Consider the following 72,089-nt stretch of genomic DNA (forward strand, 5'->3'; position numbering starts at 1 on the left):
AGGGTAATCATCTCACAAGTTTCCTGTTACTGACACATCACCATCTAGTCTTTCCCTGAAATTCACAATTAAGTTGAGTCGCAGTTCTCCTTACTGCTTCCTCAACCATGTGAGAGATGAAACTATTAGTAAAGCAAGTCAAGAATTTATCAGATACATGCTTTTAGCAGAATGAAACTTTCAGCGGCTGTCTAGATAAAGCCCCAGCTCTACCCCCATCACTTCTGGATGCTGTTTTTGTATCAGTATTATGGCTGCATTCAGAAAACACCATGCATCTCCTATCTTCAGCAATTTAGTGTAGTTTATTTCCACAACAATATCAATTCTGTTTCTCTCTCCTTTTGTCATCAATGGCCAAATGGTCTCCACCGCACTTCTACACTTTGCCTCATGAATTTTCATATAGGTACATGCCTTCCTGTTTAGATCCATTTCTTTTGAAAATGTATCTCTTTCCACTGCCACCTTCCAGTTGGCAATTGTCTCCTTCTTTCCATCAAGTCACAATGATTTCTGTTTTCCTTGGCTGCCACTGCAAATTTACAGAAAGGAAAAAATTTGCCATTCCTGGGGACTATCTATGCTGAGTTGGGTGTAACCACAGAGTTAGAAAGGACTGCTACATGTACCACTGAAAGGAAACTTGGCAACGAAAATCCATTTCCCATCCCCTTACCACAGCTGTGAATGCCATTGTCAAGCAATTTATACTGAACTTTAAAAAAGTGTTTAAAGACAGAAAACTGTAGTGGGAATTGGTACAGTCAGTGCTGATTTTACACTTCTTATTTGTTCTTTGGTGTCTGATATATAAGTTCACTCAAAAAAATGTTAAGAACCAGTTTTACTCCAAATGCCAAAAAGAACAGCACTCTTAGTTATTTTCGGACTATAAAGGACAAGAATATTACAGAAAAGAAATTCATCGATACTATTCTTTCTCTTCCCTAAATGTTTCCATTTTTAAGTCTGGGATAAAATGTTTTAGAGGAAAAAAATAAGAAAAGTGAAGGGTGAACATGCAAAGTACTTAGTTCTGGAGTCCCAGACCTTTAGTATATATACTTTTTACAAAATATTAATAGTATTTTACAGTATTCTTGAAGTTATATTTCCAAAGAACCAGTCCATAACATAATATCTTTGACTTTGACTTTTTTTTTTTTATTTGTAGAGACTGGGATAGAACCACTATAATTTTTAAAAGTTAGGATCCTCAAGCAATAAGATATCTTATGGCCGAGAATGCCTACATGGCTGGGAAGTTTGAGCATAGAAGGTAAGTAAAGACGTTGCAATGCTTACTGGATAAAATTTTGTGATAGCCTATAAGAAAGATATTAGGAAGTAGAAGCCCAGTAACGATCACAGAATGAATACCAAATAAGCTATTTACTCTGATATGGTGAAATTTTTAACGTAAATATTTAGGCATCTAAGACATATTCTTATCTAACCTGTGCGTTCAAATGATTAGAGCTGTCAGGCTATAGAACTAGATGGTTATGAAGTGATGTGAGATCACAGGGCTCCTAACTGCCTGTCTCTTGCTCAACCTACTGCTTTGAAGGAATTGCTGTATTTGACACTGTTGTTCGTTCTCCTCCTGTCCTTTAGCTTCTGCACATCATTCCTTCATTGGTTTCCTCTTATCTTCTAACCATTCTAAGTTTCAGCCATTATTTCTTAAACCAGATAATCCTGTTCCTTAAATATTCAAATTCCTCAAATTTCTACCTCTGGGTTTCCTCTTTTCTAAATTGATATGCTCCTCGTATGCACACTTGTCTGCTGCCATTGCTTCGATTACCAAGAGAGACAGGGAAAGTGAGCAGCCGTGTCAAATACAGCAGAGAGACTCATTAAGGATGGGAAATATCCAAAGAGTTTGGCCACAGGAGTTATTTATGAACAAAGTCAGTTTAAAAACTGTCATTTCATAGATTTGTCCATAGTTGCTCATAATGGGAGAGTACATCAGGTCCCAGTACTAGCAAATGAAATCTTAATACATGACATTTTTGAAGATGCTATTTTGACATAAGTCTTTGAACATGATAAAAATTAAATCATCAAAATTATAGATTGTTGTTGTTACTTAAAATTACCAACAGGAAGAAACAGACATCTTCTCCCCATCCTCCTATTACACATACCCCTTATTGCTGAAGAGAAAGATGCTGATGGCTTGGAAAATGGGACAAGAATCAGAGATAGTGTGATCGACAGAATAGAATTTAAGCAAAATCTGGCTGATGAGCCAAATTTAACAAAAAGTTATTTATATGCCATTTTTGCTCATTTAAGAAAGTGTCATCAACCTCTCTAAACTTTATTATGTTAAAATATAATTATCATATCATAAAATTTACCTTTTTTAGTATATTCTCAGTTGTGCAACTATCGTCACTGTCTAATTATAAAACATTTTATCACTCCAAAAAGAAACCCTAAACCCATTGTCATTCCCCATTTCCCCTCCCATTCCAGCTCCTAGAAATTACCAATCTACTTTCTATTTCTATAAATTTGCCTATTCTGAGATTTTTAGATAAATGGAATTATATAATATGTGACCTTATGTGTGTAAATTATTTCATTTAGCACAATGTTTCAAGGTTCATCCATGTTTTAGCACGTATAGTACTTTATTTCATGGCTGAAAAGTATTCTATTATATAGTTATATCAATTTTTTTTATTCATTAATCAACATTTGGATTGTTTTCACTTTTTTATTTTGAATAATGTTGCCATAGACATTCATATACAAGTTTCTTTTTAAACATATGTTTTCATATCTCTTGAGTTGAATTGCCGAGTTACACAGTAACTCTATGTTTAATTTTTTGAGAAACTGCCAAACTGTTTTGCAAAGTGGCTACACCATTTCATATTCCCAGGAGCAATGTTTGAGAATTTGAGTTTCTTTAAGTCCTTTCCTATACTTGTTAGTGTCTTACCTATCTTAGTGTGCGTGAAGTGGTATCTCATTGAAGTTTTCATTTACATTTCACTAATGGCTAATGATGAACATCTTGTCATTGGCCATTTGTGTATTTTCTTTGGAGAAATGTCCACTTAAATCCATTGCCTTTTTTTAATTTGGTGACTTATCTTTTTATTGTTGAGTTGTAAGCATACTCTATGCATTCTGTATACTGGTTGCTTATCAGATATAGAATTTGTAAATATTTTCACCCATTCTGTGTATTGTCCTTTCATTTTCTTGGTAGTGTCCTTTGAAGCACAGAAGTTTTAAATTTAGATAAAGTCCAGCTTATTTTTTCTTTGTTGCTTGTGTTTTTGTGTGTCATGTTTAAGAAACCATTGCCTAATCCAAAGTAATGAAGATTCATGCCTATGTTTTCTTCTAAGAATTTTATATTTTTAGCTCTTACATTTTAATCTTTGATCAATTTGAGGTTTTTTTTATGGTGTGAGGTATTCTCAAAGCAATTTGAATGCTCTACACTGCTATTAATATTTTGAATGGTCTACCTCTTAAATACTCTGATTTATCTCATAAAGTTACAAAGATGATATTGCTTTACTTTTAGTTAACACATAGATCTGTCTGTGTAATATTCTACTCTCTCTTTTTAAATATAAAGAACAGACAACTTTGTATTTTTTAAGCTTTTTCTTTTTGGCATTTTTCTTTTTTGGGTATATACTAAATAGTAATTATACTAAATAGTAAATATAACAATATGTTTCTTAGTCTCAGTTATAGGAAATCCTCAATTAAATTCTAAATAGCTCTCTTAGTCTTCCATTAGAAGACAGATGTGATAACATTTTTTTAGGACTTAGCTCTAGAAGACTGTTACACGTATTTTTTCTGAATGTAAAGTTTATTTATATACTTATAAGAGTCAAATAATTGAAGTGTAAATCCCAACCTTCCTTGAATCAAAATGGTTGTTAAGGAAGAACAGGGTCAATAGTGTCTGTTTTAAGCATCACTTTGAGATTTAAAAAAATAAATTATTTTAAAATTGCTGTTTTACCATAGCTACATCAAAATGGCTTTGTGGAAATATCCTTCATTAGCAATAAGACTTTCTCCAAATGTTTTCTATGAAGCTCATTTTAAATGACTTTAGTATATTTCATCAAGTGAACACTTCATCCTATAGTTAATTATTTTCTTTTTGTTTTAAAATTTTATGCTTTAAATGGGTTCCAAAATGATTTGTTTTATCCTGTATGAATATGCCTAATATTTGGGTTAGCTTTAGCTCAGTTTATTGGCTAGAGCTGTCATAATGTTTTCTCTCTCTCTCATGGTCAGTTTGTAATGCTCTTTATAAAAAGTAATTTTTTTTATTACTTACTTTTATTTATTACTTTAGTTAAAAACCTAAAGAGTATTTGGTTGTATTTAAAGAGCCATTTATAAAACTTATATTTTTCTAAATGTGAATTTCTATATGGTTTCATTTAATCGTTTGTATTCTTACTTTCCAAAGTGAGTGAACTAAATGAAAACATTCTATAAAAAGTGAGCCTTTTGGCCTAAAAGAACAAAAAATTATTTGTGTATTTGACAAAGGACATAGAGATATTGTTTATTTGGATGAGGCAGCAACCAGTGAATATAAAATAATAATTTTTTGAAAATTTCACCAACATGTCACTCATTGTTCTCCCTCACTTTGGGGCAGGCTCTCCTGTGACATGGACTTTCACACTGGTCTTCTGTCCACAATTCAAATCATAGGTGCTGGGACGGGTTGTCCTGTGAAACTATTCCAGTAGAAAGAAAGCAATGTAAATGACTAATATATGGAAGGGAAAGAGTGAAGAAATACTTAAGCTCTCAACTTAAAATGTGCAAGACATTTGCTTATTTGCTTTGTCAATATTAGAAAATTTTGTGTTACAGGATATTCTCTGAGGTCAAGAGGCCTTAAAAGGCCCAAGTAAAGTATTAAAATCAGTTAATATTTAAGAATCATTGAGTCCTTTTCCTTATTTTTTAAGTCATAAGCTAATCGTCAGTTGGAATCAAGTATTTCCTCTCAGGGAGTACTATTCCACAGTTAAGTAAAAGATAGGATTTCTTTTGAAGTATATGATCACTGCTTATTACAGGGGAACTGACGAGGAAGGGTGTTTTTTTTTTCTTTTTTTTTTTACTGTATAGAAACTTGATTTAATGGTTCATAAGGATGACATTTATTCTAAGCTATTGTACTGAATATAATATTTCCCTAGGACTATACTTTTGTTCATTCTTGGTATATTATCTATTATTGCATTTAATCATTCAACTCTTTTATTGAACTCAAATTCTCTCATTCACTCAACAAATTTGCTCAGTAAGCACTTATTGAGTAATAACCAGCACCAAGTACTAGGGTATCTATCGCTCTCTGAGAGAGACACCTTTGGGTTATTTTTGGGCTTAACAAGCAATTTAGTGGGGGCATAATCAGCCATGTATTCAAAACAGAATTGTGCAAACAACTTGAGGCAGGGACTGTACTGTATCTTTGTATCTCTAGGTATACTGTAGGTACTCAATTGTATTTTTGTCAAATTGAGTTGAATAGAATTCTAGAGTGTAAGACTTGGAAATGTAAACATCTAAGAGGCTCATAGAGATGCTAAAACATAGGGCAATAAGGCAGAGATCTCCGAGAGTTCCTAACTTATATTTCAACTGGAGTAGCCTCCCTTTTATCTATTGGATTTCTGTATAAGGTTTCACTTTTTTTTAATGTGTCTATTGCCAAAAAATATTGGAAAGCCATTGAAAATTCAATTGCCTCATTTACAAATGAGATAAATCTATTTTTCAGCATTCTACATCAGTTACAAATTATTTAATCTTTCTAAATAACAGATATAGTTCAGATCATGTCCCCTGCCCTTCCTTTCTTTTTTCTTTTTTTCTTTTAAAAAGAAGGGGAGTTATGGCAGCCTAAAAATAATTTTCTCAAGAAATGATGAAGCAATAAAGTACAAAAGCCTTTGAAGATCTCTAGCAAGCTATGTCAGTGTCTGTAATGTGAAACTGCTTGAGGTCTCTTCAATGCTGTGTGCCCTCACACTGTGAATGAATTCATTAAAAACAATGCAGAATTCATCTGGGGCAGGAAAATAAGGAAACTAATTTTTAAATGACTAAGGACTGAGGATAAAATTCTCTCTTAATTTCCCTGGCCTATTGGAGAACACACACATATGCTATCAGCTCATCTCTATCATTAAGAATAAGTTAAAATCGAAGATATGCACAATCACATCAAGGCTTGTCAATTAAAAATCAACCCAAGAAAGATGTTTTAGAGATTACTGAGACTGTCTGCTCCCATCAAAAGTGAGAGGAGATCTGGAGAGAAAAGCATTGGTTAATGTTGAAATCTTTGTCATAAAGCAAAGCAGAATTGCCTCCTTCAGGTAACTTGGCATTATATTCTGCCTTAGAGAATACTTCCAGATGATCAATCTGATTATGTGTCATATACTTAAACTTGGGTACTTGGATAGGTCAACAAGACTGATTCAGAAATATGAGGGCTAAATGTCATGAGATGTGTCTCTCCCTTTTGAAGCAGGAAATTACAGAAAACACTCAAATAAGCATTTTTACTACAACTGAGATTATGGATTTTTTTTTTTTAATTTCAGAAAATGGAATGCAACTCTCTGATGGACTTTGTCTTCATTTTTCAAAACTGTTTCATAAGCTGAAAATTTCAAAGGCATACTTGAGAAATGTTATTTTTAAACTCCAGAAGCCTATGAACTTCCTTTGCTTTACAAAATGATCATATTGATCCCAACTGAATATTTTGAGCTTGTGTGTCAATCAAAAATGTAGGTGAAATGAATTTCTAAGGAGTCAGCTGAGGCCATGTGATTGTTTAAAAACACAATACAAAAGTAGTAAAATGAAGGCAGTCCTCCTGAAACCTTGTGAAATAATAGGCCACCTATGCCCTTTTAGTATTAAACAGTCAAGATGATGAAGGAAAAAAGTTGGACAGCCTATCAAAACAAAGGAGGTAGCAGCCAAAAGCAAATTATCATTAGTCCTCCATAGAAGTAAAGAGAATGGCTGCAAAGTGGCAAGAAAGTGCAGGAAAGAGCCCCACATGGCAGAAGCAGAGCTAGAGAGTTGTTGAGGCAGGGTGGGGAGACATGATGGGTGAAGAATGCATGCATGGCCAGGGACAGCAAAGTTGCATTGTGAAATAAGAGATCTGCATTTATAAGACACAAAGCATTTATTTAGATGGAATTGAATAACACAATTAATAGGCAGGTAATAAGGGAAGGAAATAGGTTGGTGTAGACCCTCTCCCTTTATTGCATTCTATCACAGTAGAGGGTAAAACATGAGTGAATTGTGTTTTACAATGAAAAAAGAAATGTCCGTTTATGCATCAAATGGCTTATTGTCTAAAATGTATGTTGCACATGTCTTGGTAAGAAAGAACATCTTGTCCTGGTCTCTTAAATACATTATAATTCTAATTGTATTTATTGCATAAATATTTCCTAAAGGACAATGTACCTTTGGTTGCAGAGCCATAATCTTTGAATTTCTTGTTGAGATTTGTCTGAGTTTTGCTTTGTATCCTCCTCTACAAAGTTCATTTTGTAAAAATAAATTTTTAGATTTTAAAAGGTTGCATAGGCTTATATCAAAGCTTAAAACAAAGCAAAACAATGTCTATTATACTCCTTCAAACTCTGCTTTCTCCTAGGGCAATCACTTCCAACACAAAGTTTATCTCTATTTCCAAATACTGTGCTTACATGCTGCTGCGCTTCTGTTACCCACACAGGTTTGCCTGTAATGTGAATAGACAGTTTTTCTTATGCCCTTAGAGTTCTCTCTAGGTGGTATTCCGCTGAAAAACTAGGAAGAACACTTTCCTCATTTCTTCGAGTCCTCATGATCTGTGACACTAGCCCAAATAGATTCAAAGTCAGTTTGAACAGAATATAATGGTCATAAATCTGGGCTCTAGACATAGTCTCCTGCTTTTCTGGGAGAAATTTTAGATACTACTTGCTAATTTGGATGGTGTTATTGTTATTCAGAGTTCATCCTTCTAATTTGAGTCACATCTGTGACTGCTTAGCTGAACTGGGAGCCTCAGCATTAAGCTCTATCTTCATTTGCTCAGGGGACACATGGTGTGTGTAGGAGCCATCATGCTTTGTTTTTACAAATCAAACTCTTAATTAATTACTGAACATACTGCAATTCACTAATCAAGCTGTATTTTTTGAGACATTTCTGACTGATAAATATCTAGTCATCTGGCTTTGCAATATATCCTCTTGTCCTTGCTTTAGACAAAAATGGTGGGAGTCATCGGAAATGTTCTTTTTATTTGTGATTCGTTCAGTGTTACACATGAGCTTGGATGAAAACAGTTTCCCATAGAACTGTGTATTCTTCTGACCCACATTGAAAGGCAGTGTTTTTCAGTCAGGGGGAGTACTGAATGCAAAAATCATCAATCTCTTGGGTTCAAATTCTGCTTCTGCCATTTCCATCTGATTAAACTTTAAATTTTAGTTTCTTATTTATAAAATTTGTTTTGAAAATTAAATGAGAAAAACCATATGAAGCACCTACTACCGTGCTTGGTATTAATGAGCAATGAAGTTTCCAATCTTTCATTCATTCACTCACTCCTACAAATGTCTATAGAAAACATAATTTCCTAGACTCTTCAGTATGGAGAAAGCAATGGTGGGCATGATAGACACAGCTCCACTTCACATGAAGCTTACACTCTGGGGAAGGAGGATTCATAATAAACCAGAAACAAATAAGTGAAATAATTATACATATAATAGCTCTCTGATTTGTTTTTATAGTTAATGTGTACATATCTCATTTTGATTAGATGGAAAGTTTTGTGAGAACAGTATCTTATACTCTCTTCTGTATCAAGATCACTATTGCACATAAGAAAACATAGCTGTTGAGTAAATAAATGAGCAAATATAAGAAAATCTCTAACCTATCTATATATTTTAAATAGCTTATTGTTTTATAGTAATATTTTAGTAACCATATCAGTTGCGAAATTTAAAGCATTCCTAAGATTCTTAAAGAGATAATATAGTGCAAAGGTCAAGAACAAGGAATGTCCTGTACCAGATTTCCTGAGTTCAAATCGCAGTGCCAGTTAGCAGCTGTGTGACTTAACTTTTCTGTTCTTCAGTTCCCTGACATGGAAAATGTGGGTAACAAATACCTATATACTATAGTTGTCATGGAGATTCAAAGAGTTACTTCATACAGAGCATTTAAGAACAATGGCACATGGACTTCCAGGAGAGTGGTGTGGCTGTGTGGAGGAGGAGGCAGAACCACCTGAGCCCAGAAGTGAGGGGGAGAGGAGGGCTCCCAATGCTACTGTTCCCTCTGTGAACAAGAGGCCTAACAAAGAGGCCAAGAAGAGGCAGAGTAAGAAGAGGCCTGTAGAGTCAGGTGGGTGGGGTGAGGGCCTTGGGAGCAGCCTTTCTGGGCCTTAGCGTCTTGTTCTCTCCAACCCAGGCTCAAGGTCTGAGGTGGCTGGGACAACCTCTGACCACAGAGATGTGGACAAACATGACAGTCTCTGGCCCCAGCTGGGCAAACTACTATTTCTCCTTCCTTCTGCTTCTGTGAAAGTTTAGAGATAAGAAGATTGAAACACCCTGTGAGCAGAGACTATCTTAGGAGGTTTGTTCAGAAGTTGGGTCAGCTCACAGAGTTACATTTTCTTACTTAATCATTGTGTCCAACCTTTAGTCACTTGCCTTGTGGATTTACACTACCTTTTAGAGTCATTATCTAGCACTGCCCTCTCCCATTATTTGTGTACCACCAATCTCCTGATAATTAGTTACCTTTGTCTCTGCTTGTGCAGATGGCACCAGGCCAAGCCTCCCCTGTTTGTTTAGGTCAAAATGCCATGGCCATTGCAATGTTAGTGGGTCCAGTAGTGCACCAGCCAGATCTGAAAGATGTCTGGCATGAGATCCAGCAGAAGACCCAGGCTAGAGTAATAGCTGATTCTCCTCTGGCAGAGAAAGGGATTTGGTTGAATGAGTCCATGTTTCTTGGGCCCATGCTTTCTGAGCCTCTAAAATGAGGGGCATGTTAATCTTAGACCAATCTCTTTTCGACCCATCATAGCACATTCAAAGTGTGCCTTTCAGCTTCCATTTTTATAATATCCCTCCATGCCCTTCACCAATTCTTTCATCTCCTGACCAGTGAGGAAAGATTTTTAGGGAAATAAGTGTCAATAAACAGCTCAGCATGTATATTGCATGTATGTTATAATAGCTCTTTATTTTGTTTTTATAGCTAATGTGTGCATATCTCACTTTCCATTAGATGCTGTGGGAGAAAAGAACAATGGCACATGGCAAAAACTCAATAATGTTATCAATTTTCTTTAAGTAGAGATCTATTTTTCAAACCAGACTCTATAAACACATGAGAGTGCTTGAGAATATAGTCTTCTATTTTGTACAAGATTTAGATTTTGTATTTTCATTTTGTGAAAATTTTAAAAATAATAAAGTTAGCTTATTTTCAATTATCTACCAGGCAATTTCAGTGTCCATATTTGCACTTACACTTAAAGTTGCTTTGAGTGATCGCATGACATGACAGTGTTTAACTTTTAGTTTCTCACACTGGGATTGCATGTATTCTTGGGAGTTTAAATTTCTCAAGATAGAAAAATACTATTTTAGAGCATCAAGCATACATATGCCATTGAGCATCAAGCATACATCGTGCATGTCCACAATGCAAAAAATGTTGCACTTCTCAAATTTTAGCCATTCATTGGCTGCAACCCTGAGCTGCCCTGCCTACTTATGTTGGACGTGTTAGCATGCATGACGAATAACTTATTTGTTGAATTAAGCTGTTGAGACTTTCACGTTGTTTTTCACCATTGCATCTTGACTAATATGTACTCTTATTGTATCTATTGTGTCTAGGACATGATGATAGTTGCTGTAGAAATCAAAAGCAAGCCAGTCTCCCAGTGTAGCTTTTTCCTCTCAGTTTATACCCTGCTTAATGATATTCTTAGGGCTGAGGTAATGTAAGTCTTCTATTATCTTAAATTTTCACTCAACCTGTAAATTCATCAGGTTCATATTATTCTTCACCAATGAGGAGAATAATAAAACAACTACAGTCTCTAACCTTCTCATCAGATGCTAAATAAATAGTAAGGATTTACACTTTATTCCCTCAAGAAAAATAGAAAACTGACACCAAAAAATAATATTTGGCCGAGTAATATGTAAAATGAATATTACCAATGAGATGGTCTCTCTCAGCCTGATGTGCTACTCTCAAGCTGGATCTCTACAGCTGACCCCAGCATATCTCCTTCTGATTCTTTCCCTTTAAGACAGTTCCTCACCTCTCTTCTTAGCTCCTCATCATAAACCAAACAATATTGAGGCCAAGAAAACTTATGAGCATTCTGTAGTTTACCATAGCTTATTTGCAAGTGAAATCCTAATAATGGACCTAAATTCCAATAGTATGATTCTATAAAAATAATCAAATAGAGGATCATATTTAATTGTTCATAATACAGTAAAACTAAACGAATATTTATAGCTTAGAAATATTTATGGTTCTAGCATGCAAAATGTGGTAGGTTTTTTTTCGTCTTTTCTATATTTGCAGTTGCCAATCCATATCTTAGGTCAATCTGTTATTGATAACCTCTTTTTTGTAACAAAATAAAACTGGTCTTCTCCATAATTCTGTCCCTTCTGTTATTTGAGCTGCTATCAGAGAAACTTTTGTCCATTTGTCTAGTGCCTTTCTTCCCTAACTTCAGCAATTAGCTTTAGCTCATGACCTTCTCTTCATGTTCCATGACTAGAATCCTGGGGTCTTGCCTCTGATTATACAGTTTGTGTTCTTGAGAACATGGAGCAACCATCTGCCTTTCTCAGCTTCTTCTCCTCAATTATTATCATGGTGAAGATTTTCCCATGTCACATTCCCAAGGCCCATCCATGTCCTCCCTACATATTGCCACTCCCAAGTGAATAATATAAAACTGAACATTTACTTTATAAGTGAGTGACAGTCAAAATGTCCACAAAAGATAACTACTGAACATCATGGAGAAACTAATCTACCTCTTTAAGAAATGATAAGCTCTTCTCATTGACTAGTAATCCAAAACAATATTTTATGAGGTTGACTGTGTATATGTCAAACTCTAAAACTCTTATAACTTGTATTTTGACTGCATTTTTCAGGGGTATCCAGTATATATTTCAATTTGATTATTAAGGCAGTACAGCTCCATTGCTGCTCATTGCACAGGAAATCATATGTAAGTCTGTTATGATTTTATGAGTATGCAAGGCATGTATTTTTGAAGCCAGGCAGAGGGCATGTGTAGACACACCAAGAAACATCATCAGCTTCTCTTTCCAGCTAAGTTCGTTAGAAAAAAAACTGAAGATACAGGTACAAAATGGCTGAGTGATTTTTTTTTCTGACCAACAGAGCTGCTCGTTAGCAACTTGAAAGGACGCCTAGATCCAAAATAGTATTAAACAAGTGTTTCTTCAATATGAGATCATTATGTTTCTCTTCTAGATCCAAATACTAATTGCAACCTTGCTGTGAGCATACAATATTAAGGCCATCATAGCCATGGCAACAGAATGCAACATGAAGTGGAATTCTATCATCTGCACAGTGTTGCTAGTGATTTGGGTGGCAGAAAAGCACTTTCTTACAATATCTCTAATGTTCAACTCTAAAGAGGGGATTGCATTGCATACCTTTAGGCAATTTTGCGGTACAGATTCTGTTATCTTTGACTGTTTTGTATATCTCTGTAATTAATTTCAATACAGGATGGCTTGTTAATCCATAGACAAAAATCCGAGCATGAATTAAAATTTCAACAGGCACTTTACAATGGCTATTTACATTTCAAAATTAAACCCATAATAAAAACTTTTGTGTACTTATAATTGGGCTGATTTTTAACACCCAATGATAAACATCTATGTAAATAGCCTCCCAAAGATTTTTACACTTAAGGAAAAAAGCACTTTAAATGAGCTGCTTAAAGTCACCTTCTCTGCTTTGCATGATAATTGTAATGCAAAATAATAAACAGCACAGAGCAGGAGCACAACACTTCCAGGATGATAGGGTGCCATTTATACGAAGATAATTAGGCATTTAAAACCTACCAATACCAATTTTAAAACCTACCAATTAAAAAAAAAAAAGTGTGCTTACAGTAAACTCATTGAAATAAATTTCCATTCGCCTTTGCTGTGCTTTCATTACAAAAATGTCCACAGCTTACGTAGCCCCAAGGACTCTGTTTTTGTGTGTAGGAAGCGAGGTGCTGATTAAGAGTTCATAACCCAGCCTATCTTTCTATAAAAACAAAAAAAAAGTATCTTGAAGAGGTTTGCTGTAAACATATGAACCATATGCCATTGTTAAAAAGAAAGGAAGCAGTTGTGTTGGCAGAAAGACTTGTTACTATTCGGAAGATTGAGGCGTGAACAGAACTCCATACTCGTTTTCTCCAAATGATGCTGAGAAGAGCAAAGGAGACAATGGGATCTGCCCTCAACATTCAGAAGCAAATGCTTTGGGCTTTGCTTTCATAGTTAATGAAACAAAAGTCACCTTCTCAATAATTCACCTGAAAATGAACCATGAAATTCATGCGAAAGAAATTAAGAGGTCATATAGGTTTCCCAAATATGTAAAACATAACAGTCGCTTAGACAGCAAGAAAATTTTAATACTTGAGCAATAAAAAAATGTCTAGTAGGTACGTGAATAGATAATTTTTACTATTATTAGTGATACACTCATTTATTCATTCACTCCTCTCTTTACCAAATATTTATTAGTCACCTACTTTGTATTAAGCATTATACTAGATGCTGGCAATTCAAATAAGAATTCAACTCTGAGAGAGATGAAACATATATGAAAACAAGTAATTTTGATATAATAGGGGAAATTATGAATGAGTTCTATACAAAGTGCCGTGGAGAAAGGGGAAAATGACTTAATCTGCTTCTATAAAGGAAGATTTCATAATAATGAGCAATGTTTAAACCAAGTGTTCATGGGAAGCAGATGTTTCTTGGAAGATGAAAAGAAAAATAGGTGGAAAAGCCTTGGAGGGGCTTTAGAAACTGGAGGCATTGGATTTTGGTTCTTGCAAGTAGTTAGGTCTAGAACATAGCGTGTTCATCTGGAGGATATTTGATGTTTCCCTATTTACCTTTTCATTATATCTTATTTCTTCAAGCTGGTCTGCAAAGCCTTTCATACTAGTTTAGGGGGTAAAATTGTTGATGAATAATTATAAAACTCAGGAGAATTCTTTCAGGCATGGCTGAATTTAAGTGCTCAGAAGAATCTGTCTGTATCGAATTTGCTTTCCTCAATGTTGGTTCCATTCTCAAGGTTACACTCTATCTATTAGCCTAGCAAATGCAGAGAAATTTAAATTTGCATAAGGAATGATTTTTCCCAAAGAAAAAAAATAGGGTGTCCCTGAATAGTTCACCAGTTTTCCAGAACCATTTATTGAATAGTCAAAGTCGTTTTATATATACCAAAAAAAAAAAAAATAGCTAGTGTTCTTGACTATGTTTTTGATTGAATTCATAAATTAATTGATTCAATAAATATCTGTTGAATGCTTACTATATGCTAGGCAATGTTCAGTGATTTATGCATATATATTTGATGCACTTTTATTTTTTAAATATTTGCAATTTGTTTTATTGTCTTTTGAATCAATATTTCCCAACATGTGAAACATATACTTCTGAAGATACTGAAGTTATTTTAGACTCAGAAATAAAAGATGTTGAGTCAAGCAGTGTGAATGTTTTTCCTTTTCAGTTCTCTTTAAATCCTTCTAATTATGTCAGCAGAAAGTCTGTCTTGTACCTAGGTGTCTACCACATCCTTCTTAGCAAAGAGAGCTACTGGTAGCCTCAATAACTAGCCAAAATTTAGGGATAGTGTTTAATTTATTTTTTAAAACTTTTAACTATACAACTTTTATGTAATTTTTAACATCATTAGTTTATAAAAAGTTTTATATAAAAATAATTTTAATTTTATTTGTATAATTTTATTCTATTATGGGCAAAAAATTGTTTACTTTATAGTTATATTACTGATATGAAGTTTCTTTTTAAGTAATTTAAGTAATACATGCAAACTATTGAAAAGAAAGATTTGAAATAACTTTATCAGTAACATGTGAATAAGATAAAAATTATGATGGTAATATGTAAACAACTGAAATTTGGAATATTCCATAACAGGGAACAATCCTCCTGCTAGTCTAAAATGTCTCATATATTTGTATGGGTATGTGTTTATTTGTTCATATGATTTTCATAACAACTTTGGCAAGTTCTAAGAAAACTCATTGAATTCTATCGTAATTTAATTATATCTATAAATTAATATATAAATGAAAATTTCCTTTGTCATATTCAGTCTTCTTTTCCAGGAACATAGCACAATTCTTTACTAATCAAATCGCTTGTGTATCTTGTTAAGAGTCTATCATTTTCTTCCTTAAGTCCTATATACTTCCTTTTAAAAGTATATTTAGGTATTTATAATTTTGTTGCTATTGTTAAAGGGTTATATTAAAATTCATTTTCTATCTAATTATTGCTTATATATGATATAGCTATTGTTTTTGCTTACATTTTTGTCCAACTATCCTTTTGAATTACTTGTTAGTTGGGATAATGTTTTATTTCATTTTATCTTTTTTTTCTAGGCAGGGCATCTTAAAATTTACAAATAATAATTGTTTAATCTTTTTCTTTCCAATGGTTACTACCCTTATTTCTTTTCCATGTCATACTATCTAGGACTTTGAAAATAAGTTTATTTGACAATGGCTATAGTAGGTTTTTGTCTGCTCTTAATTTTAATGGGTATGCATCTTCTTTTTCACCACTATGTATTGTGTTGGATATCAGTTTAAGAGTTTTTAGGTTATTTTGTCATTTAATGAAATATTCTTCCATTTCTAGTTAACTTAGAGTTACAGAGGCACAATTTTCTATTTTTATAATACAAGTATAATTCCAGCTTTTAATGTGTAAAGTGTTGTGTTTGAACATAATACTGGCCAGAACCTAGACTCTGAATTTACATTGGTGGTAGACATTATTTTCAAAATAGTCAATTTTATAGCATTCAACTGTCTTCTTCATCCCAAATTAGACTTGATATGTGGCAAAGCCAAACTTAATTAACAAATATATTGTTTTCTCTCAATATTTTATTATGAAAATGTTTACACGTTGACAAAACATTTTTTGTTAAAATACAATAATTACCAATATATCTACCGTCTAGCTTTACCTATAGTTAACATTGTACAATTTGTATGTGTGTATTAATATATATTTTTTCTTTTTAATTGACAAATATTTATGAAATAAAATTTTTGCGAGACGACCACTCAGGAAGATTATATATCAAAGAACGTAAAAGTTATTCACTTCTGAAAAATCAGAATTTTTAAAACTAGATTAGAATTAGATTATTTAATTAAAACACATATTTTACAGATAACCAACAGAGTTCTGTAGAGATTAAACAACTTTGAGCAATATGTAGACTCTAATTTATTTATAAGATCTATTTGCTTAAGTCATCAATTATTTATTTAGTATTAGTCATTAATTAGAAGGGCAAAATTCTTATTCTTTATTGTTTTTAAATTAACATATATGAAGTTCAATCAGACTTTATCTTTCCTAATTTTTATTTTCCTGTGCAATTATTAATAGTTGGTGAAATAAAGCAAGGGGTTTTGTCTTTGTTATATTGGCTTTGAGTATTTGTAAGCTATTGGGTTAGAGATAACATGAGTTTGTCAGAACTTCATTCACTTGAGTAAGGAGAGAATTTGGTGTTTGAAAGAATCTGTATAGGAAACAGAAGAAATTTTTTAAGAAAGTTGATATGTTCTCTCAAAATGGAGGGATCATGGAAACCAGCTTCAAGCTACCTATCAACATCAAATTAATGATTAAATTTAATTAGAACAAATTTATAATTTAAAAAAATAGGAAAAATAGAAAATCATTATAAAGAGAAAAATGGTCATTTATTTTCCTCAGTTTTTTAAAAATATACAAACATGTAGACTAATTTACATTGCAAAAAAAAAATCACTGTCAGGCATTAAGGTAAGAGAAATTTTCTTTCTCTATGCATCTCAATGTCACACGATTTCCTTAGCCTTTTAAATTTTGACATATCAAAAAAACTGAACTATTTCTGCTTACCAAATTATTTAGATATTAACAATGTTTTAAATATTAAATTAGCAAGCAATAATAGACTGATTCTACCCTGATTTACTTAAATTATTTTTACATCTCTTCATAATTACATTCTATAAGAGGAAAATATAGAACAAATTAAAAGTGGAATTTTTATTAAATATTAATAATAGTTGATATTTAATTGAGATCACATCTTTAATCTTATTTTTCTCCCACCAATGCCTCATTTTTGTTATTATCTTGTTTTCAGTACAGAATTATCACCCACTGGTTTTCAATTATAGAGATGCCCATATTGATTCTACTCTTGATTTTAACTCATAACTGAAAAATTACTCATGTAGCCCTAGAAAGCTGTATTCTGTAACTAGTTTAAGGTATTTTAAAAAATTATGTGGACTTAAAATACAGAAAGATAAAACTCATAAACAGAACTGTTCAGTTATATGAAGCTACTGGGAAACAGACTTTAAATTATTTTAACTCAATCACTATTAAAATGTAAGAAGACAAATAGTAATCAAAAATGTCATCACCATATGGAGGAAAACTTGATGTCAGTCACAGCATTTATAAAGAACAGGTGGCGCTTAAGCAATCAAAAGCCCCTTATGGAATTATACAAATGTAACCTAAATTCCATAGATCTGTAGTAAAGTGATGTACATAAATTAGACAAAAGATCTTTCATTAACACATAAATTCTAAATTGTTTGACTGTAAGTTACAAAGTTTCAGAGGAATGGAAATATTCTTCTGCACATCACATTGTTTGCTTCTATATTTTCTAAGGAAATAATTGCATCCTTTGTTTCCTGTCAAAGACTATGAATATTATTTATTTTAAGAGGAATCTGTCTCTGAAACCACCATAGGTGTTTTAATTCTCTCTGTCTCAAGGATCTGGCAACAAGAATCAGGGAAGGGCGTGGATACTGTGGTCATTCTGATCATGAAGACCATCAGACTCTAAGTGACTCTGACTGATCCAAAACTATTGTCATATTATCTGCTGTCCAGAGAAGCTGTCTGGATCCCCTCAGTCTGAGAACAGTGCTGAGTGTGCAAATCTCAAATCAGAACCAATTTTCCTGAACTTAGATTTTACATGATCATCGAAAGTCATTTGGGGGATAAAGAGAGCTATTTGGAGCAAGTGAAAATGTTAAAACAAAACCAAAACTTTAAAATGTTTTGAGGAAGAGCAGATTAATATTTTGACCTGTGCTTTTGTCATACTCTCACAATAAAATCTCTTTATACTTTGGCATTTTAAAATGACATTGGTGATTATGTCTATTGATAATTAAAATAAAACTTGCATTTTGAAAAACATCTTGGGGTCATATTTCATTTGAGGTCACCTATCTGATTTGAGGAGAGCAATTAGTGACTGCAGATTTTTGACTGTTAATAGGTGAGCCTTGTAATTACCTCCAAAAAAATTCCTCTTTATGATTTCTTCTATATTAATCTAATTTCTGGAATTGACTGAGGAGTGCAAAATCCCAGATGGCGGACTAGAGTGCTACTGACTCAGTTTGTTTCACATTTTTATTCAGAATTTACATAAATGTCAACTTTCCTCTAATTTTTTCTTTAATGTGAAAGCTCAAGGTTAAATTTTTTGAAAAAAATAAATTGAGTTTCTTTCACTGCCCAGATATACTAAGAACTGGGGTATAAAGATCAGAACTAAGCAGCTTCCATTTTTTATTCATTTTATTGATTTTATGTCTAATTCTTTTAGAATATGTTAAAAATATGCTAGTTGCATTTGAACTACCTGATTTCTTGATACCTTCTCTGTGCTTAAATTATGTTGTACCTAACCACAGATTTACAATGTAGTTGGTATCACTGAAAGTTGCAGATTCAAAGTTATTTCCCACATATAAAGTCGCTTTAATTGTAAGGCATAATTAATATTAACATTTACACATACTGTGATCCTTATAGCACTTATTCTGTACCTCTCTGGGTTTTTGCCACTTTCTGTTTGGCTCAGTGTACTTTTTCATACTCCAGCCGCACTTCTGTTAGGCCCTTGAGGAGAGGATCAGGACTTTACTTATGTCTCTATTTCTATACTGTGTCTCAGCACCTGGCATAAAATAAACTCAATAAATATCTATTAAATAAGTAAAAGAAAGAATGAAGAAAAGTATGTTACATTAGCCTCCTGTTATTTTCTCCAGGGTTCTATTTTAAAATTTTATCAAATAGGATACAACTACTTTTTTAGTCGTGAATGAATTTGTTATTCGGCTTTTGATTTGGGGATAACATTGAATATCACTATTTAGGATATAAATTCTTACATTAGAAATAGCTTTATTCATATTCTAAATTTATTTAGGTAGATTCAGCTTTAACATAATTTTTTATTCTACAAGTTGAGTGTACTACTTCCTACGTAATATATTCATAGTAAGTGAGGAAAGAAGGTCTTTTTTCTAAATTATATAAAGCATCTTTAAATACTATTTATGGTGAAGGAAGGAATCGCTTTCTCATTTTTTTTTCCAAAATATTCAATGTCATACTGAGTTGCTAAAATATAAGTAAATAAACACAAAAATGTAAGTATAAATTGTATAAAACAAAAGAAGGAAAAATTGAAGATAGAAGTATACATTCTCCTATTGAAATATATAATAACAAGAACTATAATAATTGTTGATATTTAGAGTTGACAATTGTTCAGAACACACTGTACTAAGTGCTTTAAATGCAATTTCCAACTTAATCCCAACAATCATTGTAGGCTATGGATACTATTATTACCCTTTTTTTTCCATATAAGAACACTAAGGTTACAGAGATTAAATAACATGTCCAAAGATTATAGATAATAAGCAGCAGGATAAGGACTCAAACCCAGGTAAATCTCACCCAAAGCCTTCATTCTTTACTTTGCTATGTGGTCCCTATACTGGTATGTGAGGTTGCTGAAAACACATTAGCCTGACCAGTGGGGGGTGTCATGTCTAATTAAAGATACCTGTGTGTATTTCCTATGTTAAATCTTCCTCCTTTATTCACCCACAAATATAGGGCAGTCGATGCCATTTGATTGCCAGTGATATTTTAAATAAAATCCCTTTCTAGAAGTGTGCAGTAAAGTAAGAGATTTGAGTGTCACTCCCTCATCCAGAGAGTATAGAGCTGGTACCCTTCTATAAGAAGCAGGAGGAATTTGAATCTATCTGCAAAGTAACCTTTTTCTGGTAATCAGGGGATCTTCCCCTACTGAGTTCAAAGGGCTTCCCTCTGCTTTGTTGTGCAATTTCTAAAGCATTGTGCAATACATAAAGAAAAGACCAAGAACATATCATTGCCTTGGAAACTGCTATGGAATTTGACAGACTGTAGGTTGTTCAGAGCAAATGTTCCGTTGCTGCACAGAGTCCATGCAGTAGCAATGACTGGCAAAGTGGCTGAATGCTCATCTGCTGATCTTGATGTCAACTTAACTTGTCATCCCTGCCCTAAGGATAGGGCGGGAAGTTTGTCTTGTTTTGCTTTCTTTAAATAAGGACATTTGAATTATTTCATTCCCAACTGTCAGTGATGAAATACAAAGATAAGGGCTAAAGACAAAACGGCAGCTTTCTGGGAGTAGTTATCCATTTGGAGATGAGAATTCGCAACCTATATTTTTAATAAATGAATTCTAACTGTGTAATCTTGGGAAACAATACTGCTTCTTTTAAACATAATTATGACTCTTATGCTGCATTCATAATAGCAAAGGGTTAGGGAAAAAACCTCCTGGATTCAAAGAATGCCACTCACTGTGGTCCTTTCTAATGAATGTCTGGGAAAACAAATAAAACTCTGTATAAAATAGTAGGGGAAAATTAAGTAAGAAATGAAGGTAGGGAGTCAGTCCTTAGGAGCTGTTTCCCAATAAGTAAACGTGACTCTGGCTAGTTATAGCATTTTATTTATTTGTTTGTTGGTGGAAACACTGAGAATAAAAATAAAAGTGATCCTTTTGTGATCCTGTTTGGCCGTGACAGATTCCTTCAGCATTGCCATAGTAACTGAAAGAAGTGCATTTATGAATAGACTTAGATTTCTAAGGCTTGAGTTTCCTGCCAAGAAGAGAACATAGGGTGGAGAAAACAGAGGGAAGTCAAGGCAAAGGGAAAGAAAACAGATTGAGGTGTTGATTTCCAAGCTCTCTCGCTTGGAGAGTGCAGGCACACACCAGGTCAAGACAATCTCACCTTCTTGGGCCTCCTGAGATTTTCCGATGTTGAAATTAGTTCTCTTTCAGCAGAAAAAGTTTAGGCAATTTCTTCAGCTCCTTTTGATGCCGGGAAGAGGAAAACAATACTCTGGATTAATAAAATGTATACATAAGAGGAAGGAGAATTCCCTCAGATATAGTTAGATAAGGACATGGAACAGAGACGGCAATTGCAAATGCTTACTGGACTAGGCAAGTAACACTCACACTTAAGTGAAATGACCCTAATTAAAGAAAAATCATCCAGCCACCTTGTCCTATTTTTCACTTGCTAAGTGTTTTGAGAAATTTTTCTAATGGCAATAAAATGAATAATCAAAGAGAGGTGATAACTGGTAATCGACACAATTTTGTCAGAGAGAACAGAGTTATGAGGACAAAACAGTACAACACAGTAGAGAGCACAGGCCTCGCATGGGCAGCTACTGTGCAGCTCCAGCTCGTGTCTGGCAAGAAGGAATGCGAGCTCAGCGTTGCCAGATCTTCCTATTTTTCAAGGGAAGCTGGAAGTCAGGATTTTTACGTGAAGTTATGCTCAAAGATTTTAAAATATCAATAGGCCAAACAAAATATTCCTGGAAATTACATTTACTCAGAGATCAACAGTTTGTGATTCCCAGAGTCTGAATCTAAACTCAGTCATGTCTCTCTAGAGTATGAGCCAGTGGAACAAGGAAGTAGCTGGATGAGAGATTCAGAAGATGGAGGTAGGCAGAGGGGATGATGTCATATGAAGCCCAAAACTATGACTACATTGAGAGACAGATACTACCAATCTCCAGGGCTTGAGGAAGGAAGCAGATGCTCTGGGCTTTACATTTTAATATTCAATATTTTTTGAATGCCTGCTCCATGTCAGAAAATGTGCTGAACATAAAACTATCCAGGCTATTTGGTTTGCCAGTTTGATTTTTTTATTCATAATATAATTTTTATTAAGAAATAGTGAACACGTTTAGAATTAAACATATTCACACATGTAGGATTATATGGAGAATATACACACACAATTTAAGAAATAGTAATAAAATGAACAACTATCCGCCTCACAGTATAAGAAACAGATCATTATGAGGATTTTTGAGACTCTTCATATGCTCTTCCCCAATTGCATCACTCTCCTGCCTAGATATAATGTAATAGTTATCCTTAATTTTGTGAAACAGCTCCCTTCCTTTTTTTCTTTTAGTTTTTATAGTCTTGGGTGGTTGTTTATATTTGTTTCTATAGGGTTATTCCTATCATAATTGTTTATAGCATAACATACTTCAGTATATACATATATATTATATAGACTATGTTATTATTATCAGTGTAGTATTATATGCATATGATATATTTGTTTATAGTAGCTTTTTATAAGCATTATTTTTCCCATATTTGAATTCTGTATAAATTGAATCATACTTTGTATATTTTTCTAGATTTTTTAATTAAAATATAGTTGACATACAATAGTATATTACTTTCAGGTGTGCAACATAGTGATTCAACGTTTATATACCTTACAATGTGATCACCACACTGAGTCTAACCATCTGTCATCGTGTCAAATTATTACAATATTATCGACTACCTTTCCTATGCTATATACTACATCTCTGTGGCTTATTTATTTTAGAACTAGAAAATCATACTTCTTATTTCCCTTCACCTTTTTCACTCATGCCCTCACCCACCTTCTCCTCTGAAAGCATCAATTTGTTCTGTTTCCATGAATCTGTTTTAGTTTAGTTTAGTTTGTTCATTTGTTTTGTTTTTTAGATTTCACATATAAGTGAACACATATGATAGTTGTCTTTCTCTTTCTTATTTCACTTAGCATAATAGTCTCTAGTTTCATCCATGTTGTCAAAAATAGTAAGATTTCATATTTTTTTATGAGTAATAATCTATTGTACATATGTACTCCTCTTCTTTATCCAATCATCTATTGATGGGCACTTAGGTTGCTTATATAACTTGCCTATTGTAAATAACACTGCAGTGAACATAGGGGTGCATATATCTTTTTAAATTAGTGTTTTGGATTTCTTTGGATAAATACCCAGAAGTGGAATTGCTGGGTCATATGGTAGTTCTCTTTCTAATTTTTTAAGGAGCCTCTAAATTGTTTTCCATAGTGGCTGCACCAATTTGCACTCCCATTAACAATACATAAAGGTTCCCTTTTCTCCACAGCCTTGCCAGAACTTGTTTTTGATTTACTGACGATAGCCATTCTGACAGGTGTGAAATATCTCACTGTGGTTTTGTTTTGCATTTCCCTGATGATTAGTGATGTTTATAATTTTTAAAAATGTCTGTTGACTGTCTGTATGTCTTCTTTGGAGAAATGTCTATTTATGTTCTTTGCCCATTTTTTAATCAAATTGTTTGTTTTTTCGATGTTGAACTGTATGCATTATCTACATATTTTGCATCTTTACCCCTCAGTGGGTGTATCATTTATAAACAACTTCTCCTATTTAGTAGATTGTCTTTTTATTTTGCTGATGGTCTCATTTATAGTCCAGAAGCTTTTTAGTTTGATGTAGTCCCACTTGTAAATTTTTGCTTTTGTTTTCCTTGCCTGAGGAGACATACCCAAAAAGATATTTCTAAGACCAATGTCATAGAGCTTACTACCTGTGTTTTCTTCTAGGACATTTATGATTTCAGGGCTTATGCTGAAGTCTTTAATTTGTTTTATGTGTTGTTGTTTTTTTGTCATTGTTGTTGTTGTTGTTTTTGTATATGGTGTAAGAGTGTGGTCCAGTTTCACTTTTTTCCATGTATCCATCCAGTTTTTTCAATACCACTTATTGAAGAGACTATCATTTTTCCATTATTTGTTCTCTTCTCCTTTGTTATAGATGAGTTGACCATAAAAGCAAGGATTTATTTCTAGGCCCTCTATTCTGTTCCATTGAGCTATACATCTGTTTTTCTGCCAATGCCATACTGTTTTGATTGTTATAGCTTTGTAGTACAGTTTGAAATAAGAGAGCATGATACCCCTAATTTTGTTCTTTCTCAAGATTGCTTTGACTATTCAGTCTTCTGTGGTTCCCTACAAATTTTAGAATTATTTGTTTTAGTTCTGAGAAGAATGCCATCGGTATTTTGATAGAGATTAAATTGAATGTGTAGATTGCTTTGGATAGTATGGATGTTTTAACAATATTAATCTTTCCAGTCCATGGGCACAGTGCATTCTTCCATTTATTTATGTCCTTTTCAATTTCTTTCTTTAAAGTCTTATAATTTTCAGAGTAAAGGTCTTTAGCCTCCTTGGTTAAATTTATTCCTAGGTTTTGTTGTTTTTTTTTTTTATGCAATTATAAATGGGATTGTTTTCTTAACTTCTCCTGATGGTTCATTATTAGTGTATAGAAATGCAGTGGATTTCTGTATATTAATTTTGTAGCCTGCAACTTTACTGAATGCATTTATTAGTTCTAATAGTTTTGTTGTTGTTGTTGTTGTTGTTGTTGTTGTTGGAGTCTTTAGGGGTTTCTATATATAGTATCATGTCATCTGCAAATAGTACTGGTTTTATGTCTTCCTTTTCAACTTAGATGCCTTTTATTTATTTTTCTTGTCTAAACTGTGGCTAGGACTTCACATATTACATTGAATAAAAGTGGTGAGAGTGAGCATCTTTGTCTTATTTTTCCCATATTTAAATTCTACATAAATTGTTAAATACTCTGTATATTTTTCTATGTTGCTTTTTTTTGGTTCAATAATATTTTTAAATTAATTCACACTGACATTTATAACTATATTTACTATATTCTCAATACCATGTATTTATTCTATTGTACTGTATTATGGAATGTGTATATCCATTCTACTCTTAAGAGTCATTTGGGGTGTTTTTTGTTGTCATAAACTAATTGTTATAAACATATTCACCCATGTTTTCTCTATTAGAGTTCTCCAGAGCAATAGAATCAATAGGAAAAAGAGACACACACACACAGAAAGACAGAGACAGAGAAACAGACAGAGAGAGTCACACACAGGGAGACAGAGATTATAAGGAATTAGCTCATACAAATACAGAGGCTGAAAGTCCTAAGATCTGCAGTCGGCAAGCTGAAGATCCAGGAGAACCGATAAATAGTTCTAGTCTGAAAGTTGGCAGGCGTAAGACCCAAGAAGAGCTGCTGATGTTTCAATTTGTGAATTAAGGCCAGAAAGACCAATGTCTTAGCTCAAGCATTCAGGTAAAAAGAATTCCATTCTACTCTTGGGAGTGTGTGTGTGTGTGTGTGTGTGTGTGTGTGTGTGTGATGGGGAAGCGGTAGCCTTTTTGTTTTATTCAGGCCTTTAAGTGACTAGATGAGGCCTATTCACATTAGAAAGGGCAATCTGCTTTACTGTACCTACCAATTCAAATGTTAATCTCATCCAAAACACCCTCACTGACACACCTACAATATTGTTTGACCAAATATCTGGGCACCCTGTGGCCTAGTCAAGTTGACACATAAAATTAACAATCACATTTTCCTGATCCACTTGTGTAAGAATTTCCCCATAAAACATATATAGGAATACAATTTTAGAATCACTAAGTATGTGCATATTAAACTTGAATTTGTTTTTCAAAGTGGTTGTACCATGTACATTTCTACTAGAACGCTATGAGAGTTGCTGTTGCTCCATGTGCTTGCTAACATTTTTATCAGCCTTTATGACAATGTGGTGGATGTGAAGTGGAATCTTATTGTGGTTTTGATATTCTACTAAGAAAGTAGAAAACAAAAGCAGAATACGCCCAAAGGAAAAAAAAAATACAGTAGAGAAGAAATAAAGCCAAAAGTTGATGCTTTGCAAAGCTGTTCAAAAATGTCTTCTAGCTAACATTATATCAGAGTCCCTGACCAGTAGATAAGGCAAGAAATAAAAAAACCCTCAAATTGTCAAGAAAAATAACTATTATTATTAATATATGATTTGATTGTCTACACAGAAAACCTAAAACCTAAAAGGCTCCATGGACAATTTATTAAAATTAATAAGAGAATTTAGCAAATTTTTAGGTATATAATTAACATATAAAAGTCAATTGTCTCTCTATAAATTATGTAAAAATATCTAGAAAATGCAATGAGAAACTACTAAAAATAGTAACAAAATTTTAAGCCATAAAGAAATAAATCTAATATAAATGTTCAAGAATTTTAAGTGGATAAAATTTAAACTTTATTTAAAGACATTAAGAAGATATAAATAATGCAGAGGCACATCATGTTCTTGACTAGAAAGACTTAATATTCATTATATGCGTTCGATATTATCCCAATTAAAATCCTAACAGATTATCACAAAATTTGGTTCTAAAATATATGAACAAAGAGTCAAGAATAAACAAAAACACTGAAAATGATGTTCTCCATCGGAATTCCAAACTTGTTACTACAGAGTGGCTAGCATATTCTCTATTCTGGCTGGTCAAACTTGAACATCTCCTAGGTGCTTTCAAGCTCCAGCAATATTCAGGTCATGACCCACCAGTAGTTATTTGTTTTCTGGCCTCCCAGAATCTCACCCAATGCCTATATAGTTTAATATTCAGTCATAGACTCAAAGAGACCTCTAAGCATATTTTTGGAGCTCTTTGTCTTCTTAGCTGCTCTCTGGTACTCTGTTTATCAAATTCTAGCTTTTTGTTCATCTACTTAAATTTCAATCTCTGTTTTTTGAACGCAGTGAGACTACTGTGCTCTTCTTGGACTCCTTTTCTGTGCTTTCTCTGGAAAGTGCCTCTAGATAAAAAGTTTGAGAGGTTCATCTTGTTTGTGTTCTTCTTGAGAATCTAGTCCTATGCTAAATGCTGTCCAATGTCTGAAGAGAGGTTCAAATACTGTGGGCTGTTTTTCAGATGTTTATAGCAGGAAATTCAGTCTACCATGCCCAGACTTTGATGATTCCTTTTGAAATCTGGACTTTTTTGCTAGCTGGTATGACAAGATACCCCAGGTTAATCTTTTATAAAATTTGGCAGCATATCTGGCATGAATTTTTTTCTCTAAGGAGCCCTGGTTCCTTTTATGAGAAATGGTATTTGAAGACCACAATCAGGATGTTAGTAGAATTCATTGCTACTGAGTTATTTTTTGTTTTACAGATTATTTCAGTTGCCAGAGCTAAGATTTATCCAGATCTGAATCTCCGTCTACAACTACATCTAGATCCACAATAAATTCTCACTATTTTTTCTTCAACTAATTCCATCAGGCTTTCACTTTATCTCTATACCAACATCAGTGTCCTTTTGTTTACAAAATCCCATAGCAATCTTCAGTCTTTTATCATTTTCAACATATCAGCAGCTTTTGACACAGGTGATCCCTCTCCCTCTTCTGAAATACTTTATATCCTTGTCATCCAGGACACATCATTTCTATTCAACATCTTTACTTGGATAGCCTAAAGGCATCTCATTTAACATGTCCAAACCCAGGCTCAAGATTTCCCTTCTGAAATTTTCTCTTTATATAATCTTCTTTATCTCAGTAAATAGTAACTCCACCCTTCCAGTTTCTCAGGTGAAAACATTGCAACAAGTCTTGACTCTGCTCTTTCTTCCAGACCCCAAATTCTATCCATCAAATCTGATAATTTTGGCTTCATCTTCAAAATACATCTAGGCTCTGACCACGTCTCACCACTTGCATCACCACAATCCTGGTACAAGTCATTATTATTTCTCAACTGGATTATTGCTAATCTTCTAACTTGTTTCCCTGTTTCCACATATACCCCCTAGAGCCCAGGCAAAAATAAGACCACTAAATATAAGTCAGTTTACATAGCATGACTCAAAACCCTTTAACATATTCAAATCTTTGCAAAGTAAAAGACCAATGTTATTAAAATGTCCAACAAGATTTGGCATATGTCACCTCCCCTGATTTTACCTTACTCTCTCCTCACTCACTTTTCACCCGCCATCTGTCATTCTTGCTATTTCTTGAGCATACCAAGTAATTTGTACTCGCTATATCTGGCAAAAGGAGTTTTTTGCCAGATATTTTCATGGCTTACATCCCTCCTCTTTAGGTCACTCTCTCCATGGCATTTGTCATTATATCTCTATTATGACATATGTTTTACCTATTTATTGGTTTATTATATCTTCTTTGTCACTAGACTCTAAATTCCATGAGGACAGAATTTTAATCGATACTTTGTTTAAGAATGAATGAACAAATATATGCCAAGCAACAAGTATGTGTCAGGGACTATGCTACTTGCTAGCACATGTGACTTATAATCCCTTCCCTCAGGAGAAGTGTGAGAGGCATAGTTAATTTCCTTATGGAACCCCTGACACTAGTCTTGCACGTCCATGAATCTAGTCTATAGTTATTCCCACACACTTTTTAAAGTTTATGTGTAAGTATCTTTGCTATATTATTGTCCTTTGACCCTTGAGAAAACCATGCTCTAAAATTAGCCTATAGGACCAGCTCTGAGGAAGCCACATTAACTGATGCCACCTCTCTTTGTGCCTTTGGGCAAATCCAAGAGTCTTTCTGCTTCTGTTTCCCCAGCTGTGAAATAGGATTACTAGTTTCTGCTTCATGGGAGTCTTTTGAGGATTTTTTCATTCATGTAGTAATATTTATTGAAAATGGTAAGTGCTAAGTAGTATTATGCCTAATTAATTAAGTCCTCATCTCCCTGGTGTGGGTTATGGTGTCTGGCTAGTCATTAATAAAATATGCTGGAAGCTTTGCAGATTTTCCTTTCAGAGCTCTCCTGATAGCTGCATAAACAGTGCATGAATTGGGCATCCAACCTTGTAGTTAAATACATACAGCTGTTTGAGTTCTACCGTGCTCACATTTATTTAGTTCTCAGACAATACAAAATTGGAAGGTGCTGAAAACACCAGTTTAGAAAGATAAATACTACAAAGGATCCTAGGGTGGTTAGTAGTAAAGCCAGAAAATAAAACTAAGAGTCAATTTGGATTTCCCAGAGAATGCCAATGATAATCTTAATACCTCTTCTGAAAAAATCGAGTGCTGTGAATTACTAGTGAAATAATAAGCAATATTGTAACTGGATGCCATGGATGACATTATAGGGGAAATTATACAAGGATGTAGGATGACATCACTAATGAATGATACTGATATTATTGTTATATCATATCAAAAAAGCAGATATTTTTTGAGAATATACTCATAATGAAACAGTTGTAATCTGAGTTCCCCATAAAGCAGTGTCTAAGTGCTCTTATTTGAAAATCAAGTTTAATCCCAGAGGGCAGGAGTGAGGCATAAGCAAAGCGAAGCACATAAGGAGAGAAAAGCAATACTAGGATATGTTACTGAGCTGACCATTGCTACATGTAAATAATTGTTCAACACGTGGGATGACATCCTCCTTGATCTTCTGAGGAAACATGATATGGGGATGAGATCTCAGGATTTAAACCACATATCGAGTCAAATACTTCCACTTCCCTGAGCTTTCTAATTTTTTTTCCATACTAATGTTGGTTATCACTGCATCCAAGTTTCAAGGGGCCATTCAAATAAACTATTAGGGTTCGTTCCAGAAATCCTCGACAGAATATTGAATCCTGAGTACCTCCTGTTAATAAAATCTCTCCTGTTCAGCCTTATATCCTGCCCATTCCAAACCCCTTCTCTCTTCCTGTGTTAGAACATACTATCTTAGAGGTGGAACGATGGACTGAAAAGATTGTTTAATGCGATCTCTTACCTAATGGAATAATTCTTCATGAACTACTGTTTCATGGCGGTCATTGAGTCTTCGCACAATTCAGTGACAAGGTGTTTAACTCATAAGATCTGTTCCCTTTTTCCACTGTTCCTATTAGGTAATTCTTTTTATTGAGCATAAAAATCAATCTACCTATAATTCATATAATCATATTCTCACTGTTTTCTTTACTATTCTTTGTTTATTTGACTTCCCTTCAGCTTTGGACATTATGTCTGAAACTTTTTTAGAAGTCTATCCACCCTTAGCTTCTGTGATAACTTAATTTTTTTCTCCCAATATCTACAGCTATTCCTTATCAAGTTTCATTTGTCAGTTTTCCTTACTCAACCTGTCTCTTATGTGACCATATTTCCTAGGCCCCCTTTTTGGGCATCTAACTTTTTCCTTCAACACACAAATATTGTGTGTCCTCATATAAACCTCTGACTTCAGCTATCAATTCCCAATCCTCCTTTTCTAACCCAGCGCACTCAGAGAGCTCCAGTTCTGTAATTTCAATTCTCTGCTGAACGTCTTTATTTGGAAGTGTCTCAAACAGAACTCATCTTCTTTTCCTTCCCAATCCCGTCTTCCTGCTATTTCCTTGTCTTGATGCATGGAACTATCAAGCAACCATCTACCCAAACCAAAGATCTGGAAACAAAATCTAGATACTTTTCTTTCCTCACTGGTCTGCTCTGTACATAAACCTCCAAGGAATTCTAAATCCTTAAAAATCTTTCTATTCAATTAGGTCAGTGCTCATCCTTCACAAACAGATTTTTAGGAGTAAAATTCATTATGTTTCAAAAACCAATTTTTCAAACCAATGTCCAACGGGTAGATATCTCTAGCCATTGATTATCTGTCTTATTATCACTTCCATATTACTTTATACTTTGTTGGGCACATCCAGACCTCTACTTATTCCCTGTTCTCTAAACCTTCCCATAATGCCCTCTTGGACTGAGCATCATAAAGAGCAAATTTCAAAATATTACTAAGCTCTTCTAGAAGTATGCCCCATCCCTCCATTGCCATATCTGGAATCTACCTATTACTAAAGAATATACCTTTCCCTGCAATTCTCTAGCTACCCTGCAATTCTCCCTTCTTACCTACATACCTCAGGGTTGAGAGCCTTTACCATACTCTTGGTTCTTGGCACTAAACTTTGTGCATGGTTAAAACTCAAGAAATATTTTGAATAAATAGACCCATCCCCTTCACCTATCTCCACTGCTGCTGCCTTAATTCAGGTGTTCATCAGCTATAACTTAGATTACTAAAAGTACAGTTAATCTTCATTATTTCTGGATTTCATATTTAAAACTTCTCATACTTGCTAAAATATTTTATAATCTCCCCTCCCCCCCGCCACCGCCTACCGCCTGCCCGCTGCCCAATCGATATTCACAGGCTTTCACAGTTATTCTTGGACATGCTCAGAGTGGTAAAAAATTTGAGTCGTCCAGCAAGCATGTTCCAGCTGAATATGGCAATGCTCTGCTTTCTTGTTTTAGCTCTCATACTATAAACAGGTATCCTTTTGGCAATCTATTTAGTGCTACAATTTGTTTTTTGAAAATTTTGTTTTTAAAATTTTTGGTAATTCTGTTGTGTAAAATGACCACCAAGTGTATTGCTGAAGTGCTGGCTAGTGTTTCCAACCTCAAGAAGGCTGTGATGTGCCTTACAGAGAAAATGTGTGTTCAATAAGTATTGTTCAGGCATGAATTACAATGCTGTCCATCATAATTTAACTATTCATGAATTGACATCAAGATACAAACAAAAAAAGAAAGACAAATTTGTTGATCTGTACATGAGGTGCTCAGAAAGTGCTACTGTTAACATCTATAGTATTTGATGAACTGTAGAAAAGATGGAAAACTGGCTGAATTTGTGGATTCATGAGATAACAATCCTGTACTTTACCCAGAGGCGATGACTCAGTATTCACTAATTCAGTGTTCGCCATGACTTTATAGAGCATAAGTACAGCAAATAATGAGAATCAACCGTACCTCCTAACTGGTCCTAATGCCTCCAGCCTGGCACCATTGTTTTTTGAGGGATCTTTCTAAAACTAAAATCTAATCACATCACTCTCCGGTTTTAAAGGCTTCAAGGCTCCACATGGCTTCCAGGATAAAGTTCAAATTCCTTTAATACAACTCAGGCCTCATTTCTTATCAATGCTCCCACACACATGTTCTTCTTTCCAATTATCATAACTACTTGCATTTTCACCAATTCTTTTATACTCTTTTGATTTCCCTATACATTCACACATGCTGTTTCCTCTGCTTGCAATGTCCTTACTTCTTCCCCCTACTTCAGCTAGTTAATGCCTATTTATCTTTCTAATCTTATCTCAAGTGCACTTTTCTCTGGGCCCTTCACTGACCCCACAGTCTGATCAAGATGTCATTTCTCTGTGCTCCCGGAATACTTGTAGTATAGCACATGCTGCGATGCTTGACTTTCCTTTGTCTGTCTTTCTTACTAGACTAAAGAGTCTTTCAGAACAAAAAGCATGTCTTTTTTGATATCTCTTTCTTAGTACCAAGGACAGTGCCTGACGTATTTCATATATAGCAAAAGCTAAATATATATTTGTTCGTTGAATTCAGAATGAATAAATAACTAGTTTAATGAAATCTACATACTTCAAATATTTGAGGAATTGGCAGACTAAACATTCTAAGTTCATACAACTCTTTCTCAATGAACATGTTATTCAGAACTTTTTCCGTGTTTACTCACTAAGGCCATCCTGGGTCATATTCCAATTATTCAGCAGTTCATTTTAAACCATCATGCATTTGAAACACTGTGACTCATATATGAGATATGATATGAAGCATGTGAAATAAAATGGTCTTTTATTTCCTTTGATTAGTATACATTAAATAGAAATAAATGAATAAATGAATGAGTACTAATGCAGCCTTAAGATTTCTTCCTTCTCCCACTTCCTTTTATCCTTATGTCACTCTGCTGACTCCTATTGAGGTAGTTATTAATTAAAATCCCTATGTTTTTTTCATATATTGCTGGTAAAACAAATATCCTCAATACATGTTTAGAAAGAGTGTATTTTTCTATTCTGAATGCAGGATTTATCATTTAAGTCCTATTTAATTTTACCCAGCTACTTTTGGTTCGCTGTTACACCTTGCACATCTTTAAATTTTATTTATTTATTTATTTATTCATCCATCCATCCATCCATTTATTTATTTGTTTGTTTGTTTGTTTGTTTGTTTATGGGATGCTTCGCAAATTTGCATGTCATCCTTGTGCAGGGGCCAAGCTAATCTTCTCTCTATTATTGCTATTTTAGTATATGTGCTGCTGGAGTGAGCACCTGGTACTCACTCCTTTAAATATGAATTCTTTTACATAAAACACTAGCTATTCTTCTCAACTTCATGACATGTTTTTATCCAAGTCATTGATATTAACATTAAACAAGTACAAGGACTCTGGCCTGAGTTTTATATCTGAAATCTATCAAAAAAAAAATTAAGTACAATTATTTACTTATTTAAAAATCCTCCTAACCATATTATCAACTGGCCCAAATTTATACATATAGTTATGATGGATGCTGTGCAGTACAGTGGAAGACTATATATAAGTTTAGAGCAGACCTGCATTCATATTCCATCTCTACCTCTTACTAGCTGATGACTGGCAAATTACTTAACCACTCTGAGCCTCACTTTCCTCACTTGTAATTTGTAGATATTTTACCAAGGGGGCTTTTGTAAACTTCAGAGATAATGAACATGAAATGCTTCTTACAATGTGTGACATATAGTTTATAAATGACTAAAATAAGAGAATTGTTAAATTCCCTCCCGAAATCTAGGTATCTACAGCATCACATTAAACTTCAGTTGGTAAGTACATTAAAAATAAATAAATAAACTAAATGAGTTTAGCATTCAACCTGTGTGATCCTAAGAGAAACTCGCCTCCTGATCAATTTTTGTTTCTTCAAGTAGTACAAAGATCCTTTTCAGAACAAAAATTGTAGATTGAGATAATCTATTGCTCTGGTCCAATTGATTATTGTTTAATATTGCCTGAAAATAGTACAGGGAAAAATGTGCACTTTGCCCTATGTGATTACCACATGATAATGACCAGGGAGGATGCACTTGTATGATGGATCTGTTCTTCTGAATTACTGACCCACGTTTGCATCCACTCTGTTTCCAGTCTGACATAAGCATATTTTTGCTTATTTTAACATTTCCTGCTAATACTCACCCAGAGTCTCTTTTTCCTTTCCATAACTCAAGCTGGCTGCTTGCTTTGCAGTTATTCCTACCCCGCTCCCCAGCTCATCCCAATTCACCATTAGCAAACAGATACAACCCAGGGGCAAGTACTGATTTGATCTTCCATTTACTCTACATCTGCCCCCTCCCCCAACCTCTTTTATTTTTACTTTGATTTTTTTTAGACCGCTATTAATCCCACTCTCTTCCTTCATCTTGTTTCTAACAAACTCCAGGAGGCATTTGGCTATGTTCTAGTCTTAGCAAATCCATACTGAGTCCCAAAGATTACCTTATTTTTCTCCATGTACTTTAAAAACAGCTTTTAAATGATATTTGTTAACACCGTTCCAGGGATTATTGATGAGCACAGCATTCTGTTGTGTTTGTTATATACCATTTTCCACTTGTAGAAAATCAGGACATTTACCTATTTCCTGTCACCTGCCATCACATCTCTTCTCCAAAATACTCAACATCTGCTGCTGACAGTGTTTCTAAGATCACACCTGTAAAGTCCCCCAGTTCCCTGAGAATAATTTTCCTAAGTCTGGGGACTTAAATTTATTCAAAACTGTGAGGTGCTCTCTCATCATCTCTTCACCTAATTTGAGTGTTATTTTCCTCTTAACCATGTTTGTTTTTCTCTTTTTTGCTTGAAAATCATTTTCCTTGATAGAGAAAATAAAAATGTATTAGATGAGTTTTTTCTTGCTGTAATCTATCAGCATAATAAGATGAAAATCAAACACTGAGCTGTTTTTACCTTGCTCCTTTCTCACTTTTAAGGTAGCTTTAAAACTTAAACTTATTTTGAAGTTTGGTTTTCTTAGTGAGATTTTCTATTTTTCTCTTTTGTTCTTATTTTTAGTTATATGTCCTTCTCTCAGTCTTTTACATGTGTTCTTTTTAAACATGAACCCAACAAAACTCCCCAAGCCACCTAAGTAGTATCATTCAATTTTTATCTTTTTTTGTCATGTTTATATAATTTAAAATTAAATTTGAGATTTTTATATTTGAGTGTGTCCCCAACCCCACTAACTTGAGTCATAGAAGCAGATTGCTCTGTGGTGGGGCCCCCATTCTGAACTTAAGCTGCCACTAGAACAAATCTTGTAAGCCTGATAAAAGTCTATTTAGTGAGAGACTTAGGAGCTTGCAGCAGAGAAAACTTATGAAGAGATTGAGACAGACATGTCAGCTTGGCTCAATAACAAAACCTCTGATGAAATAGACTCTGTTCAGGAAACAAGGAGTGATTTTGAGTATAAGGTAGTGTGGTGGTTGTCACTTAAATTCATTTCTGTCCTTATCCAGTTCTCAGAGAGAGACAGAGTTCTTACCTGGGGCAATGAGATATGTAGATAAACTTGGCTCACACTCCCATTTCTATGACGTGGGAAAATCCAAATCCCTCTTTCTGATTTCTGCAAATTCCTAGAATTGGGTCATTTCCTGAATACTCTAAGAAGTGTGTGTATGTGTGTGTGTGTGTCTGTGTGATGTGTGTGTTGGTGGAGAAGTTGCAGAGTCCGACCTCTTCTGCAAGCAGCTTAGAGGCTAAATTTAGGGAAATATGAGTTATCATTAATATGATACCATTGAATTCACAGCATAGTGAATCTAGGGCAGAGGTGGGGAGGAGTTCTGTTTGTTTCTTTGACTTTTTTAAAAGTCTTCAAGGATAAAGACATACGCGTGCGCACACACACACGCACACGCACCTGATGAATAAGCAAGTATAGCACATAGTAGGTAGTTGATAAATATTTCTGATTTAATAAAACCATTTAAGTTGGGAACATAAATATAAATATACGTGACATTACTTTATCTGGTTGTTATGAAATCTAAAATGACAGAATTCTTTTCTCCCAAATTCCATGTAATGCCCACTTGACCAAGTAGCTCTCCTTTGTATTCAGAATTAATTTCAGCGATGGAAGCTCCTTCTGTCACTACCTCCTCTTTCTGTGAAATGACACAGTCAGCAGGCAAGCCAAGAAATTATCAGATATTCCACTTTTAGCAGAATGATTTCCCTAGCAGCTCCCTTGATAATTGAAGTCTCTTCATACCACTACATTTGATCTCCTTGCCAGTTATGTCATTGGGTTAGAATTACATTCAGTCACATAAGTGAATATTTAACATATTAAAATTAGAAAGATTTTTATTTACCCCTGTTTTTCTTTTTAATCCTATTATGTTTGAAACATCTTCACGTCACCATTTTTGTATGTAACTCTATAGAATATTAGCTGTCCCAAAGAAAATGTCTAATTCTCTCTTTTGTACATCATTTCTGACATATTCTTAACCAGGGAGTAGACTTCATATTGGAAAAAATGCATTATCTTCAAGAGTTTTTATTGGTCTTGCTAATTTACTCAAATCCAAAGATATATATAAATGAAATGTTGTCCTTCATCACAATCCCTCCTCGCCTGCCTGACAAACTTATGACCCATCAGAACCTAAGTGTTAAGATGTCCTTGGGAAAGTTTTTCTTGTACTTTCTTTGAACTAATACTCGTCTTTGTATATATTTCTATAACAAGACTATTCTCACTATTTCATGATACCTTTGTGTTAGGCAAAAAATAGCATGTAAATAATTCCATCTTTTTTTCCACTCTTGGCTGCTAGAGATTACTGATCTAGCCAGATCTGTTTCTTCTCTTACTCCTAAGATTCTCTTGAGCAGGTTTAAAGCTGAATTAGGAGATAAGAATGTTTTGAAGCAAAATTTCATGGGGGTTATGGAATTGGCGGTGGGAGGGGGCATAAAGAAACATTCTGGGAGTTTGAGAGAAAAGCAGGAGCAGCTGCAGTGAGAATAAAATGGATGAAAATGGGAATTTTAAAAGAAAGAATATACTTCATTTCTTAGACTTTGAGATATACAAATTGACTTACTTTAAAAGCCCTGATCATGCTTCTGTAACTGCTCTGAAACTGTTCCACATGAGATCATGGTTTCCATAAAATTACATTTGGCTTATTCGCCCTTCTGATCTCTTCTGTAAACTCCTTGAGGGAAGGGACTATACCATTAATTTCCATATCCCCAGCTCTTAGTTCATAATAGGTATTTAATAAATAATTGTTCAATGGAAAACTAGAAGTGTTTCATTTAACAAATGGGGAAGTCGGGAGGTTCCCTAATTCTGTATAGCTGTGCCCTTTGAAATTCAAATGCCATTAACACTTAATTAAAAATTTCCCCTTCACTAATGCCACTATGATGCTGTTAGTTTTAGTAGAAAATAAATCAGGAGATCTTCTAATAAGATCCAACATTATGCTGAAACGAATGATTACAGTAGGAGTTTTAGGGAGAGATATATGAGAATTTTTGACCCTAAAGCCAGTTAAATATGATTGTTAAACATATCGGCCCTATGACACACTGCTCTCTCTTTCCAAGAGCAGTTCTGTTATCTGTATGGTCTTTCCAGTCAGTTCAGTAAAGGTCCTATGCACTAAAATGTTTGGCATCCCTCTATCCAGCAATATAATAAGATTTTTAAAAGCACTAAACCAAAAACCAAAAAGAATAGCAAAGTTCTGGTTTTTCCTGTGATATATACTTGAATTTTTAAAAATGATCAGCTATAAAAATCATTCACAAACTTTTTTATGTTTTTGATCCAGCTCTGTTAGTGCCCTCCCTATGAACATGAAATGTTTCAAGATGAAAGATGGCAAAATGTTCACCATAAAACTTTCTACCATCTCTTATTAATGAAGGAATGATGAAAGTTTGTAGTAACGAGAAACATATGTATTTGAGTTTTGACTTAAACACGTTTTCAGGCAAGGAATTTGAAATCTAGAGAGCCTAAGACAAGATTTTATCAAATACCATCAGGTCTGTGTTCAGAAAAATAATCTAGACTTTTAGACTTCTAGTTCAGTATTCTTTCAGCCATACCCAGTATTTCAATACAATTCTAAATTTTCCAGAGAAAAAATATAATAAAGCCTTCCTATGCTTTCTTTGATGTTTTCTCTTATATATAGTGTGAGGAGAAAACATTAATCACTCAAGTACTTATTGAATCTCTACTATATAACGAGAATTATATGAGATGTCTCGAGAAATGCAAAAGAAAAGATATATTGTTCCTGCCAGCTCTAAATTTATTGCTTTGTTGCTATTGATTATAGAAAAACTGTAGCTGTTTAGAGGCTAGAAATAATGATAATTATGTTAATGATCATTAATTATAATAATTATAATAGAAACTCTCATTTGTATAGCACTTAAGAGTTTACAGAAACATAATGCAATTTATCCTCATAGCCCTATGTAAATTGCTGTTTAAGTGGTGAGGAAACAGTCTCCGATTGTCTCAAGGTGGCAGAATCTGAGTGACAAAGGGGAACAGACTAGTTAATTTCTATTTGTACTATAGAGCCAACATGAGGGAAATTGCTTAAAAATGAGAATTCTTTTAGTTAAATATGGAAAATTCTATAGTAACTTAATATCGAAAGGTTGTAATGTCAACAAATATATAATGTTAAAATGATAGAGTACTCAACCAACTGAGGAAAACTCACTTTATTTTTTTCAAAACTTTATTGTAGTGATGGAATAGAATAAATTGTGCATTTTTAAAGTGATGACGAATGTTAGCTAGGCTTATTGCACTGATCATTTCACAATATGTACAAATATTGAATCATTATGTTGTACATCTGAAATTAACACAATGTTATATTGTCGATTATACCTCAATTTTTAAAAATGTATGATTTGGTGAGTTTTGACATATAATGTGTATATACCTATAAAACCATCACCACAGTCAAGACAATAAAAATATCCATCATCCCCAAAAGTTTCCTCCTACCTCTTTGTGGTCTCTCTCTTCTGCCTCTTTCCACCAATCCCCTCTTCCTAGGCAACAACTGATCTGTGTTCTGTCATTATAGATTAACTTGCTTTTCTATAATTTCACATATATACAACCACACACTATTTATTATTTTTTTCTTTGGCTCATTTTACTCAGCATAATGATTTTGAGAGTCATCTGTTGTGACATGTATCAGTACTTCATTCTTTTTCATTGTTGAGCAGTATTTCGTAGGATGGATACACCACTGTTTGTTTATCCATTCACCCGTTGATGAACTTTTGGGTTGCTTTCAGACTTCAGGTACTACAAATAAAGCTGTTACAAACATTTGTGGACAAGTCTTTACATAGATACATGCACTTATTTCTCTTGGGATAATACCTAGGAATGGAACGGCAGGATTAATTTTTTTTTTAACTTTATTTTTGGATTAACTTTTTAAGACACTGTTTTCAAAGGGATTATACCATTTTACATTTCCACCAGCATTAAATGAGAGTAACTATTCCTTCACATCCTCACCAACACTTGGTATGGTCAGTTATTTTAATTTTAGCCATTGTAATAAGTATATAATAGTATCTCACTGTGATTTTAATTTGTCTCTCTAAGAACTAATAAAATGAGCATCTTCTACTTATCCGCCATTTGTATATCTTTTTTGGTGAAGTATATGTTTAAATATTTTGTCCATTTTTATTGTTTTTGTTTTGTTTTCTTATTGACATCAATTTTTTTTCCATATTCTGGATACAAGTTCTTTATCAGATATATACTTTGAAAATATTTTCTCCCAGTCTCTGCCTTGTCTTTTCATTCTCTTAACAATATTTAAAAAAAAGCAGACATTTTAAATTTTGATGTAGTCCAAATTATCAATTTGTTTTTTAATGGATTGTGCTTTTTGGTTTCCTACCCAAGAAATATTTGCCTAATCCAAGGTCACAAAAGTTTTCCTCTATGTTTTCTTCTAGTTGTTTTACAGTTTTAGATTTACACTTTGGTCTATAATCCATTGTGAGTTAACTTTTGTATATTATGCATAAAATCTCACTTTAATGTAAGATAATTTTTCCAATTCAACTGTGGGATTATCTGCCAAAAAGAATTGTAGAAACAGTTCTGTTGGATAATTTTAGTATAATTGGAAAAAGCATTAAGGTATTAACTAAAGAAACAGTCTTACATGTGTAGAAGATGGTTCCAACCTGACGTACTTCTATTATGCCATTTGCCTATTTTCTGAATCTTTACCTGTTTTTATGAAACAATTTTGATCTATTAAGAAAGCTAAAATCCATAAAGCTCACAAGTTGTTGAATTTTATGTAATTTAGGGTTACTAAATACTATTTTCATGCACGTTCCAACTGCTACTCATTTTATCCCCTTGGAAATACAAGAAGCACAGATTTCCCCCAATTCACTAGAAAATTCTGAATATCTCATTTGAGTAGCCTATCCCTTCTATTTTTGTGACACTCTCATTGATATCTGGGGTGATATTTTAGAGTTTTCTTTGAATTCACTTACTCCATTTTTTCAAGATTCTCCTGCGTACTAGCCTTTATATTGGATTTTAGCTGGGAGATAGTATCTTTTCAAAAATGATAACTTACTTTCATATCCATTGTTCCACATAGATTTCTTTTTTGTAGTTTAATCTTTATAATTAAACATTTAACTAGGTGGAAGATAGTTACTAGAGTTCTATTTAGAATAATGACTTATGTCGTCTTATTCAAAATTGAAGTCATGACCCCTAGGAAGTCCTAGAGAGATTTTTGGAAATATGGAAATTTCCAAAAGTATCTCAGAAACCTAAGTTTTGCAGAGCATTTAGCTAGCTTGCATGTAACTATTAAGGTAATGTGCACTTAGGAAAAAGATGGCTTCTCCCATCTCTAGGGTCTTTCCCTGACCTTTGTCAGTCCCTGCCTTGAACATACTTTAAGATACAGATGCAGGTCTTAGAATTGAGACATTCAATCTTCCCCTGAGTACTACTTATACCTGCAAAATAAATTGTTTGATTTTTGTGTGAGCTTCTTGAAATAAAATACAGATTAGACTACATGGGAAAAACTATAGAGTTAAATATTTATGTGTAAAAAAATGTTTATGTACATCCAAGATTGCCAAATTAACATCAAGGAATTATTTGTTCAGTTGAATTAATTTGCCAAGTTAAAATTTATTTAACTTTTGTAGAATTTTTGCTGATAAGCACAGTGGTTCCACTGTCCATTATACTCCTTTGTTCCCCTCACTCCAGGGATAGTACAAAAACAGAGAATGTACATTGGCTGTTATTTCTTTATAACTTCTTCAGGGCAACTAATAAATACTTTTGGCAGAGACTGCTAGATGCTACCCAGTGTCTATTCTCCTTTTCTTTCTTAGTAACAGAAGCTCAAGTATTTCAGAAGGATAGTGTATACAGCCAGAAGACTACATTTTCCAACCTCTTCTTAGCTGAAGTATGTATGTGGTTAACTTCCGGACAATGAGATATAAGCATAATTGTTTTTGTGGGACTTCTGAGTAAGCAATTTAAAAATTGATCGCCTCTCCTTTTTTATGAGAGGGTGATAAACTAATTTCTTTAAATCACTACGCATAGAGTTTTCTGTTATTTACAGCTGAACTTTAACTTGATACAATATGGAATTATGATTACAAGCATATTCTAAGAGGAGTTGGTAAAAGGGCAATACCAGCTTCTCAGCATGTCCTGGGGGGCAACCCTGAAAACCCTCTTCAATCTGAAGCTTTTGTCTAAACTTAATTTGAGTCTTTCAGTCCTTGTCTAGAGTCAACCAAGGGGAAGTACAGGTGCTCCTTGATTTACAGTGGGGTTATGTCCCAATAAACACATCATAAGTTGAAAATACTGTAACTTGTAAATGCATTTAATATACTTCACCTATCAAATGCCACAGATTAGCCTACCCTACCTTAAGCATGCTTAGAACACTTACATTAGCTTACAGTTGAGCAATTACTTCAGTTTCATCACAAGAGTAATTGCCGTCTTCTTATCAGAAGCAGGCGACACAGACTGGTGTTTTGAAGACATGATAGGTTATGAAAACACAAAATGCAATATCCAAAAAATGCTGGCAACATGGCACACTGTAGAGTATCGGTTGTTTACTCTCATGATCATGTGGCTGACTGGGATCTGGGTCGCCGCCCCTGCTCCACGTCACAAGAGCGTATTGTACTGCATATTGCTAGCCTGAGAAAAGATCAAAATTCAAAATTTGAAGTGTAATTTATACCGAATGTGTATTGCTTTAGCACCATCGTGAAGTCAAAAACTCATTAGTTGAATCATCATTGTCAGTTGGTACTGTCTGTATTGTTCTAAGGAATGTCTGTGCAACTCTATTGTAGAAACAAAGTTTAATGCATATTTTCTTTTTCTTTTTAATTTTTAGTTTTCAATTAGAATTGACATTCAGTATTATTTTCTATCAGTTTCAGGCATACAGCATAGTGGTTAGGCATTTATATAATTTACAAAGTCATCCCCCCAATTAGTCTAGTACCCACCTGGCACCATACATAGTTATTACAATATTATTGTAATATATTGTAAATATATTACAATAATATAATATATATTGTACTTTACATCCTCGTAACTATTTTGAAACTGCCAATTTGTACTCTTAATTCCTTCACTTTTTTCACCCAGCTCCCAACTCCCCTCCCATCTGGCAATCACACATTCTCTGTGTCTATGAGTCTGTTTCTGATTTGTTTGCTCATTTATTTTGTTCTTTAGATTCCACATATGAGTGAGATCATATGGTATTTGTCTTTCTCTGACTTACTTCACTTAGTATAATACTCTCTAGGTGTATCCATGTTGTTGCAAATGGTAAGATTTCATATTTTTTATGGCTTAGTAATATCCCATTGTGTGTATATATATATATATATATATATATATATATATATATATATATATATATATATACCCTTCTTCTTTATCCAATCATTTATTGATGGACACTTAGGTTGTTTCTATATCTTGGCTATTTAAATAGCACTGCAGTGAACATAGGGGTGTATATATCTTTTCAAATTAGTTTTTAAAATTTCTTCGGCTAAATACTCAGAAGTAGAATTGCTGGGTCATTAATTAGTTCTATTTTTAATATTTTGAGAAACCTCCAAACTGTTTTCCATAGTGGCTATACCAATTTGCAATCCCACCAACAGTACAAAAGAATTCCCTTTTCTGTGCATCCTCGCCAACATTTGTTGTTTTTTAATTAATTAGTAATAACCATTCTGAGAGCTGTGAGGTGATATCTCATTGTGGTTTTAATTTGTATTTCTCTGATAATTAGTTACACTGAGCATCTTCTCATATGTCTATTGGCCACCTGTATGTCCTCTTTGGAGAAATGTCTATTTAGATCCTCTGCCCATTTTTTAATTGGCTGGTTTTTTGCTATTTTATGAGTTCTATATATATTTTGGGTATTAATCCCTTATCAGATGTATCATATACAAATATCTTCTCTTATTTAGTAGGTTGTCTTTTAGTTTTGTTGATAGTTTCCTTTGCTGTGCAAAAACTTTTTAATTTTGTGGTCTCATTTATTCATTTTTTTCATTTGTTTTCTTTACCTAAGAAGATATATCAAAAAAAATTAATAAGAGCAATGTCAGAGACTTTCATGCTTATGTTTTCTTCTAGAAGTTTGTAGTTTGGGGTTTTACATTTACTTCTTTAATTCATTTTGAGTTTATTCTTGTATATGGTATAAGAACATGGTCCAGTTTCTTTTCTTTTTTTTTTCTTTTTCTTTTTGCATGTATCTGTCCAGTTTTGCCAGCACCATTTATTAAGTAGACTGTCTTTGCCCCATGTGTATTCTTACCTCCTTTGTCATAAATTAAATGTCCATGTAGGCCTGAGTTTATTTCCAGGCTTTCTATCTGTTCCATTGATATATGTGTCTATTTTTATGTCAACATCACGTTGTTTTGATTATTATAGCATTGTAGTATACTTTGCTATCAGGTAGTGTCATACCCCCAACTTTGTTCTTTCTCAAGATTGCCGCAGCTATTTGGGGTCTTTTATGGTTCCATATAAATTTTAGAATTATTTGTTCTTGTCCTGTGAAAAATGCCATTGGTATTTTGTAGGGATCACATTTAATCTATAGATTGCTTTGCATTGTGGAAATTTTAATGATGTTAATTCTTCCTATCTATGGGCACAGTATATTCTTCCATTTATTTGTATCTCTTCAATGTCATAATTTTCTGAGTGCAGGTCTTTTACCTCCTCAGTCAAATTTATTCCTGAGGTTTTTTTTTTTTTTTTTGATACAATTGTAAATGGGACGATTTTCTTAATTTCTCTTTCTGATAGTTCTTACTGGTGCATAAAAAATGCCATTGATTTCTGAGTATTAATTTCGTATCATGTTACTTTACTGAATTCATATATCAGTTCTAATAGTTTTTCGGTAGACTCCTTAAGATTCTCTTTATATAGTATCATGTCAATTGTAAATAATGACAGTTTTACTTCTTCCTCTTCAATTTAAATGCTTTTATTTCTTTCTCTTGTTTGATTGCTGTGGATAGGACTTTTAACACTGTGTTGAATAAAAGTAGTGAAAGTGGACATCCTTGTTTTGGTGCTGATCTTAAGGAAAATGGTTTTAAGTTTTCACCATTGCATATGATGTTAGCTGTAGGTTTGTCATATATAGCTTCTATTATGTTGAAGTAAGTTCCCTCTACCACTTTGTGGAGAGTTTTTAATCTTAATGGATGCTGGATTTTGGATTTTGTCAAACACCTTTTTGCATCTATGGATATGATCATATGATTTTTATCTTTCAATTTGTTTATGTGGTATATCACATTAATTGATTTGTGGTTGTTAAACCAACCTTGCATTCCAGGAATAAATCCAGCTTGATTATAATATGTGATCTCGAGGTATGCCTGTATTGCTATTAATTTCTTCCTTAAGACTGTTTTCATTTTGTCCATATATTTTGGGTCATTTTTCTCGAGGTATCTTTTGATTTCTTCCTTGATGTTATTGTTAACCCATTCATTGTTTAGTAGCATGTTATTTAGCCTCCATGTGTTTGTGTGTTTTTCAGTTTTTTTCTTGTAATTGATTTCTTGTTTCATACCATTATAGTCAGAGAAGATGCTTGATATGATTCAATTTCTTTAAATTTATTGAGACTTGTTTTGTGGCCTCATATGTGGTCTATCTTGGAAAATGTACCAAATGCATTGTAAAAAATGTATATTCTGATGCTTCAGGGTGAACTGCTCTAAAAATATCAATTAAATCCATCTAATCTAGTGCATCATTTAAGGTTGCTATTTCCTTGTTGGTTTTCTGCCTGGAAGATATACGCATTGGTGTAAATGGGGTGTTAAAGTACCCCACTCTGACTGTATTATGGTTGATCTGTCCCTTTATGGTGGTCAATATTTACTTTATATATTTAGTTGCTTTTATGTTTACTGCATACATGTTTACTAGGTTATATTCTCCTGTTGGATTGATCTCTTTATCATTATATTATATCTTTCTTTGTCTCTTATTATAGCCTTTGTTTTAAAGTCTATTTTGTCTGATATAAGTATTGATACTCCAGCTATTTTTTTCATTTGCATGAAATGTCTTTTCCATTTCTTTATTTTTAGTCTGTGTCTATTTTTGATCTGAAGTAAGTCTCTTTTAGACAGTCTTGTTTTCTTACCCATTCAGCTACCCTATGTCTATTGATTGGAGCATTTAATCCATTTACATTTAAAGTGATTATTAATAGGTACATAGATATTACCATCTTATTATTCATATTTATGTTCTCCCCCCTCCCCCTTCTTTTTCTTAAAGAAACCCTTTTAACATTTCTTGTAATGCTAGCTTGGTGGTGATGAATTCCTTTAGCTTTTCCTTCTCTAGGAAGCTCTTTAGCTCACTTTCAATTTTAATTGATAGCCTTGCTGGGTAGAGTAGTCTTGGTTGTAGGTTCTTACTTTTCATCACTTTGAATATTTCATGCCAATCTTCTTCTGGCCTGCAAAGTTTCTGTTGAAAAATCGGCTGACAGTCTTAAAGGAGCTCTCTTATAAGTAACTAGATACCTTTCTCTTGCTGCTTTTAGGGTTCTCTCTTTAACCTTTGGTGTTTTAATTATGTGTCTTGGTATGGGCCTGTTTGGGTTCATTTTGTTTGAGACTCTCTGAACTTCCTGGACTTATCTGTCTATTCCTCTGCTAGGTTAGAGAAGTTTTTATCCATTATTTTTTCAAGTATGTCCTCAGTTCCTTGCCCTCTCTTCTTGTTCTGGTATCTCTATGATGTAAATGTTGTGCTTGATGTTGTCTCAGAGATCCCTAAAACTATCCTCCATTCATTCATTCATTCATTCATTTATTGCTGTTACAATTGGGTGTTTTTTACTATCTTATTTTCCAAATTGGTGAGTCAATCCTTTGCTTCATCTGATTTGCTGTTGATTCCTTCTAGTATAGTCTTAATTTCAGTTATTTTAGTCTTCGTTTCTTACTGGTTCCTTTTTTATGGTTTTTATGTTCTTTCTTATGGTTTTGATGTCCTTACTATTTCTTTGTTGATGTTCTCACTGAGATCATTTATTCTTCCCCTAAGTTAATTGAACATCCTTATAAGCAGTGTTTTGGACTCTGTATCTGGTAAATTGCTTGCCTCTATTTCATTTCGTTCATTTTCTGGAGTTTTCTGTATTGTTTTACTAGAGATGTGTTTCTTTATTTTTTAATTTTGGCTGCCTCTCTGTGTTCATTTCTGTGTATTAGGTAGATCTGCTATGTCTTCCAGTCTTGCTTGGGTGGCCTTACATAGTAGGTATCCTGTATGGCCCAGTGGTGCCATCTCTTTGATTATCTATGCCGGGTGCCCCAGGAGTATCACTTGTGTGGGTTGTAGGTGCTTTCTTGTTGTAGTTGAGGCTTGATTGCTGTTGGGACATCAGGGGTGTGGGACTGACTCTCAGGCTTATTGGCTGCGAGGATTGGCTGTGCCCATAGGGTATGAGCTGCTGTGGAGGCTGACCTCACAAAGTGGGATTTGCTCTAGAGGGCTCCTGTGCTTGTTGAACTCACCCTTTGGGTGTGCCACTTGTGGGGCTAATCAGGTAGAGCTTTGTTGTGTTTTGAAGCCAGCCTCCAAGTGCGTTGTTTCTGGAATCCCTTGCAGACCTGTAACTGGCCAGGGATACCTGGTAGAAGCTATAAAGCTATCTGTGGTCACTGCCTGTGTGGACCTGAGGCACATGAGAGAGGCCACACTGCAAAACGAGGCTGGTTGCCACCAGTACCAGGCCTGAGGCAACTCAGCAAAAGGCTCAGGGAACCCCAAGGCTTGACGCCACTTGCTTGCTGCCCATAGGCTCAGCTACTGAAAGGGCCTCTATAGGTGTACAAATTAGATGTGGCAGGGTCTCAGGGAGTCACCAGAGTGGAGTGAGTGAAGTTCACTAGGCCAGTGCATATTCAGATTTGGCTGTGTGGGGGGAAGGCTCTACATAGGCAAGATGGCGCTTACCTGTAGGCTGCATAAGAGGAGGGCTCAACAAAGAGATAATGGCAACTGTCCCTCCAGTCCTCACTTGAAGCCACACAACTCAGTCTTTCTCTATGTGTCTCTAGCACCTCTTGAGTCTCTATTTTTTCTCCAGAGCCCAGGGTGAGTGCCTGTGAGTGAGCAAATCTGTGTGTGGGCCTTTTCCAGCTGCCTTTCACCTCACCTGGTTGGTCAGAATCCCCAGTGAGTTTCACAGCCAGATTTTGTGGGGACTCCTCTTCCTGGCACTGGGACTCTGGGATGGAAAGCCCAGTGAGGGGCTGGAGCCCCTTGCTCCTCCAAGGAAACTCTCTGTAGCCGAGATATGCCTCCTGATATTCAATTGCCAAATTTGGGTGCAGGGTCAGCCCATTTTGCATCTCTGCCCCTCCTACCAGTTTTGATGTGGCCTCTTCTTCATATCTTCAGTTATAGGAGCTCTGTTCCACTAGTCTTCAGATGGTTCTCCAGGTTGATTGTTCTATACTTTAGTTATAATTTTAATGTGGTCATGGGAGGAGGCAAGCGCAGCATTACCTACTCCACCATCTTGACTAGAACTCTCTTATCATATGTTTTCTTTATAAAATTAGTGCATGCTCGTTATAAGTGATGTAAGAAACTTAGAAATGTAGGAATAAATGGAAATAGAGAAAATAACCAATATTTCCACTGCCTAAAATAATTATAATTAATATTTTGATATATTTAGCTGGAGTCTTTTTCTCTGCTGAATTTCTATAACATATAAATATATTGCATATGTAATTTATGCTCTGCTTTTTTCCTCTTAAAAGATGATAAAAATATTTTGATGGTTGTATTTTATTGAGTGGGTATAGCATTATGTCCCTAATCATTCATATACTGTTGGACATTTTGGTTAACTGATAATGTGATATAGCAATAGGAAAGAAGAGGTGTATAACCCTACTTAAGTGGTGACTCAAATAGTTTGTCCCCAGATCTGTGTGCATTTAGAGAGGTATAATCTAATAAGCAATAAGTAATTTAAAAAGTATTCCATTCTTTACTCATATCTTTTAAAGCAGTCTTTCTTAAACATACACATGCACAGGCTCATTAAAATTCTGATTGCTGGGTCTCACCCTCAGAGATTCTGATTCAGTAGATCTGTAAGGGGACCTGAGAATTTGTGTTTCTCATACATATTCAGTTGATATCAATGCTTTGAGAATTGAGTTCTTAAAAACACTTTAAAAAATCAGTTCATGTCTTCCCTTACATTTTCAAGCTCTTTCCTCCTCAGTTCTCAATCCCTAAATTCTCCAGTATTCCTTTTACTAATAGTCACCCTCCTCTCCCAAAAACAAAAACTTCCAGGATCTCTAAACACTCTTTTAATGAAGCTAAATTGGATGGATAATTTCCTATCCAGTATATCTTTAAAAAATGTTTTGCTATTCTTTTGGTCAGAAGTTTCATCATAATTTTTAGCAGTAGTTAAGACTTTAGTATTAATGGATCTTCTGTGGTTGCCTGCATGTGGCATGCTCTCTGTTTTTCTGAATTACATATCTCCAATCTTATTCTTTTTTTATAGCTTTTGTTTTCTAACAATCACTCATTATTTTTCATGAAAGTCACCAAACTGGAAGTTTTATTTTCAAATTTTCTGTTGCTCTTATATGATGTTCAAAAAGCAAGGCAAATTCCTAGTGCCTCAGTTTACATTTATCGAATGTGTACATAATAAGAACTGCCTTATGGTTGTAATACAACTGAGTCTTGTGATTCACGAAAATAAACTTTCGAACTCTTGTTGAAATGTACCATAAACTGTAAAACATATTTGATCATCTACTTATTATTGATGAAATCAGAACAGCTTCAAAATTACAAACGGTAATTAGTTTCAGGAATGGCAAATGAGGTATCTATTGCGTACATTAAAGTCTATTATTTGAGAGAAACATAAAGTAAATCTTGTGAGCTGAGTCAATTTTTGTCTTACCACACAAAAAGGCAGCTGGATAAAGAAGATGACCTTTGTTAAAAGGAAAAAAATCTCCAATACCTGGTGTTCACTGCCAGTGGGTGTTCTGGTGTTGGCTCTTAAAAGAAGCAGGAATCCTATTGTCATTTCTTTTAGCTTTAATGATGAAATTTACTTTGAAGTTTGTATTTCGTCTCAGGCTATAAAAATTTAGTACCTCCCCAGCACTTGATTCTGGGTCGTTTCTTGGGGACCCTCACCATACTCTGAGATAAAATAAGCAGCTACAGATTAAAGAAAAAAAAAAAAGCTCCAAGCTTCAGCATTGAGAGCTGAAACTGGTACAAGAGCAAAGCTGTTAATAGTAACCAAATTGATTTTGAACTTTGGGAGATTTGCCTTCCCCCTGATTCTCAAGGCTTGGTTCTGACTTAGATTAAAGCTCTTTCTATTTAAATAGACAGAAGCTGTACTGTTGGAGAGGAAAGGGAAAAGAGAAATAAATTATGAATTATGAAAGCACAAATATACATGCAAAAAAACGAGGGGTTTTGAGGAAAGACTATAATTTATAAACCATCCCTAGATATTAAATCCACATTTTTCTTAAGAGTTTTAGCTAGAGATTAGAGTTGAAGTGACCCAGCTTATTAGTAACTGAAGATAAATAAATATCCTTAGTCTGATAAAACATTCATGACTCTAGATGACAATATTTTAGGAAAAAGAATGGATTGTTCAGTGGGCAAAATTTTGCCCACTAAAGACATAAATGTTCTGGAAATCTAGGAACTGAAAGATCTTTTATAAGACTTTTAGTATATTAATTATGACTTCTCATCAAGAAAACATTGATGAACACTGGTATACTGCATCCTCTCTCAGGCCCTCTTTTTTCCCTTTGGCAAATCATGGAATTAACATAACAACCGACTCAGCTATCTTGTGAGGGTCCAGTATATATTGGTTCATTCATTCTTTTATTCATTCATGTGTGCATTCATTCATTGAAATAGATGATTTTTTAATTCATTTAATTAAAGTTAATACTTCACTTAATTAATTAATTTAATCAATACTTTATCAAATACCCGATACATACAAAAGAATAGAGATACAAAATATCTGCCCTTAAGGACTTTCTAATCTGTTGAATGTCAGGCCAAGTTTTCTAACTCTTCTACCTCAGAAGGCCCCCAAAAGGTCAGCAATGCTTTCAGTTTATCTTCCTACCACGCAGGTCAGGAATTAATACTCAGGCTGCTTCCTGTAACATAGGGGTAGCTTTTGCCTAGGAGTTCACTCATCTCATTTTGAAGGCAATCTAGATGAAAGGAAGGAGGCCCTTTATCCCTCTATCACCACCCTCACCCCTAATGCTACCACTTTTGACAGGTAGAGTTTGGATACTTGTACTAGTTCTCATAAGAATTTAGAAAATGAAAGATGGCTTCAATTTAGGAAATAACTGGGAATCTCTGTTCTAGATACTACTTTGTCTCCTCTCTCCTCATTCTTTTATTTCTTTATTTTTTTAACTTTGGGAAATGAGGTATATGTAGTAGGGAGACATTGCAACCATTATGTTTCGAACAATAGAGACAATTTAAAGTTATTAGGTGAAGGCAGGTAAAGGAAGCTCATTAAAATCCTAACAATTGTAATTTGTATCAGAAGTGAAAAATGTTTTAAGTCGAGTAACGGAGTAATTCTTAATTGTAAAAACAATGATAATTGAATATTAATGATATGATATAACATCTATTCTAAAACTAGAAAATAACATTAGGTATTGTTTCCACTGTAATTTTAAGATTTGTTGATGATAACAAAATTAGACTTTAAATGCTCTAAGAGTTGTGTGACTAATACAACTTGGAAAATCTTTTGGTATTTAGTTAAACTTTAATGTGAGCATAATTTTCCTAATACAATTTAGAATATAAGCATGATAAAACATGACAGTAATAAGACTTTTAATCAGATTTTGGATTTTGGCAACAAAATTTATTGTTTTAAATTTAAATAATATTGAAAAATGCATGTGATTGCAGAAAAATAAAATACATAGAAATATATTGTTTAAAAACAAAGACCTTCTTTACTCCTATTCCAAATTATTCTATTTTCCCCTACTCCTTTGCCTCATTTCCTTTCCCAAGAGGGAACTTCTATTAACATTGTGGGGTATATCCATTTTATGGCATTTATACGTCTGTGTGTATGTATATATATATTTGTTTTACTTGAATTTTTGTAATTACTAATTATGATTTATTTTTACATCCTATAAATACATGTTTTTGTCATTATACACATACATATGTTGTGGTTTGCTTACATGTGTTCTTTTCCTATTTTTCTACTAGACTGGCTTTTTATTATTGATTGTGGATTTTAACCCTTTGTGGATTATACAGTTCTATTATGTTTTTCAACTCTGTCATTTGTCTTTTTTCTTGAAATATGGTGTTGAGGCATACAAAAATTTAAAATTTTTCATGTAACTAAATCTGCGATTATTTAAGGCCTCTGGATTTGAGTTTTGCTTTATAAAAACTTCATAACATTAAGATTATAAAAATTTTTTCCAGGACGCTCTTTTAATATTTTCATTATTTATTATTTTACATATTTTTTAAATCCACTTTTAATTTATTTTCATGTGTTTTGTTATGTAGAGATCTGACTTAATTTTTAATATAAATTTCCAATTTCAAAACACTATTTATTAATTATTGCATAATTTATCCTCATTCCTAATGCAGCCATTTCTAAATGTCTACACACATGTAACTCTTTCTGACTTCTCTATTCCATCAAATAGATAAGTGTTTTTCCTTTTGCCCAAGCTATAATACTTAATTTCTATATTTTATAATTTTGCATGGTCCATAAAATAAGGCAAATTCCCAGTATTGATTTTTTTTCTTTAAAGTTCCTTTGGTCTTCTTATACACTGTTTCTTTTTTGTGAATTTAGAATCATTTTGTCAAGTACTATAATAAATTCTGTTATGCTTTGCATTTTTATTAATCAGTGTTTTTAAAGATCACAGAAGCTTCATTAAACATTAAAAATGTTCTTTAAAAATTATTTATACCTTAAAAGAACTTAACTATAGTTGGAGAAAACAATAATTTCTACAAACTTTATGAACAATTTCCTAGTAAGGTCAAAAAAACATTTATCACTTGCCTCAAGATCACTTAAAGTACTAGATACATTTTAAGTAGTAAGTAGAAGTCATTTTTGAAAGCATAGCAAAACTATCTCCAAATAGTTTCTCCACCTAGGGAGTTTAAAATATCTTGAGGAATGACATTACCAATATTGTTTCTAAAGTATTAAGATGTGTCAAGCCAGTGTGAATATCTAAATGAATTAATCATTTAATAATAAGTAGGCTGTATGTTTGATCAATTATAGTTTTCTTAAAGTTGTTGATTAGGAGACTATATACTCCTTCATGAAGCCATGAAACAACTACAGTCTTAATGTTTCAACATTCTGCCAATGTTTGGCACATAAAAAGATTCCTTACACTGTGTTTTAAAAGGCAATGGAGAGGGAGAAAGTTCCAAGATGACTTGTTTCATCATATCATACATTTTAAATTATACATTATGGATTTAGATAATAATTATAATTTTTCTGGTCTCCAAGACCCCCTATATAACCTAATATCTACATCCTATATACTCATAACCAACTATGCACATACATACATTTTTTAAATAGACAAAAATTTACAGATGGACATATACATATATGCATATATCAACATACAAATATATGCTTTGCCACATGCACATGCATACATTGGAAAGAGTAGAGCCAACAAACAAAACAAACAAGCAAAAATAAAATTAAACGATGAAGATACATATAGAAAACACTGAGGAGGGAACCATGGGTGCATAGTGAAAGAGAGCATGGAACAGAATGGATATTCATAGAATAGGCGGGGTACATTGGCAAGAAAACTGTATAGCAGTGGAACCATTTAACACCAAATGCAGCTTCATTAGCAAGTATTGCATCTGACCTAGACTGTCTCGACCTTCTCACCTTCCAAAATTAAATAGGATTTTGAAAAGGGACACATATTTTTCTAAAATTGCATCTAGAAAGAGCTTATTAAAGTTATAAGAACTTCTTCATTTGGTTAAGAGTGAATTCTCATGTTTGCTCTAAATAGGTATAATATATATACCAAATATAAAACAGAGTTGTTTTATGTAGATATGATAGTAGAAAAACAATGCATGTTTTGGGAAGGGAGCATAATGTACAGCATCTAATGTCAGAGAATCTGATCTAAATTTTCATACCTCCAGATGATTTTTCTCATTAAGAAAAAAATAAGTGCCTTTATCAAGGTTGCATATAGTGCAAAAAAGAGGAACATAGTTGGGAAATTTGATATTATTTAAATAATGGGATTTTACACATTTAGCTCACTATTTACCTATATTACAGAACCTCGTTTTGTATACCTGTGAATAGATTACTTTTCTGAGTAAACCCAGCCAGATCTATAGTCAGCATCTGGAAGATACTGTGTTTCTGTGATGAGATGCTATGAGAAATGTGCCTCCTGATATATTCACCAAAGGTTAAGTATTACACAAATAAGACATTTTATTTAAGGGGCAGCATTTGGCTAAACACCAACTTTTGCCTTCCTAAAAGTAATTCCTATTGATATGGCAACTTGCATGAGAAGTTAATGAAGTGATGAATGATCATCATGGGCCATCCATGATCCTTTTTGCTTTTTTCCCAACAAAAGGGAAGAAGATAAGAGTAACGTGTGAAGGTGATAAATTAAGAAAAGTTATCACAATGCTTCAAGAATTAATTACTATATAAACTCCTTGTTGGCTTTCCTCCATCCCCATCCCCTGTATTTCTCAGAAATGTAGAGTAATTCAGGCCTTCTATTTGCCAATGCACATAGTAAGGAGATTTACATCAATCCTCCTCATTCTTTATTTGACAGCTGCTAGAATCTTCTCAGATCTTAAGCAGGAAAATGGGTTCTTGTGCACAGCCCCTAGCTAGATTCTTTTTTTAAATATCTAACAGAAATACACAAATGTGGCTCTACTTAACAGGAAGAAATCACCTATTCCCACTGTCTGATAGTATTATATGAGGGGAGGGCTTGTTTCTAGGTAACATGAAGCATTTGCCATCATTTTTCTACCAGAAAAGTACAAAGTAAACCTAGAACATACAAATGCAAATGCATTGCTCTCAGGACACCCCCTGTCTCTGGAAATTTTATTTCACAGAATGCAATACCATACTGCCCTCTCCTCCCCTCCTGGGTTGAGCTGCAATACCAGTAATTGTAGACTTCAAGCAAACGTAGAAGAGAATCGATGACAGAAAATGGAGTAGCCTCTTTAGAAATCAGTTCCAGGACATAGCAAAGGTGTGGCGGCTGCCTCATTTTCAAGCTCTATTTTATGGTATGGTTAGGTAAGTAGGGGCTAGAGTGAAACTTTTTTCAACCTGGTTTGGTTCAGCTGTTTCAGAGATCATTGTGATTCATAGTAATTTCATACAGAACCTCACGAGTTAGTAATCATTGGTTATTTCAACACATATTAATTGTTGATCTAGTATGTGAGTTAATGACTGCGTGTTTTTTGTGCCTTGCTGAATACTTCTATGTAAAATTAGAAGAGGGAGATTCAGTAACTATTAGCAATTTGCCACTTAAATGTTAAAGATCTCCATGTTATTATCTTAAAAGTCATTTCCCATTATTAGCTATTACAACTGTCTGGTAAAAAATGGCTTATGGTAATGCAATAAGGCAAGAAGACAGAAGGCATACAGATTGGGAAGAAAGAAAGAAAAATGTATTTGTTTTCAGATGATATAATTGTCTGTGTAGAAAAATCTGAAAAAAAAAAACTGACAAAAAATTCCTGTAACCGATAAACAATTATAACAAGGTTGCAGGATACAAGGCTAATACACAAAAGTCAATTGCTTTTTTAAAAATAATAAACAATATTTTTAGAACATTGTTCTATGTGTATAACTTAATAGAAAAACAATACATTTCTTGGGAAGGGAGCATAATGTAAGGAATCATTATGTCAGAGAATCAGATCTAAATTTTCATACTTCCAAAAGATTTTTCTAATTAAGAAAAAAATAAATACTTTTTATTAAGGTTGTATATAGTACAGGAAGGGACACTTGGTTGGGAAATTTGATATTACTTAAATAGTGCACTTTTACATATTTAGCTCATTATTTATCTACATGATAGAACCTCATTTTGTAATTAAAAACATATTACTATTTACATTAGCATCAAGAAAAATGAAATATTTAAGTATAAATCTAACAGAATGTTTGTAAGACCTATATAAGGAAAACTACAAAACTCTGATTCCAAAGAAAAACTAAATAAATGGGGACTTTCCATGTTCATGGACAGGAAGACTAAATATCATCAACATAGCAGTTTTTCCCAACTTGACCTATAGATTTAACACCATTCCAATCAAAATCCCAACAGGGAATTCTAAAGTTTAAATGGAGAGGAAAAACACTCAGAATAACCAACTCAATATTGAAGAAGAACAAAATCAGAGGACTAACATTACCCAAATTCAAGATTTACTATAAAGCTATGGTAAGCAGGACAGTGTGATATTAGTGCAAGACATACAAAATAGATCAATGGAATAGAATAGAGAGCCTAGAAATAGACTCATAAAAAATAGTCAAATTATATTTTACAATGAGCAAAAGTAATACAATGGAGAAAAACAATCTGGACTTCCACAGACTTAAAAAAAAAAAAAAAAAGAATCTAGATACAAACCTTACATTCTTCGTAAAAATTAACTCAAAAGGGATCATAGACCTGAATGTAAAATGCAGGACTACAAAAATCCTACATGATAATCTAGATGACATATTATATTTGGGTATGGCAATAACTTTTTGAATACAACACCAAAGGCACAATCCATGTAAGAAATAATAAGCTGGACTTCATGAAAATTAAAAACTTTTGCTTGGTGAAATGTTGAGAATGAGTAGACAAGTCACAGACTAGGAGAAAATATTTGCAAGACACACCTGATAATGAACTGTTGTTATTCAAGATAAAAAAAGAACTCTTAAAACTCAACAATAAGATAACTAACAACCCAATTGAAAAATGGGTCAAAGAATTTAACAGACACCTCAAAAAAGAAGATACACAGATGGCAAATAAGCATAGGAAGAAGATGCTCCATATCATATGTTATCAGGGAAATGCAAATTAAAAAGCAATGAGATACCTATCAGAATGGCCAAAATCCAAAGCATTGATAACACAAAATACTGGCAAGGATGTGGAGCAAGAGGAACTCTCATTCATTGCTGGTGGAAATGCAAAATGGTACAGCCACTTTGGAAGACAGTTTGGCTGTTTCTTAAAAAACTAAGCATACTCTTACCATATTGCATTCCTTGGTATTTACCCAATGGAGTTGGAAACTTATGTCACACAAAAACCTGCACATGGATGTTTATAGCAGCTTTATTTAAAATTGCCAAAACTTGGAAGCAACCAAGATGTCCTTCAGTAGGTGAGTGAATAAGTAAACTATGGTACATACAGCAATGGAATATTCAAGACTAAAATAGAAATGAGCTATCAATTCACAAAAAGACATGAAGGAATCTTACATGCATATTACTAAGTGAAAGATGTCAATCTGAAAAGGCTACATCCTGTATGATTCCAACTATATGGCATTCTGAAAGGGGAAGAATGTGGAGACAGTACAAAGATCAGTGGTTTCTATGGGTTAGGGAGAGGGAGAGATGAATAGGCAGAGCAAAGAGGATTTTTAGGGCAGTGAAACTATTATGTATGATACTATAATGGTGGATACATGTCATTATACATCAGTCAAAACTCACAGAATATATAGCACCGAGAGTGAAACTTAATGTAACCCTGGACTTTGAGTGATAATGATGTGTCAAGGTTGGTTCATCAATTGTAACTAAAGTACCACTCTAGTGGGGGATGTAGATAATGGGAGATATTGTACTTGTGTGGGGGTTAGGGGCTATATGGAAACTTTCTGCACTTTCTGCCTAATTTTGCTATAGACCTGAGACTACTCTAAAAGATAAAGTCTGCCTTTTTTTAAAAAAAAAGTAGAATTGAGATGAAATTTTCTCTATCAAACTAGACAAAGAACAGCCCATTAATATCCATAACTGTAGAGCAAAATGGACACTTTTATAAATTGTCCATTGCTAGGATTTTTTTTCTTTACAATTTCCTGTTTTATAATTTTTCAATGAGTAACATAAAAAACGCTTAAAATAAAAAAGAATATTTTTAAAAAATATTGGTTTAAGGTATGAGGAAAAGCTTAAGTAATTTGCTGAAGGTCGTGTAAATATTCACTATGGAACTAAGACTAGAAACCAACTTCCAAAATGGTTTCCAGAGTATCATCAAGTTTCAAATAGTCTAAAAATAGAACAAAACATTTTTTTAACGGATGGACTTTCCTTTCTTTACCAACTTGTGAAAACGTGGTGAAAACATAGTTAACTTATTCTCTCTAGCAAGAACCTGACATAATGTAATGTCATTATTTTAGACAGCAAATAGAGGTAGTAAAATTAATATTATGTTATGAAAATTAGAAAGTCTAACAGGATTCGACTGAATAAAATTTCACTTGCATGTGTAGCAAATAAAAGGATTTTTCTCAGGAAATATTCACTAAAGACCACAGCACTCCATTCTGGAACACACAGCAAGGATTAGTGAGCCTGGAAAATGTTTAACATGTTTGATGAAGTGGTCCCAAGCATCCCTCCAGTCATAGGACAGCTTCAGTAACCCTCAGGGAAAAGTTCTATGAAACATGTGCTTCTGCTATGTTACTGTCTACTATGCAGACAGTAAGCCTGCATCACTAAATAAATTTATCTCCTGTATGGAGCTTTGTATATTTAATTCCAGCATGTTGGACACTATTTGCCAACCTTGCATTTGTTAGATAATACTGGTTATAATCCTGCTTCTTAATAAGTAATATCAGAACTATTTATCTCTTTTTTTAGTAACATTCCTGGTTAATTCTCACCTAAAAATAGACATTCAAGTTATGGCATGTATCCAGTTCAACTAAAATTCATTAATAGAGAAAAAAATAAATGAGAGTAAAATGCATTGTGCTGACTTGTTGCTCTTCTTTGGACACTTCTTTAACTTCTTATTTCTTGCCCTCGATGTCTCAGATCACTCTGCTCATCTGCTCTTTTCTTTCTTACCTAGACCTGGCTTGTATCTCTTTTGTACTCCAAAATCAATGCTGCTTTAGTACCTCACTTGCTCAGCAACATTCTATTTTCGTAATGCATGCGATAGATTAGGTCATTGAATTAATTCATATTAAGGTAAAATGCCTGATAAAACTAAGTCTCTAAAGGGATATTTACATTTTAAAATAGGTTTTTATTTATTCAAATTAATCTCTAATTATAAAATTAGGCATTTTCCCTTCTTTCTCTCTCCTAATGATGATATATATTCAAAGATGTTCATTCTTGTGAGTGTAAAACTTTGATGATGTCCTTGGAAGTCAGAGTTTTTAAATATCTTCCAGACCCTCAATTGTCTTTCTTTAGTATTGGAAGTAGATTTTTTTTTTTAAAGGATATAGTTGAAATAAAATATTTGTTAAAAGAGTCAAGTGCAAAACGAATTTCTTTTTTTCTTTCCCTACAGCCATCATGTGTAACATTCTTCTTATTTTTGATAAATTACAAAGTTTCTGCCTTTGAATTTAAGAAATGTCTTTTAAAACACATAATTTTTCCCTCTGGGAGCAATAGATTGAATTTGTCTGAATGTTCTAAGAATGAATTCTGTGTATTTGGCCTTATTGTGGCATAAGTTGAAAACTACTACTTAGAGGCACTGCTATTGTTATCTTCAAAAGAGAAAGAAAGAAAAGAAAAAAAACCTTTGTTTTAAAATGTGCTTGGGCTGAGTGCAAGGAGTCCATTTCCTGAAGTGTGGAGTGATATAGACTGCTACATAAATAATGAAAGTTACTGTAAAACCTGTATCCTGCTAATACTCCCTTGATTTTAAACAAGGGCAGTTTTGTCTTTAAAATACCAACCCATTTTTTCTTATAACATTCAATCTCTTCTAGGAATTTCAACTGCTTTTGAATTTATAGATTGTTTCGGATTATTCACAGTAAGTGGCCTGTTTCTGCCAGAGTTTCTTTGAATTGAGAAGCCCCCCAGGGATGCCAGAAGAGAAAATAAAAAGGAAACAATTCTGACTCACCATAGTCTAGTTAGTTTACAGTTTAAAGTGAGTAATGGGGCTGCATGACCAGAAGCATGACCTTCACCTAGTAAGTGCTCCTGATGGACTTTCGGTTAGAAGCCTTTTAATTCATGCTCTAGTCCTGTCCAATGCAAGGCTTAATTAATCTCTCTGTCTTTTTGCAGCCTAGCTTGGAACAATAATACTAACAATTTCTGGAGATGCCGTATTAATTTAATCCATGGTCTGTTAAATTTCTTCATTCAAGTATATTAGTGTTAACTCATTGATCCTGTTTTTTGGATAGTGATTGTGTATACACACACACATATCTGGTATTATTGTCTACCATGAAATTTTCACTCTGACATGGTTTTACTCTTTATTTTAAATGATAAAGTGCTAAAGAGTTTAGAATAATGTGATTTCCTCCATGCTCACAATAAAACCAATGTTAAAGAAGGAATACAGTCTTACCTTAAATAATTACATTGGCTAAAGGTCAGTTAGGACAGAAATATTAAATGACAAAAATTTCCTCTTCACTCAGCTGCAGAGGCTGGTCCTCATTTCCACTGGAGGGGAAATTGTGTTCATATCATGTTTTGAGAATATCCACTAATTTTACAAAGAATTACCTGTATGTAAGCACTTCTGCTGAAACAACAACAAAAAAGTATGAATATCAAACCTTCAAGAATAGTTATTCTCTATTTTCTCTTGGTTAAGTAACAATCTATGTTTTCAATTGGTGTACCTCAGGAGATATTAAGCTAATAATATTTATTGAACACTTTCAAAATATTTGGAAATTTTGATAAGAGGAGAACATAAGAAAACATAATCCCTGCATTCAAGTGTCCCTATTAAAGAGAGACAAGATCTTTTGAGGCTACTGCAGGTACATTTACTTATTGTAATAGTGTTTCTAGAATAATATATGTTAATTTACAGTTCAGTGAATTGAATCAGTTTTTCTTATTTGTTTAAATGTTATCTTTATACCTGCTTTACAATAGGATTCTAGCTGTCTGTCTAAGCAAATTCTCTACAATTTGAGACTCCAGTGATGGAGAACCATTTCAAGGTACACAGAACAACCGTTTTCATCACAGTTCTCCAGTTCTGAGAAGTATGATGGGCTTGAAAAGAAATCATGGGATTTTCCTAATTTGCTTCAGGAGACAACCTTGAATCAAGTGAGCCACTCATCTAATATTTCTCAAAGTCAGAGTTTGCTCAGTTTGCTTCACTGACATTAGACTCGGAGCCTCTCCATGGTGAGCTGTTGATAAGCCCCTCTGAGGTGGATGAGTTATTCCCTGCTAGCTTTTACATGGTGATTTCTTCTCTCACTATCCAAGAGAAACTACTTGGGCGATTGGGACCAAAGTTGGAACAGGGGTTAAATTAGAACCTCTTTCTCCAAAAGGCAACCATTTATGGGGCATCCATGATAATTTCAAGAGCTTCTCCTTAAGTCAGAAAGCGTATAACGAAACTAAATGTCTGTAAGAAGTGTGGTAGGATGTGGCTACCACGAGAGTATCTTCTGTTTGAGATAACAGCACTTCTCCTGAGTGGAAGAAGAAGGACACATTTCCAAATATTCTTTAAGCTCTAGCCAACTTAACTAAAAAGACCTTTATCCAGAAGATTTTTCAAAACTGGAGTCTTAATGTATTTTCACTTAATGGAATTGGCTGTGGTGACTTCTCTAAGCTCTTTAACAAGTAGGTAGTAATCAGAGTACAAACATTTAAATGTAAAAGAGAAGTTTCAAGAAGAGGATGAAATTTTTGAAGGGGGAATATTTTGATCACTTGCAGAAACCACCTAGAGCAGACTTCAGGAATCTGGATATAAAGTATTTGGGGCTTGGAAGTGTCATAATCAAAGGGAGACTGACCCAAGAAGTACATGAAGCAGGTGACAGAATCTGCATATGAGAAGAGTGAAGATTCAAAATGAACTCAAAACCAAATATAAAAGTTAACTCAAAGTGGATCATAGACATAAATGTAAAGCCTAAAACTATAAAAATCCTAGAATAGAACATAGGAGGGAGTTTTTGTGACCTTGAGTTAGGTGAAAAATTTTTAGATGGGACATAAAAATCACACACCATAAAAGAAAATTTGATAAATTGGATCAAAATTAAAATATTTTGTTCTTTGAAAGACATCGTTAAGAAAATAAAATGTCGAGCCAAAGGCTTGGAGAAATTTGTAAAAAAAAGAAAATCATATGTAAGATGAAGAACTTAAATCCAGAATACACAAAGAATTCTTAAATCTTAATAATAAGAAAGAAAATAACTCATTTTTTTAAATGGGTAAAAGATTTGAATAAAAATATCCCCCCAAAAACCAGATAGATGGAAAAAAACACATAAAAAGATGCTCACTATTATTATCCATTAAATCCACAATGGGATACCACTATATATCAATTGAAAGAGCCAAATTGATAATGACTGACCATACCAAGTGTTGGCAAGAATGCAGAACAATTATAACTCTCGTACTCAGCTGGCAGGAATATAAAATGGTACAACCAATTGGAAAAACAGGGAAGCAGTTTCTTATAAAGGTAAGCATATAATTAATTTACAACCCAGTAATTCCACATCTAAGTTTTTACTGGAGAATTAAAAGCATGTGACCACACATAGACTTGTACATGAATGTTTATGGCAGCTTTGTTTATAATAGCCAGAAACTGGGAACAACCAGGTTTATTAACTGGTGGATAAACAAATTATGGTGTATTTATATGATGGAATATTACTCAATAACAAAAAAATAACAAACTACAGATGTATACAATATGGGTGGAAAAAGCCAGACATATATAACTACATGCTGTAAGATACCATTTCTATAAAATTCTAGAAAAGATATAACTATAGTGAGAGAAAGAAAAATGACTACCAGGGGTTAGGATATAGAGAAAAGGGCTTGAGGGGACTTTTTGTAGTGATGAAAATGTTCTATATTTCAGTCGTGGTGGTGGTTATATAACTGTATCCATTGGTCAAACTTATCAAAGGTATACACTTACAATTAGCTAATTTTACTGCATGAATTTAAAATTTAAAATTAAATAAATCTAATTTTAAAAATAGACTCAAAGTTACTGAATTTGAAACCAAAATCAGTGAAAGAAGGAATTCAAGAGACCAGTAAAGACATTATCATGCTTTAAGTTGAGGGAGATGGCATGCTGGAAGAAAAATACTATCTCACTGACTAAACAGGTGACCTTGGACAAATCGCATATCCTCTAACCCTCAGTTTCCTCAGACATAAAACGAGGATATTGAACAAAATGACCTTTCTTTACAGCTCTGAAACTGACAAAATGTTTTCATGTTTTTACATCAAGGATAGCCAGTTTTGAAAAATGTTTCATCAAGAATTTTGGCTCCATTTTATCAGATTATATTACTACAATTGAAAAAGGAAATTCAGATTTATGTAGTTCAATAGTATTTCAAAACAAGTTGAAATGGAAAGGTTGAATAAGCAAATACGGGAAAGAAAGTGGCTCCCTAAATAAAGTTTTCATATAAAATAATTCCTCTCATGTACCTCTATTTGCACAGAATGTTTTAACTGTTCTGAGGATCAGTCACTATCAACACAGACTGGCGGAGTTTGGGTATCAAAAACACATGGGTTATTAAGTGGTAGACTTTAAAATATCAATTGGTGCTTGTCATTAAGAAAAAAAGAAACAATAGATGAAGTGTTAAAATGGTGGAAATGTAACAGGGAAACCTTGTGTTTTAAGAGCCACAATACTGAAATAACTTCAAGGGATTGGCTTACACTCAAACAGGAAATTGCCCAAATCAACATTTGGCTTGAGATAATGAAGTGATAAAAGGAGCAGTGTGGGGGGAGTACAACTGTGAGGGAGAAGGAGGCAATGGAAGTTCTGTGTTAACCTAGGAGGCTGTTTCTGAAGTGTTTTTAATTAAACCTCTCCATCCAGTGCTCATGAAACTTAAATACAATACTGAATTAGCACCTTTGGGGAAAGGTATTTAAAAAAAAAAAAAAAAAAAACAGTAACAAATGGGACCAGCAAAAGCACATCCCCATTTCCAGTCCATTTTTCTTTATTGATGGCCCTATTTCAGGCAGTAACAAGGCAATTAAGAAAACAAACCTATTGTGAAAGCAGATGAATAAGGGACCAAATTGCACAAAAATGCCTATAAATGAGTGCTGCTGTTCCTCAGTCCCCACCTCCCCATCCCTGTGATTGGGATTGGAGCTGAGTTCAGCTCCAGGACCTGGTAACTGGAACTTGATGTTAGGAGGCAGGGCCTGGCAGCAGGAGCCAGGACCAAACCCTGAGAAGCAGCTAGCCAATGAAGTAGCCCAGCTAGAGCTGAAAAGGTAGATGAGGAGTTAAACCAAATAGACTCAGAGTCCAAAACAGAATTAGTAAGTAAGCAGAAACAGCCTGAAGTTGACTAATAAGGCTTTCAGAAGTCGCATCAATGTGCCTAAAAATCTTGTCTGTCTTTGTCTGTCTCTGTCTCTGCCTCTCCCTCCCACCCTTTCTTTTCTACCCTCCCCTCCCCCTTCTCTTTTTCTACAAGTATCTATTTTCTCATCCAAGTCTGAAACTGTGTTGCCACAAATCAGGGTTGCCACGGGTCTCTAAAAGGCATAGGGTATTTTAGTGTGTACATTGGAGAGTCTTTAAAGTAATAAATAATAATAATGGCTAAATTTTATAGAATATTTTCTTTGTGCAAGGCACTGTCTTGGCATTTTACAAAAAACAAAAAAAGCTTTCTGAGATCCCCATTTTACAATGACATAGACATTTAAGTGACTCACCAAAGGTCACAGAGCTTGAGAGTAAAAGAATAAATTAAAACCTGAGAAATCTGGCTTCAACTACGGGACAACGGTATAGCCTGGAAAACACTCAGATCTAGCATGAAAACCACTCTTAGGATGACGCTGACCTCTGGAAGTAAAGACTCAAATGCAGATGCAAGGAGGAAGTTTGGTCCCATGGGCAGAGCATGGTGTCCAGAGGGTGTGGCAGTATTTAACAGGTGGTGGTACAGTCCATCAGTCAACCCAAAGAGGTTCGGCCTGGGGTTGAGGAGTTCCAACATATCAAGTAAGAGCATTGAGAGGAAATTCAGACAGGTGATTGTCAGCAGAACCCTGGGCAACCCCTTCAAGATGGCCCCTGTTCTATAACTAAAAATACTAGAAATGTCACCAAGATAGAACTCAAGCAAAGAACACAGGAATGAAATCGACTTACCCTCACTGTTGAGACTGAAGCTTTCATCATGTTTGTACCATGTTCCAGTGTCCCCCTGGATTACTCCCAGCCAATGATTGAGTTTGGCAAGGATACTAGGCAGACTATGTTCTAGGAGATATGGCACTCCTTAGATGACAGATGTTTGGGTTCAAAAAGGCCTTGCCAAACTTAGATGGATTCTGCACAACACCCCTTCCCTCTCTCCTTCACTTAGCATCAATTGAAATCTAATAGCTCTCCCAGCATTCCCACCATCCTTCCTCTCCACTTCCCTTCACAGATGTTTACCCTAAAAAAATCCTTGCACCTTTAATTCCTTCTGGGCTTCCGCTTCTTGGAAGACCCAGACCAACAAAAGCATTTTACATTTGTTTGTGCTTAACAGTTTACAAAGCATCTATATATATATATATATATATATATATACTCATTTGAGTTTATAAGAGTTCTGTGAGCAGGGTATATACAATTACACCCATTTTACAGGTTTGGAAATTAAAGCTCAGAGAATTTAAGTGCTGTGTCTATAAGAGGCAGCCTCTAATATGACCCCTGACAATCCCTGCCTCTTGGTCATCACATCCTTGTGTGTTATCCACCCTCGATCCCCTTGAATGTGGGCTGGACTTATTGACTGACTTCTAATGAATAGAATATGACAGAACCAATGGACTGTCACTTCAAAGATTAGATTGTGAAAGACTGAAGCTTCGTTTTGAATGCTCTGTCTTGCTCACTCCTGGATCATTTGCCCTAAGGGGAAACACCTGCCATGTTATAAGGCAGTCCCATGGAGAAATTTGCGTGTCAAGGGACGAAGGCCTGCCAACAGCCATGTGAGCAAGTTTGGAAATGAACCCTCCCCTTATACCCCCTATTAAGCCTACAGATGAGACCACGGCTCCCACTTACAGCTTGACTGAAATCTCATGAGAGACCTTGAGCCAAAGACACCCAGCTAGGCCACAACAGGATTCTTAATTCACTGTGACATAATAAATGTTTATTATTTTAAACTGCTAAATTTGAAGACTAATTTTTAAGAAGCAGTATCAAACTAATATAGTATCCAATGTTTAGAGTGAGTAAGAGGCAAAATATATCATTGAAACTTAATCCAAAACTTTACCTAGCAGCATTTTATTCTTATCTCTACCCCCAGTTTGCAGTACTGCCTTTCTCCAATCCTTTTACAAATAAATTTGAATCATTTATTCTTTTTTTACAGTATAGCCTATTAAACATTTTTTGCTGAGGTAGTAAACACCCCCTAAATCTCAGTGACCTTCAACATCGAACATTTATTTTTGATTTACAGATCTGTCAGTTGGATATGGCTCTGCCTGTTTAATTCTGCTCTATATTTCTTCGCATCCCAGGCTAAAGGACCGAGGCTAAAGGAACTGTCCTTATCTGAAAATGCTGTTCTTATGGCAAAGGCAGGAATGCAAGAGGCCAAATTGAACCATCCAAATACATTTATAGTTTCTACTCAGAAGTGGCATACATCATGTGTATGCCACATTTTATTGGCCAAAGCCAATCATTTAGTCAAACCAACAATGTGACAGGATAGTACATGCTGCTGTGAGAGGCATGGGAAGTTACAAGACAAAGGGCGTAGACTTAAAATACTTGAGAACTATAGTTGGGAAGAATAACATAATCAATCACATATGAGTGGTTATGAATTTGGATCATATCAATGGTTGAAAAGTTAATGCTTAGAAATTTAAAAAATTAAGCATTAAATATAATAAATTAGTCCCGTTAGACTACATTATGAAAACGCCAATGCTCACTGAAGTCCTTGAGCAGAGGATAGGAAATGCTAGACTGTCATTTGGGAGAAGAATTGGCTGAGCAGCCACATCCGAAATGAGTGGCCATGGTTTAGTCATGATGTCTTTGTAGTTATAACTTCTAGAGATGAGCAATTGGTTCCTTTCAATATCATCCTCATTCAAGAGGTATTTTTCTACTCTGTTTTTAAAATGGGTATGAAGTCCTATAAAAAAAGTTAGACAAAGAAAAAAAATTTAGATCCCTTGTTTAATCCATGAAATGGTTACCACAACCTATCAACCCTAAAATGGCCAGTAACATTATTAGAATTTATGAAGACTTGTTAGCACTATCCCTTGGGCGGGGGAGGGGGAGAGAAGAAAATGCAAATTTTTTTTTTAACAACTAAACGTTCCGGTAATGATTTTCCACTCTTTGTCTATCTTGATACTTTAAATAGATTCTGTGTTAAAAAATATCTGCTATAATAAAATAAGAAATAGGCAGCTAGCAAATTAGGAAGTAGGCAAAGCTAATTAAAATAATTTTGAAGACTATTGATGTATAGTTCTACTATTTTTTTTTTTTTTTAGAAATGTCAATGTTTCAACCTTTTCTAGACAGTATTTTCACAGCTGATTTTGAGATTAACTTAAATGGCACTATCACACTTTTAAACAAAAATATCACAGCAATGATATGTGTTGATGCCTGGCAGTTCTGCTTATGTTCTGGCTATATGCTAACATATTCCCTGTGCTTTCTGACAGCTCTATATTAAATGTACTCTAATAAGTACGGTGGCCACATAGGAGAAAATTAAGGGTTTGATGAACCAGTGGCATACCTAGATATACAATGCAAAATTATTCTGCTTCAAAGGGATAGCCCTAAGAGAGAAGAAATATGTCTATATAAACACATATATATGGTAAACTCTGTTCTTTTACTTTAAGCTACCTAAAGTTGAGAGGGACCAGCATTTTCAGATTTGTATAAGCTTAATTTTCAACTTCCAGGTCATAGCTTGGACCATCATGATTTTTTGTTTGTTTTTTGTTTTTGTTTTTGTTTTTTAAATGGTAAGAGAAATAGGGAATTTCAGTTCTGTGAGTACTTCAGCCTCCAGTTCTCTCTAAGCTGGTTCATCTGAGTGGGAAAACACTTAGGTATAACTTACCTATTTATGCCCAAGGTTATAAAATTGAAATGTAGTTTCTGAGTCCTACAGCAACATCCTAAAACAATACAATGAAAATATTGTTTCCCTGAAAGTTTCTTAGTGTGGCTTGTTTACTCTTTCTATCTTTTTTCTAAGTTCTTCCTCAGGTCATCGGATCACTAACTTTCCTTCTATTTTTATTTTCTCCCACTTATTTTACTTTCCCAATATATATTCTTTTATGTTTCTCACACTTAACTAGATATAATATTGAAAAGCATTTTTATTTGTTACACATGTTAGCATTTCAGGCTCTTTTTTATAAATTTGTAATGCAGATCACTACATTTTATCTTTAAATATACTATTTCTCCTTCTGTGCCTTATATTTTATTGTTGTAAGAGGCCTGGTCAGTAGATTGCAACATAAAAGAAGACTCTACTGTTTCCACAACACAACAGAATTGAACACTGGGATGTTGACACTAAAGACTTCAAATAGATGTCATTATGAACAGCACTTAAACATTAAACTTTTTAATAAGTAAGTCTCATGTTAAATGAGATTAAATATGTTCTATTGAGTATCTTATTCCATAAAGAGCTACATAGCTTGCTAATGTTTTAAAAGTATTAATACATAACAATATATTTTAAACTATTTTTAAATAAGTAAGCTCATATAGTAATTTTGGAGACTGACTCTAGAATTATAGAGAGATAGATAGATAGATAGATGATGATATGATGGATAGATGGATGGATGGATGATGGATGGATTGATGGATGGATGGATGGATGGATGGATAGATAGATAGATAGATAGATAGATAGATAGATAGATAGATAGATAGATATCTCTGTATATCTGTTGGGATATACAAATTTACACCTCAGTTTTCTTCTAAAACAAGATAGGTGACTTAAACAAATTTCAAGTTCTATTAACTTATTTTATATTTTCTGAAATTCATCAAACCATCTTTAATAAGTCACATGAACTTCAGTTACTCCTTCTTCAAGATTTGTCATAGGGTGGATTGTAATAAGTTCTCAGATTTTAGAAATATTCATATATTAAGTAAAACTACACATAAAATTACATTCTAATATTTATGGTTGTTAATTTATTAAGTAATATTTTGTTATACTTGAAAATGCAAAAATTATAATTTACCCAAATATAAATATACATAGTGCTAAACATAATTTTGTGAGTTTTAAGACCCACATAAGGGTTACGGTTCATACTTTTGTACTCTTTTTAGAGTAGAAAACCTAAACTCATATATGTTTGGATGCTAATATTACATGCATGGATTTTTAAAAAATACATGAACTTATTATTTTAACCAAGAATATGAGTAATAACAACTAGACAGTCACCCAGGGAATGCCATTAAAATCTAACATAACGAATAGCAAATTTTCATTCAAATTCTTCAGTGACTCAGAACATTTGGTTAAAGCTCTTCCGTCCTCTCCACAGTGTTTCCTGTTCTTAGCCAGATGCGCAGCCAAAAGCAGAAGCACCAAAAACTTTGAGAAAAGCCATTGTTGAAAAGAGCTGGAAACTGAGTCATTCTCCCAAGACTTCCAGCCACAAATTCAAAATTAGAGGGATTCAGAGACATGAAAATCCCTGGCTATCCACTAGAACTGTTTCCAAATATTGATTATGCTTCTATCTATCACTGATTATAAGAAATATTACTAAAATGTTTATATGAAAGCAATAAAAATCAACGACCATGAACATTATCATTTATTTCTATGTACAGCGCTACTAGAAGTACTTGAAATTTGGTTCTTTTTTTAGTGGAGGCTCTCTCCTCAAAGAATAACTCACACAACCAAAACCCAAATTAGATCATCATATTGATGGTCCCTGGCCATGCAACTTGACAGCTCTGACAAGAGTAGCCTCCTGGCATACTGGACAGGACAAAACTGACATTCACATTCAACCTGATGCTCAGGTTGCCTATTGTAAGAACTTTTGAGGGTAGAACTATATTTTAGGCCCAAATACTGATCCTGACTGAATACTATCAATTATACAGAATTTTCTTTTTATGTAATATAATTTTATTTCACCAACAGTTGTTAAATAGTGGATGACAACCAAAATGAGGACCACTGTTAAAAGGAGCCAATCTTGTGTGTGAATGACTACCTTTATCATGTAATGTAAAGTTGTAAGCCCTTGCTCTCAAATTCTAGTCTCTACTGTTTTCTGAAATCTACCAGTAATAATTTCTTCCATTGGAACACAGTAGAGTATAGTAGTTCTCCAGATGGCTGTTTTCAATATAGATAATTTGGGGAGGTATGCCCAAATTAAATACCCAAAATCTTTGAATGAACAGATTTGTCAGATATTTTATTCATTCATTAACTCTTCATTCACTCATCTCATTGATTCCAACAACTGAAATTTATGGAGCATCTTCTACATGTTGCTGAGCCCTCTTCTGGGTGATGGAAATCTTGATCAGAGCCCTTGAGTAACTCACCACCTCCCAACACCCCCTACCACTGTTGGCAGCAGAACACTGAGTTGATGAGAGTACCCAAGGGAAAGAGGCACAGGACAGTGAAAGGAGATTTGCCAAATCCAACTCTGCTACTTGACAGTTTTGCCTAAAGCTGGCACTAGTGGTGCCCGCAGGTGTCCAACCTCAACCACAACTGGTGAAGTGTGCAAAAGCTACCTTGAAAAAGGGAAGTTGACTTCGGAAATACAGGATTCCCTAGAGTCCATGATATCATTCGTTGAGAACAAGTTTTCCTTAGCATTTGAAAAATGTTATATAGTAAATGCTTTAGTGGCAGAATCTAATTAGTCTCCCAAAGAAGCTGTTCAACATATTAAGATGCATATGTTCAGCAAATCTAAAAATGAAAATTTCATCTTCCTGATCAAGCCAACTGCCCTATTTTTGTAAATGGTACCAGACACAAGACTTAAAATCACAAAATCACCTTTGACTAAACACTTCAAACCTCTTTCTCACCTCCCATGTTGCATTTTTGGCCACGTTCTTTTCATTCTCCATTCCTTCTTTTCTATGTTCTATCTCAATCCAAGCTAATGTATCAACAACTTCTCTTCTCCCTGCCTTCAGTATTTCCTTCCCTTCTATCCATCCTGAAAACTACCACTATAAAGTCATTTTGATTATGTTGTTTATGCCATTGGTGCGATCAATGTAAAGACTCCTAAAACTTAGCTTCAGGCCCTCATTGTATTTCAATTACAATTTGTGCTACAAGCATACCTTGAATCCTGCTGAGCTTCAGATAAAATCTGAACTCCTTAGCTTGATATTAAATTTGTCCTTACCATATCTTTACCATCTAATATGTAACTACTCATTTTAAGACTTCTATTTCAGTGCAAATGGTTTACGCACCTTTC

At 34.0% G+C, this 72,089-nt stretch overlaps 1 non-coding gene across 1 annotated transcript; it reads right to left on the minus strand.

Annotated features, from left to right (window-relative positions):
* Nucleotides 1-33,608: 33,608 nt before the first annotated feature.
* LOC120618793 (U6 spliceosomal RNA) lies at nucleotides 33,609-33,715 on the minus strand. Its single transcript, XR_005657296.1, has one exon. It is a non-coding gene; the product is annotated as a U6 spliceosomal RNA (small nuclear RNA).
* Nucleotides 33,716-72,089: the final 38,374 nt, after the last annotated feature.

Source organism: Pteropus medius, unplaced genomic scaffold (genome assembly GCF_902729225.1).
Source record: "Pteropus medius unplaced genomic scaffold, Ma_sr-lr_union100, whole genome shotgun sequence".
Classification (NCBI taxonomy): Eukaryota; Metazoa; Chordata; class Mammalia; order Chiroptera; family Pteropodidae; genus Pteropus; species Pteropus medius.